The 60,948-nt window shown below is 43.9% G+C and overlaps 1 protein-coding gene and 1 non-coding gene across 2 annotated transcripts; both read left to right on the forward strand.

Annotated features, from left to right (window-relative positions):
* The first annotated feature begins 19,416 nt into the window (after positions 1–19,416).
* Positions 19,417–59,987, forward strand: TRIM28 (tripartite motif containing 28). The gene is made up of 16 exons (XM_089658992.1): positions 19,417–19,816; positions 41,412–41,521; positions 43,474–43,606; positions 44,772–44,904; positions 45,239–45,355; positions 46,316–46,430; positions 48,345–48,491; positions 48,567–48,681; positions 51,708–51,860; positions 51,937–51,976; positions 52,086–52,311; positions 53,168–53,454; positions 53,930–54,032; positions 55,556–55,630; positions 56,094–56,228; positions 57,719–59,987. Exons 1-16 carry the CDS (start codon positions 19,564–19,566, stop codon positions 57,929–57,931), a joined length of 2,355 nt encoding a protein of 784 aa, XP_089515118.1. The 5' UTR covers positions 19,417–19,563; the 3' UTR covers positions 57,932–59,987.
* On the forward strand, positions 31,374–31,515 carry LOC149440052 (small nucleolar RNA SNORD94). Its single transcript, XR_016307798.1, has one exon. It is a non-coding gene; the product is annotated as a small nucleolar RNA SNORD94 (small nucleolar RNA).
* Positions 59,988–60,948: the final 961 nt, after the last annotated feature.

Genomic DNA, 60,948 nt, shown 5'->3' on the forward strand with positions numbered 1-60,948 from the left:
TCCAAATGGTCAGTCCGCCCCTGGCTAGTGTGAATACTTGATGGAAAATCTACACAAACCTACCCTCTGGATCAACAAGTTCCTGAACATCAGAGACTGAGATAGAGGAGTGTAAACTAATTGCCACCCCTTTTGGTTTGGTTTACCCTTTGGATTATAACTCATAAACCAAGATGAGTAGTATCTAGTAGGCATTTGAGGAACTGACATAGATTTAAAATGGGTTTCCTGTTAAAAGAGAATATGGACCCTTTGTTTGGGCATATCATATATTATTATTATTATTATTATTATTATACAGGATTTATGGCGCCAACAGTTTGCTCAGCACTTTACAATATAACGGGAAACAATACAGCAACAATACAGTTCAATACAAGAGTGTTAGGAGGGCCCTGATCCTGGGAGCTTACAATCTAAGAGGGAGGGGCTGGTGGTACAAAAGGTAGTAACTGTGAGGGATGGACTGGTAGGAGGAGTAGAAGATTCCATTATTAGCTGAGGGCAGGATAGGCTTTCCTGAAGAGAGAGGTTTTCAGAGATCGCCTAAAAGTGAGCAGAGTAGGCGATAGTCTGATAAATTGGGGGTAGAGAATTCCAGAGGATGGGGGAAGCTCTGGAGAAGTCCCTGAGACAAGCATGGGAAGAGGAGACAAGGAAGCTAGAGAGCAGGAGGTCGTGCGAGGAGGGGAGAGGACGGTTTGGGTGATATTTGGAGACCAGATAGGTGATGTAATTTGGGGCAGAGTTATAAATGGCTTTATATGTTATTGTTAATGTTTTGAATTTTATCCGTTGGGCAATGGGAAGCCAGTGGAGGGATTGGCAGAGAGGGGTGGAGGCCAGTGGAGGGATTGGCAGAGAGGGGTGGAGGCCAGTGGAGGGATTGGCAGAGAGGGGTGGAGGCCAGTGGAGGGATTGGCAGAGAGGGGTGGAGGCCAGTGGAGGGATTGGCAGAGAGGGGTGGCTGATACAGAACGGTTAGTAAGGTGGATGAGTCTGGCAGCAGCATTCATGATAGACTGAAGAAGGGATAGCCTGCGATGAGGTCGGCCAATGAGGAGGGAGTTACAATAGTCAAGGCGAGAGATAACCAGGGAGATCGCTTTTGTGGTGTATTCAGACCTCTGACATTCAAAGAGCCAAATTTAAGATACATCATAATAGTCTACTATAGATTTCCGTAGCTTCCTTTGCATTTAGTTTTGAACAAAAGGATGCTTTCCCGCACCACACCTACAAAAATCCAACAAGCAAAGAAAAAAAAAAAAGATAGATAGCCTGCCTACAAGGAGCAGAGACAGAGCAAGTACCACCTGTGATCTCCATATCGCGGAGTACTCGGGAAGATCTGCAGCTCTGCAAAAAAAGTATCCAGCCCATTGGGATAAAAAAAAAAAAAAAAAAGGAAAGAGGAAAAAACCCTACGTTCAACCTAGTAACGTCACACCCTCAGACCTTAGGGGTTACTACCAATGGGTCAATTAAGTACCGCCCAGAAGAGCTCCCACTGTCCCCAGTTATATAGATCATTTTATTATTCATATGAACATTGAGCCATCAGGCCTAACGTCTAGTAAATCACAGGGTAAGTGAGCGCTAGAATAAAATTATAAATGAGTTGCTTCACTTCCTTTTTCTTCTTCTGTATCTGTGTCTTTGCCTTTGTCTTGCTTCTTAGGGGCTTGGTTCACCCTTTTTACACGGCTGGCATGGATCCAGGCCTTGGAATCCTCAGTCAGGACAGCGGTCCTGGTGACAGCGATCACAGAAGTGGGGGGCCCAAAGGGATACTCTTGCTTCCGATTCCTATGGAGGGCTTGTATCACCACACGGTCCCCGACTTGGAAAGAGTGAGTTGGTTCCTGTGAAGAAAGAGGAAAGGTGCGAGCAACATTTCTTTCAACCTTGTCCAAAGTTTCAATAAGTTTTCTCACATATTCCTCCTGAATCAATTCCAAATCCCCTCTTTCTACCATGAGTGGCTGTCTGGCCCAGGGAGTGGGAAAGGGCCTACCCATTAGAACCTCAAAGGGGGAGTAACCTGTCTTTTTAGAAGGAGTCATCCTTACCTCTGCCAAGACTGCAGGCAGTACTTTCTTCCAGTTTGCATAGGTACCTCCAGTAGCTTTCCTAATTTTATCCTTGATGGTCCTATTCATCCTTTCCACTATACCTGAGCTCTGAGGGTGGTAAGGAATGTGAAACTTCCACTCAATTTTGAGTGTTTTCACCAAATCCTGACATACCTTGGCCACAAATGCTGGACCGTTGTCAGAATTAATCTGGAGTGGACATCCCCACCTGGGAATAATTTCCCGTGTAAGCATCCTCACTACAGTTTGGGCATCTTCTTTTGTGGTTACAAAGCTTTCTACCCAGCGGCTAAACATGTCCACAATTACCAAAAGATATTCTTGTCTTTTTCCTTCCTTTGGCATGTGTGTAAAGTCTACCTGTAGGTGGGTAAAAGGTGTTGATGGGTATGTCAGGTGTTCATGTCTTGCCTTGTGAGGATTGTTTGGGTTATTCCTTATGCATGTAATGCATCTAGACACATATGATTTTACCAAAAAGGGAAGGCCAGGAATGAAAAAATCATTATCCAGCAGTTCACATGTAACCTGCCATCCCCTGTGACCTACTCCATGATACTGTGAGATGAACAGAGGTGCACTGGCCTTTGGAATGCATGGTCTCCCCTCTGTGACACAAAGTCCAGTTTGTGGACTCTTTGTCACACCAGCTGCATTCCACTGCTTAATATCTTCTGAGGTAGCATATGTCTGTAAATCCTGTAATGTTTGATCCAACAATGGCATTTCAGGGGTGAGCATTGGCATCTGGATCATGGCAGGTTGGGTAAGGGCCGCCTCTTTTGCTACTTTGTCAGCTAAAGCATTTCCCTTTGCAATATCAGTTTGTTCATTTGTGTGTGCCCTACAGTGTAGGATAGCAAGGGATCTTGGCAGTTGTATGGCTTTGAGTAAAGCCTTCACCAGAGATGAATGTGAGATGGATTTTCCATCTGCTGCAATGAATCCTCTCTTTTCCCAAATTATTCCAAAATCGTGGCACACGCCAAACGCATATCTGGAATCTGTGTAAATATTTACATCCTGTCCCTCAAAAAGCTGACATGCTCTTGTGAGGGCAATCAGTTCAGCGGCCTGAGCTGACTGGTATGGGATGGGTTTTGCTTCAAGTACTTTATCTGACAACTGCACCACCGCATATCCTGCATGGTAAACAGTGTCAGTGGGTCTCGAGCAAGAGCCATCTACAAAAACATTCTGTGCCTCTGGAAGAGCCACAGAAGACATATCCTGTCTTGGGGAGGTGTCCTGATGAATCAATTCCAGGCAATCATGCTGTGGAACAACTTCATCCTGCTCTCCCTTTAAGCCTAATAAGGCATTCAAAATTGGAGCTGGACCTGAAGTGGGAGAGGTATATTTTATTCTCAGCTTGGGGTTTGACAACAGTATAACCTCATATCCACTAAGTCTCTGGGTTGACATGTGTTGGGTATGTATATTCTTGAGTAGAATAGACACATTGTGGGTGGTATGTAAGGTGGTCTCATGTCCCAGAGTGAGTGACGTAGCCATTTGGACCACCATAGCGCATGATGCTAGTGCTCTGAGACACGCAGGCATGCCTTGGACCTGTACTGGAACCATTTTTGAGAAAAAAGCAACAGGGCGGAGTTTTCCTCCATGCTCCTGGGCCAGGACCCCTGCCATAGTTTTACAATTTTCCCTAGCATACAGATGAAACATTTGATTATATGCGGGCAGACCAAGACCAGGGGCTATTACCATAGCATTTTTCAGATACACAAAAGCATTGCACATATCATCTGACCATTTCACAAGATCTGACATTTCTGAACCAGTGGCTTGTCTCAAAATGTTGTCATAGTAGGAACAGTCAGGTATCCATTGGCGGCAGTAACCAATCATACCAAGAAAGGTGAGCATGTCTTTCTTGGTCAATGGGCGGGGCAGACCCATAAGAGCCGCAGCTCTTTTGTGGCTGACTTTCACCTTTTGTGAGAACAAAACCAAGGTATTCAACAGTTTTCTGACACCATTGTAGCTTTTTCTTAGACACTTTATGACCACATTCACATAACCAGTTCATGAGATCTACACCAGCCCCTTGGCTGGCTGCCCGATTAACACTACAGAGAAGCAAATCATCTGCGTATTGAACCAAAACTGAACCATGGCGAGGAGTCCATGGCTTTAAGGTAGCCTGGAGGACAACAGAGTAGACCACAGGCGAATCTACATACCCTTGCGGTAACTTACACCAAGCAAGGGTCTTTCTCCTGTAATGAAACGCAAAAATTGGGCGTGTCTCCTTGGCAACAGGGATTGAAAAAAATGCATTTGTCAGATCAATCACTGTGAAAAACCCAGCATCAGCTGGGATGGAGGAAATGAGTGTTGGTACATCAGGCACTATTGGGGCAATGGGAATCACAAGATCATTAATGGCCCTCAGGTCCTGCACAAATCTGTAAGAGCCGTCCGGCTTCTTAACTGGATTTATTGGGCTATTGTATGGTGAAATCACCTCTTCAAGGACTCCTTCCTTGAGAAAGTGTTCCACCATGGGCGCTATTCCTTCCTCCTTTTCTTTTGACAAAGGGTATTGTTTGTGAAACACAGGTTGAGCCCATGGCTTCAGTGTGGCCTTATATGGAGTGCAGGAAATGGATCCCACATCCAAGGCACTTTTTGCCCAAACTTTGTCATTAATTGTTCCAGCAGGAAATGAGGGGTCTTCTTTAGTAATCATTGTCATGGCAGGGATGATTGGCATTTTGGCAGAGTGAGCCACAATACCACCTCTCTTTGTGGATTTCAAGTTGATGTTCAACTCTCCCATGAGGTCTCTCCCTAACAAATTAACTGGACAATTGGGTATGATTCTGAATGAGTGATCTAGCAGAGTGATCCCCTGTATGGGGTACAAGTGGGCCATTCAGAAATCATCTGTTTTACAGTTAACATGACACTGGGTTTTAGATTGGACAGGAAAGTCTGAATCAGTAGACTATGCATGGTGTCTTGCAATGTCAGTCCTGCCTCTTGTGTCCATGTCTCATTAAATCTTTTCCAAAAATCTAACACAGTTTCTCCTGACTTTTGCTTGCAGGCTACTGCGGTAGGGAGGGAGGATCTAGATTGGAAAGCTCGTTCCATTTCTTCTGAGACCTCTCTCCACATATTGTCCCTACCATCTTCTGTTTTTAATTTATAATTTGTGGCAGTAATGTCGCCTGCTTCTAAGATGGATATGGTCCCAACATTACCCCAATTCCAAGGGGAAGTTTGTCCCAATATTCCATCGAGGATAAGGTGCATATCCTCTTGTGTGTAATTTCTACCTTTACATGCTTTCTTCAAATAGCTCACAGTAGCCGTTGAAGAAACAGTGGGTCTTGGACAATGTTTGACAATCCTATTTATGTCTTCTATCTCAATGGGTTTCTTTAATAGATTGTCTCCTATTGTCATGAAGGGCATCTGTTGTGTATTGGAATCAATACCATATTGGGTATTATGGCGTGTGTGTGATGGACTTAGCATGTCCACTATACCTAGACTATTAGCTGCTCTGAACAGCAGAGAGCCTGAACTAGCGGATTCTTCAACAAGTGAGTCATCTGCTTCAGTAGTTGAAGAAACAGCTATTCCCCCTGTCGCTCCCTGTGTGGTAGGACTTTGAACCACAACCTGGGAGGGCGCGGGAGTTTGAACTGTACTAGGCTGTGTGGTAGAAATGTGAACAGCACTAGGTATCTGAGGGGTCTGTGGAAATGTTGGTGCTGGTGGTGCTGGAGGTGCAGTGGGGTGCTGGACTGCATAATGTCCGGCTAAAAAATCAATATCTTCTTCAGTAAGAGATGGATAAAGTTTTGTGGGCTGTGGGACAGGTGGGACATATGGGGGAGGGAATGGCATGAGAGGGTGTGTGGGTCTGTCTATTTCTGACTCTAATGCATGTATTTTAGTGGCATCTACATTTCTAGCTTTGGCTTTATTTTGTTTCCCAGTTTGTCTATGAAACCAGAGAGGGGCAAATTCTAACCAATTTTGTCCTCCTCTGGCCATATATTTCTGATCCCACGCAGGATCTCCCTCATACCATGGAAAAGCCTGTTTATCCCCCAGACAGAGACCCCTAATCATATCCATATGAAAAGTATCATTACTCCCATCACGGGGGAACGGGTCAACACTTCCCATGAATTCACTCCAGTCTGCTAATTTATCCACCCAGGGGTTAACTAGATAGTAATCTGTCCCACAGATACGGGCTACATAATCTTTACATATCTCACCAACATTTGGGGGGGGGGAGTTTATCCTTACTTCGACCACTTCCCATTTTTTACACTTACAAAGGTCTGTGTTACAAATCTGTCCTATAGGCTGTCCCAAAAAACAGGGGTCAACTTCCAAATGACAATTTACTTTATAAAAATGTCTGGACTTAAGGTATTTATTGGGTCTTTCTCTAGTGGTTGACCAAAAGTGGAGATTATAACCTGGATATACAATACTTCTAATAATATCCTGACTCTGACTAACTCCCACTTTTCTAACAATAAGCCTACAACACAATTTAAACAAGACATTTACATAGGCACCCAACTCCGTGTCACCATGCTATCACCTTTTCCAGGTCATCAACCAATAAGGTTTAGCTGGAGGGGTGGTGCGTCTTACAACGGAAGTTGACAATACCTTCAGTAACCGCTGGCCCATACACTTACCAACTGGGCACTTGTGTCACACAAACAAATTATCTTATACTTCTATGCGATAGGAAGAAAAGCAAAGAGTTGCAGGACAGAACTGATCAACCCCGGACTTTTCCTGGTTTCTTCTCAGAGAAACTCTTTTCAGTCTCTTCTCATAAGAGACTTGCAGTTCCCAAAACTGCTCCGGTCTTTTCCAAAAGACCTTGTGCTTCCCACAGCACTCTGCGCCTGGCCACTGGCGTCTTATGACGCGAGGTCCAGTGCTACCATAGGGCATGAAATTTTTATCAGAGCCTTAACGGCAAGACAGACTATTTTGGCAGAATGATAAAAAATCTTACTTACCGAAGGGTGATTATCTCATCCCGGACACGAGCCCCCAATTGAAAGGAATTGGCTCCCGTTCCTCTCGAGCTACTGACCCCCGTCAGTCCCTGGCCTTGATCAGTGTCTGTCCTCAGGCCTGGAGCCCCCTTTGAGACACAGGAAATGCACACAGACACAAGGTGGTATCTCAGAAGGAACTGAATTTATTCTTCCGTGTTTAAACTTATATATGAAACTTAAAACAATACATGGAAATAGAAGAACCAATCAATTGACAGGTATGCATTAACCAATCAGAATATTACATACGTCAGTCATGCCCAATCATTTGGCATTCATGTAAATTATTATTAAGTGCGTCAAGCATTAGTATAGAAAGTAGACAATTTCCCTATTTCACACTGGCTAAAGTTATTAATAATCTTGCAACAGGATATATCCAACCACAGACTTTCAGTCTTGTGCTAGCTAAAGGAAAAAGGGGAAGTTACACCTGAAGAAAAAAGAGGAACTTTAACTCCTGACAAGAATACAGTTTAAGACAAGAAAATCAATTCTTTTAAAATACAGACTTAAGTCTTAAGATGGATACTGATTCTAAGATGGAGGAGCTTTGGCTCAGAGAGACAAAATGGCGGTATAGTAATGCTGAAAGGCTAATTCCTTCAGTGACCTTGACTATTCTCTGCCTGCTCCTTTGGTACCTTGCTGCCCGCACGTTGCTGACTTGGCCCGTCTGACCACACTAACTACTCTGCCATCCATCCATCCTGCACGGATCCAGCCGTACCTGCACATACCTCTGGCGGATCCCTCTAGCACTAGCAGGTGTACTCAGGGGCCGCGACCTGGTTCCTGTCTGCTCCAAGTCCATCCCCACCATCAGGGGCCCTGGTGAATAAGCAGGCTGGGACTTAGACTCCGCGCCCTTGGGAATCCTGTCCTGGGGACCACTAGAGGTACCACCAAACGGTCATTACAGAACCTTGCGGCCGGCCTGACCGTTCCACCTCTCCAGCCCTGACTGCGCCTGTGTTCCTGCACCTACTAAGATTAGTGAAAGGTTAGTTTGTTCACTGTGCGTTTATATATATATATATATCTGGGTGGCTAATAATAAACTGTATTATTATACTATACCTGAGACCTGCGTTTCCCTGTGTCAGTCCACACCTTTCTGGTCATTCCTAGATTCCTGACAGACGCGTTTTGTGCGAAGGCACGTAGTCATAGGGGGTTAGCTTACAGCGGTGGACGTCTATGGTAAAGGCCTAAAGTCTAAATCACCAAAATCATACCAGCCAACATTACGCACGAAGAAAACCTAGTTGCTATATCGATTATAATACCATGGTTTTAACCACATTCTACGATTTACATACAAACAACAAATAATATTGAATAATAATAAAGTAAAGAAAAAAATTCCTTCTTTCTCTTCTCTCTCCCTCTATTTCCTCTCTCCCTCCTCCTCTTCTCAAAACACCCCCCTCCCCTGAACTATCGGGAGGATTAAAAATGTTTGTCACTAGTTCAATGTAAGTCCAAGAGAAATGGCATGAGCTGATTGGACAATATCATCTAGCATCAGGTACATCTGAATTAACAAATGGAAAGAAATTCGGATGCATTCATTATCCAAATCCAAATTATTGAACAAATTTGAAAATTTAATTCATTTCCCCATGGGCTCGAACTGCCGTCGCATCATGTGACGCCATCCGAATGAAACAAATGCAGTTTTTAATTTAGTTATAACTTTTTTCAGATTCGTTGACATTTGTTACTATGTTCATTCGGAAATTAGCATACATCCGAATCTCCGAAAATTTAATTTTCATCCGAAAAACGAATTATAATGAAACAAAACGCAGATGTCTACAAAAAAAACCCAAAATGAAACAAAGATTTGTTTTAATCTCTTATTCAGAGGGTTATTTCACCTTTAACTTCTTCTCGTCGACCATACGTATATACTGCTCAAAGAAATTAAAGGAACACTTTTTAATCAGAGTATAGCATCAAGTCCATGACACTCCTGGGATATTGATCTGGTCAGGTAAGTCGCAGAGGGGGTTGTTCATCAGTTTCAGCTGCTTTGCTGTTAATAAAATTAACAACAGGTGCACTAGATAGGCAACAATGACACAACTCCCAAAACAGGAATGGTTTTACAGGTGAAGGCCATTAACATTTTTTTCCCTACTCATCTTTTCTGTCTTTCACTAGTTTTGCCTTTGGCTAGGGTCAGTGTCACTACTGGTAGCATGAGGCCATACCTGGACCCTACAGAGGTTGCACAGGCAGTCCAGCTCCTCCAGGATGGCACATCAATGCGTGCCATTGCCAGAAGGTTTGCTGTGTCTCCCAGCACAGTCTCAAGAGCATGGAGGAGACTCCAGGAGACAGGCAGGTACTCTAGAAGAGCTGGACAGGGCCATAGAAGGTCCTTAACCCATCAGCAGGACCGGCATCTACTCCTTTGTGCAAGGAGGAACAGGATGAGCACTGCCAGAGCCCTACAAAATGACCTCCAGCAGGCCACTGGTGTGAATGTCTCTGATCAAACAATCAGAAACAGACATCATGAGGGTGGCCTGAAGGCCTGACGTCCTCTAGTGGGCCCTGTGCTCACGGCCCGGCACCATAGAGCTGGTTTGGCATTTGCCATTGAACACCAGAATGGGCAGGTCCACCACTGGCACCCTGTGCTTTTTACAGATGAGGGCAGGTTCACCCTGAGCACATGTGACAGACATGAAAGGGTCTGGAGAAGCCGTGGAGAACGTTCTGCTGCCTGTAACATGATTCAACATGACTGTTTTGGTGGTGGGTCAGTGATGGTCTGGGAAGGCATATCCATGGAGGGACGCACAGACCTCTACAGGCTAGACAATGGCACCCTGACTGCCATTATGTATCGGGATAAAATCCTTGGACCCATTGTCAGACCCTACGCTGGTGCAGTGGGTCCTGGGTTCCTCCTGGTACATGACAATGCCTGGCCTCATGTGGTGAGAGTATGCAGGCAGTTCCTGGAGGATGAAGGAATTGATACCATTGAATTGCCCCCACGCTCACTTGACCTAAATCTGATAGAACCTCTCTGGGATGTCATATTTCGGTCCATCTGACACCGCCAGGTTGCACCTCAGACTGTCCAGGAGCTCAGTAATGCCCTGGTCCAGATCTGGGAGGAAATCCCCCAGCACACCATCCATCATCTCATTCGGAGCATGCCCCAATGTTGTCAGGCATGCATACAAGCACGTGGGGGTCATGCAAACTACTGAGGACCATTCTGAGTTGCTGCAATGATATTTCACCAAAATTGACTCGCCTGCGGCATCATTTTTTCACTTTGATTTTCGGGGTGTCTTTGAATTCTGTCCTCTGTAGGTCGATCATTTTCATTTCCATCAAAAGATGGGGCATTCTTACATTCCTAACACATTACCCAGTCCATATCAGTATAGAGATCCAACAGGAGATTTTTCCCCATTGAGATCTGATGGGTTTTCAAAGTGTTCCTTTCATTTTTTTCGAAGCAGTGTATATACAGCCACACAGAAGTCAGTCTTTTTCCGTGGGATCACATATATGCGCATTTTTCTTTGTGTGCATCTATCACCCTGGGTCTTAAACTAAGGATCAGGGCTTGGGACTCCCGGTTCCTGGTCATTTGATCACTGTGATAGCTTCTGATTGGCTATCACAGTAATTAGTTACTGTGAGCCCGCCCCTGTATTTATTTCCTCTTCTGAATGAAGAGAAAGACATTGGGGTTTATTTAATTACGCTGGAGAGTGCAGAATCGGGTTCATTTCTGCATAGAAAAAAGTCAGCTTCCAGGTTTAATTGCCAAAGATGAACTGAGCAATCTGAGGTTAGAAGCTGATTGGTTTATAAGCAGACATTAGCCTGATTTTGCACTCTCCAGCTTTAGTAAATGAACCTCATTGTATCTTTCTCTTCTTGCAGGAGAGAAAGATATAAACAAACCCAAGTATGTAAAAAAAAAAAGAAAAACAATTAAGAATAAAAAAAAAAATTGCTAGATCAAGGTCTGATCCAGGTCAGTGTCAGGGTTAGGGTAAAGGTAAGGGTCAAATATGATAGTCAGTATATTTTGGGTAGAAGTAAAAAAAAAAACACATTTTTTTTAAATTTAGTGTGAGTTAGTATACTGTATATGTGATATCTCTGTGAACGTCAGAAGCAGGAGAATTTATTTTGAGTTCTTCTTTAGTGATAAATGATATTGTAATGGAAATTTTGGGAATTCCAGGAAAATTCCGGACATGAACTTGAGGAAAACAAGCTTTTTATTTACCAGCTGGTTGATCTAGCCAGACTTGAGCAGTTCAGCATATAGCCTTTGCAGTTTCATATTTAGATAAAATATCACCAACTGAAAGTTATAGTGTCAGCTGCTAGACTGGAACACATTGCTCCACAGGAAATGAGGTTGAGGAAGTGAGCTGATGACCTAGTTCTGCAAACAGATGCTTTTAGAAATGCTAAGGCTTAAAGGGGAACTCTGCAATATTTGGGTGCTGCCACAATATTAGCAAGCAATATACAGCTACAATTTTTTAAAGAATGGTTTTTTTTGTACTATTTTGGGAGTTTTCCTTTGAAAAAAAAACAGGAGATATCCGTTACAATTTACCACCAAACGAAAGCCCAATTAGTCCTGAAAAAACAAGGCATAACCTACCAAGATGTACAAAATAGTTGTGATTATATATACAGTTTTACTAACACATGTCAAAGTTGCAAAATTGTGTTTAGGCATTAACATTTGTTTTACCCTTGGTCACTAAGAGGTTAATGGCCATTTTCCAAAGAAAAATCCCTATGTATACCAGCATCCCCAGCACATTACATATACTCCACTGTTCAAATAGTGGCACTTGTCCACCTCCATACATGCAGGCTACGCACACCTTAGTGGTTGACCACCCCTCCCTCTGTGGCAGGACAGGCTGGACACTTTGGCTAGTTCAAATAGTTCACTCCCTCTGAAGAAGCAGTAGCGGGAAGTGGTTGAGAGAATGCACTACACATAGGCGGTGTTTGAATGATCCAGAGCGGCAGATGGATGTCCACTTCCAAGGCCTGGCCTGTCCTGCAGTGGATAGGGCTTAGCTACTAAAGAGTATTTTTTTTTTTTACTAGGCTGCTCATACCCTACATATGGAACAGGAACAACTATTTGAATGGTGGAGGAATGCTATGTAATGAGCTGGAGATGCAGGAATAGAGATTTTTTTTTTGGATGGCCATTAAAGGTGAACTAACCATTTAAGACCCAATGAAGAGAGCAGAGCTGCAGCTCCCAAAATGTGTTGGCTTTGTAAACAGTCTATCATTGGAATAAACTTGGATCTGGACTTGAATATCACAGTGTGGTGCTTCAGTTCTAGATTCATTCATCCTAATCACAACCCGAGAAGATCATAGAGATCCTTTGGTGTGTTGAAGCTGCCAGCCAAATATTTAGATCGGATGACCTAGGCTGCTTAGACAAAAAGGTGTCAGCAGCTGTATTCTAGTAGAACGGATTCTCTTTAATAAAGCATTCCTTGGAGGAGTTGCTGTGACCCGGTATTGGTGGCTCTTTATCGTATCCAGAACCTACAGTTGTGAAAGTTGAACCATAAAAAAAAACAAGACAGGAGGAAAATCGACGCATTTGAGCTATGGTGCTGAAGAAGGCTCCTGCACATTACATGGACAACAAAGATACCAAACAAACACTGGGGGCACATAAAACTGGATGTTCCATTGTATGGCAAGATTCCAAAACTCTGGCTCACCTATTTCAGACATCAAGGCAATAATGCTCCAGTTGGTTAGTGGCAAAATAAACCATCCCACCAAAGAACTCAATGGGGTAGAAACCAGAAAAGTCAAAACCAACTAGAACATGGAACAACTAAAGCAGTAGAAGATTGAAAAAGTTGGAGAGAACCAGCCCATGGAATTGTCAAGAGTTGGACATGACCAAATGGATACCATCATCATGATTGTATCCAGTCTTAAGAAGAAAGACCTTCCTGCACACCACTGATGGAGTGTGGGATATGAAATGAGGTTGAGCAGTGAATGTGTGCTCTCAGGCCAAAATTCTGATTTTCTACATCAGGCATCACTAAATGGTGGACCGCTGTAACATACCTGGTGGTGGATCCTGATGTGGAGAGAGGGCATCCTCTTACCACTCCCGTTCGGGACCCCTGATAGGGTAGACAGGAGGTATCGAGCTGGGAGGGGCACGAGTGCCTGAGGGGTCTGTGGTGACATCTGGCAGGTGAAGACCCGGAGGACCAGGATGCAGGTCAGTAGCAGGATGCAGGTGAGCAGATGTGGCAGCTGTGAGGTGTAGCTGAGATGTGGATGACCGTGGAAGATGGTAGCCAGAGGTAGTCACAGGCAGGAGAGGTAGAATAGTCAGGTTGGCCGGGTCAGGATCAATCGGACAGATCAGGTACAGAGGAATAGGCAAGCATGTAGTCAAAAGGGAGAGCCGGGTCGGTGCAGGCAGAGTTCAGTCGTAGTCAGAGACAAGCAAGTAGATCACAGGAGTCAGGATACAGATACAGGACGCAATAGACCAGAAGGCACCATTCTGTTTGCAGCAGGGGTTTAAATAGCCCGCCTGTGCACGTCAGTGCATGCACGTGTGCGCACTCAGGTGCGTGCAACCGTGTGCGCATGCGCACCAGCATGGCCATCGGGGACCCGGCGTTTGTGCACAGATGCAGATGCGAAGTTCTTCTTTCCTGACAACCGCGGTCCGGATTCATACTGAGTCACTGTCCCATCCGGACCGCCACAGTCCCGCCATTTAGGAGTCGCTTCCTGCCCCCAGCCTCCGATGATCTCATCGGGTCAGCCAGGACAATCAATTCCAGGCCTACCTGCACCCCATGACTAAGTACTTCGCACGAAACGCGTCAGCGTCAGTGGCTACAGCATTCTGACGTCTTGCCGCTGTTGGCGGCCATCTTTACACACATGGTCAGTTTTTTGGTTTATTTTTTCCTTGTATGTTTTGCACCTTTGTTGGACTAAATACCCTATTGAATGCAGTATCACGCTATGTGGCATTATTCTTGGGCTCTTTGCGAGTCTCACCATCCACAGAGGCCGGTTTAGAAGTGTCCTGAGACAGTGGTACCATTTGAGGGGTCCTTAAAGGCACAGGAACCTGACCATACCTGGAAGTGATTGTCCTGGCTGACCCGATGAGACGATTATGATCTCAAATGCGTTTTGATAGCGCACTTCTGGTGAGTGAGCAATTCATATATTTCTCGTCTTTTCATCACATCATTGATTATAAGGAACTGAACTCCTAGAATTCAGATCTGATATGACCTACAAGTCTACAATTTGGATTCATTCTTACTGATTGACGTTCTAACCATTTACTGGTGGTAGAATACCACCGTTTGCACTTGAATAATATTGTACTTATATTGCAGCATTGCTTGACTCCCAATGCTTGACAGATTCATATAACTATTTCTTGTATATTATAATACAAGATAAATGAAGAAAAAAAAACCTCAGCGTTTCGGCACTTTACTGAGCATGTGAGGTGAAGCAGTGGGTTTTATGCAGACTCCAAGTGACCTCTGACCTCCTGACCCCCACAGCCACTTCCTCCTGTACCACTATCCCCTCCCTCCTAGATTGTAAGCTCAAAAGAGCAGGGCCCTTGAACCCCTCTGTCACGATCGCACGCTCGCCGCCACCAACATGCGACAGTCGCACGACCGCGACTAACAGTAATACGTCACGCCCACGGCGTCAGACCCCAGACCTTCTCACCAAACTCGTGACCGAAGGACCGGCCGATCTAAAACCGCGGTGTGACGTGCGTAACAAGGCCACACCCAGCTGCACCCAGCACAGCGATTGCCCAGCTAATGGACTACAATCGGTGCCTGCAGCCTGGAATGCGCTTGTTACTGGGTCGGGTTAATTACGCAACTAACCCTTTCAAACTGCCACCACCACTTTTTAAAAAAGGAGACTGGGAAACTCCCGTTATCAAATATTCACTATAATGATTGAAAAGTCACCTGTCCAATGTGGTCACCTACAGGCCAATTGGGCAGGGAGTAAACAAACACAGTAGTGTCTCTTCAAAAGGCAGGAATTTGTGAATTGCAAGTAAGCGCTTAAAAACAGTTTAACACTTTCAGAAAGAAAGATTTATTACTAAAAGAGTCAAACAGGTGCAATAAAATATTTACAAAGAGATGTCACAAAAATATATATATGTATATAAAGATACAGCAAAGAGATAATAGGGAGGAAATTAAAGAGTTAAGTTACTTGCCAATATGTCTTGGTTTGTAAGCAGATCCAAGTGCAGAGCAGGAAGGGTCTTTGATCTCCTCCTTGGATGTTAGCTGGGAGATCTGGTACACTCTAACTCGCAGGCTTGCTAACTTGTCTCTTTTTAAAAATCCCTCTGAAAGGTGGGTTGCTCTGACTACGCTGTTTTGGGAGGAGTCAGTGGGGAACTCTGAATTAGAGCCAGCATCTGTCATAATCCATGACATGAAACATCAGGGGGGGAAAGCCTGACTTGAGGAATGTTCAATTTTCTTTCAAGTCCGGAGAGAAGCTATCTTATCTTAATTATGATGGGGGAGAAAGTTTACACTTTCCCAGACTGCTGGCACCAACTAGGGATGCCTAACCTGTGGTTGACCCCCCCCCCCCCCCCAATCTGTCAGGAGATAAGTTTGCCTCTCAGGAAGGGAGGGGCTAGGGAGTGTGAGGAATAAAGAATACTTCCATTAAAAGAAAAAGGGGAACTCCGCGTCCAACTCTGATGAGCTAGTTTGCTACACCCTCGTGTATTGTATTGTTACTGTATTGTCTCATGTACTGTCCCCCACTATAATGTACAGTGCTGAGCAAACTTTCTGGCGCTATATAAATACTGTATAATAATAGATTATTGATGAGTGATTGGGATGAAAACGGTGTCATAGATTATTGATGGATGATTGGGATGAACACGGTGTCATAGATTATTGATAAGTGATTGGGATGAACGCGGTGTCATAGATTATTGATGGGTGATTGGGATGAACACGGTGTCATAGATTATTGATGGATGATTGGGATGAACACGGTGTCATAGATTATTGATAAGTGATTGGGATGAACACAGTGTCATAGATTATTGATGAGTGATTGGCATAAACATGGTGCCATAGATTATTGATGGATGATTGGGATGAACACGGTGTCATAGATTATTGATGGATGATTGGGATGAACACAGTATAATAGGTTATTGATGGGTGATTGGGATGAACACAGTATAATAGGTTATTGATGGGTGATTGGGATGAACACAGTATAATAGGTTATTGATGGGTGATTGGGATGAACACAGTGCAATAGAATATTGATTGATGATTGGGATGAACACGGTGTAATAGATTATTGATGGTTTATTGGGATAAACACAGTGTAATACAATATTGATGGGTAATTGGAAAGGAAACGTGACAGGTTATTGATGAGTGGTTGGATGAACACAGCGTGATAAATTATTGATGGGTGATCGGGATGAACACAGTGTAATAGATTATTGCTAGGGATAAACATAGCATTATAGTTTATTGTTTAGTGATTACAATAAATAGTTTACTAGTTTATTGATTAGGGATTACAATGAACACAGTGTGATAGTTTACTGATCAGTGTTGGGATAAACACAAAACTATTAAAATTGTGTTAATCCCAATTATTTATCAATAAACTATTATTTATTGATTAGTGATAGTGAACACATCATAATAGTTTATTTCTCAGTGATTGGGATGTACACAGTATAACAGCGTATTGATGAGTGATTGGGATGAACACAGTGTAATAGATTATTGTTGGGTGATTGGGATGACCACAGTGTAATAGATTATTGATGGGTGATTGGAAAGGATACATATGATAGATCATTGATGAGTGATTGGATGAACACAACGTGCTTGGGATGAACCAGTGTAATAGATTATTGTTGGGTGATTGAAATGGACAAATGTAATAGAATAATAGATTATTGATGGGTGATCGGGATGAACACAGCATGATAACTTATTGATGGATGATTGGGATGAACACGGTGTAATAGATTATTGCTGAGTGATTAGGATAAACACAGTGTCGTAAATTATTAATAAGGATAAACACAGCATGATATTGTGTTCATCCTAATCACTGATCAATAAACTAATATACTGTGTTCACCCCAATCACTGATCAATACCTTATCACTGTGTTCATCCTAATCAACAATCAATACATTTTTATACCATGTTCATCCAAATCACTGATCAATAAACTAATATACTGTGTTCATCCTAATCACTGATCAATAAACTATTATACTGTATTAATTTCAAACACCAGTCGATAAACTATTATGTTGTGTTCATCCCAATCACTGATCAATAAACTAATATTTATTGATTAGTGATTACAATGAACACAGCATAATAGTTTAATGATCAGTGCTCTGGATATACACAATATAACAGCTTATTGATCAGTGATTGGGATGAACACAGTATATTAGTTTATTGATCAGTGATTTGGATGAACATGGTATAAAAATGTATTGATTGTTGATTAGGATGAACGCAGTGATAAGGTATTGATCAGTGATTGGTGTGAACACAGTATATTAGTTTATTATTCAGTGATTGGGAATACAGTATTGATCAGTGATTAACAGTATTCAGCAGTGATTGGTATGAACACAGTATTGATTAGCGATTGGGATGAACACAGTATTGATTCAATCTATCATGAACACTGCTGCCAGACTTATCCACCTTACTAACCGTTCTGTATCTGCCACCCCTCTCTGCCAATCCCTCCACTGGCCTCCACTCAGTGTCCTCCATCCCTCTCTGCCAATCCTTCCACTGGCCTCCATTCAGTGTCCTCCACCCCTCTCTGCCAATCCCTCCACTGGCCTCCACTCAGTGTCCTCCATCCCTCTCTGCCAATCCCTCCACTGGCCTCCACTCAGTGTCCTCCACCCCTCTCTGCCAATCCCTCCACTGGCCTCCACTCAGTGTCCTCCATCCCTCTCTGCCAATCCCTCCACTGGCCTCCACTCAGTGTCCTCCACCCCCCTCTGCCAATCCCTCCACTGGCTTCCCATTGCCCAACGAATAAAATTCAAAACACTAACAATAACATACAAAGCCATCCACAACACTGTGATTTTGGGGGGAACATAGTATTGATCAGTTATGTACAGAGTATTGATTGGTGATTTTTAGGGGACATAGTATTGATCAGTGATGCAGAGTATTGATCAGTGATGGAGGGGGCATAGTATTGATCAGTGATGCACAGAGTATTGATCAGTGATGGAGGGGGCATAGTATTGATCAGTGATGCACAGAGTATTGATCAGTGATGGAGGGGGCATAGTATTGATCAGTTATGTACAGAGTATTGATCAATGATTTGAAGGGGACATTGTATTGATCAGTGATGTACAGAGTATTGATCAGTTATTGATCAGTATTGAGTATTGATCAGAGGGGGCATAATATTGATCAGTTATGTATAGAGTATTGATCTGTGATTTGTAGGGGACATATTATTGATCAGTGATGTACAGAGTATTGATCAGTGATGGAGGGGGCATAGTATTGATCAGTTATGGACATAGTATTGATCAGTGATGTACAGAATATTGATCAATGATGGAGGGGGCATAGTATTGATCAGTTATGGACACAGTATTGCTCAATTATGTACAGAGTATTGATCAGTGATTTGTAGGGGACATAGTATTGATCAGTGATGTACAGAGTATTGATCAGTGATTTGTAGGGGACATAGTATTGATCAGTGACGTACAGAGTATTGATCAGTGATTTGTAGGGGACATAGTATTGATCAGTGATGTACAGAGTATTGATCAGTGATGGAGGGGGCATAGTATTGATCAGTGATGTACAGAGAATTGATCAGTGATTTTTTTGGGGGGGCATAGTATTGGTCAGTTATTTTGGGGGGCACAGTGTTGATCAGTGATGTACAGAGTATTGATAAGTGATTTGGGGAGGGGGGCATTGTATTGATCAGTGATATACACAGTCCTCACACAGAATAGTCCCTCTCTCTTGCAGGGGAGTGATGCGGTATGTGAGGCGCGGAGGGAGATGAGAATCGGAAGTAGTTCCGGCCCCTCAGTCGGCTCAGAGCGCACTTGGCGCCCTTGGAACCCAACTCCGCCCCTTCTCCCCTCGGCCTGACGTCATCACGCTGAGAGGGCACGCAGTCTTTATTGATTGTTGCTCCGGTCGGTGTGTGGGGGGATTCTTCTTTCCGCGCGTCCTGTGTGAGGGAGAGGAGCTCAGTGTATCCATCCGCCAGCCTACCGCCCGAGGACAGACATGTCGGTCTCCGCCACGCGTGAGAAGAGGAGCGCGGCCGCCTCAGTCTCCGCTGCAGCCGCCGCCACTACCACCAACAACGGGGAGAGTGGCGGGGCCGAGGCGGACGGGCCGGAGACTCTGGAGAACTGCGGGGTGTGCCAGAGCCGACTGAACGCCGAGCGGGAGCCGCAGCTGCTGCCCTGCCTGCACTCCGTGTGCCAAGACTGTCTGAGTCCCGAGCCCGCCGAGAGCAGCGCCGAGCCCGGAGCAGGTAAGTGCGAGACAGAGAGCGGGATATCCCAGCATCCTGCGCGGCCTGGCCCCGGCTTCCTCCTCCGATACCACGAGGCCGCAGAACAAAGAGCCGAGCGGCTTCCGGGGGCCGGGCCCTCCCTACAGGCCCACCGCGCCGCCTCCTCCGTACAGAGGGGGGTGAAGGTGGTCTGTTGCTAGGGGCGACCGCTACTGCGTACAGGCCTAGCTATTCCCCATAGCAACCACCCTGTTACCACGTGACACACCCCCACATGAGCCGCACCACGTGCTGGATGGAGAGCTGAGCGGCCACATTGTGATGAAGCCAGCCAATCAGATCTGTGTGCGCTGGGCCTGGACCAGCACCCCCTACAGGCTGTCACACACATTACAATCTGGTTGTACAACCTCAGGAATCGCAAGTGATAGGAGAGGGGACTAGTACCGCCCCTCCATCTGTACCAGAGGATTCCCCCCTTCCTGACCAGGCCATTTTGTGCGATACAACGCTTCGTTACTTTAACTGACAATTGTGCAGTCATGCAACGCAGCACACACATTAAATTTATGTCCTTTTTTCCCGCCAACGAAGTTTTCGGAGGTATTTGATTGCTTGTTTTTTTTTTGCGGTATAAAAAAACGCGATTTTTGAGGGAAAAAACTTGTTCTGACTCTTTGCTATTGAACGTGTCCAGTAAAAAAAAAATCATAAATTTAGGCCTATATATATTCTGTTACACGTCTTTCCTGGAAAACAAATATCCCAATACATAAAACGTGAGTTAGTGTTTACAAATGGCGCTGTGTGTGTGTGTGTATATATATGTATGTGTGTGTGTATATATATGTATGTGTGTGTGTATATATATGTATGTGTGTGTGTATATATATGTATGTGTGTGTGTATATATATGTATGTGTGTGTGTATATATATGTATGTGTGTGTGTATGTGTGTGTATATATGTGTGTGTGTGTATATATGTGTGTGTGTGTATATATGTGTGTGTGTGTATATATGTGTGTGTGTGTATATATGTGTGTGTGTGTGTATATGTGTGTGTGTGTGTATATGTGTGTGTGTGTGTATATATGTGTGTGTGTGTATATATGTGTGTGTATATATGTGTGTGTGTGTGTGTGTATATATGTGTGTGTGTGTGTGTGTGTATATATGTGTGTGTGTGTGTGTGTGTATATATGTGTGTGTGTGTGTGTGTGTGTATATATGTGTGTGTGTGTGTATGTGTGTGTGTGTATATATGTGTGTGTGTGTATATATGTGTGTGTGTGTGTGTATATATGTGTGTGTGTGTGTATATATGTGTGTGTGTGTGTATATATGTGTGTGTGTATATGTGTGTGTGTGTGTATATATGTGTGTGTGTATATGTGTGTGTGTGTGTATATATGTGTGTGTGTATATGTGTGTGTGTGTGTATATATGTGTGTGTGTGTGTGTGTATATATGTGTGTGTGTGTATGTATGTGTGTATGTATGTGTATGTGTATGTATATATATATATATATATATATATATATATATATATATATATACACGCATAGATAGAGATATATATATAGAGATGTACATATATATACACGTGTGTGTATATATATGTACACACACAACACTAGTAATGGTGTGGGACTGCGGTGGGCATTCTAACATTGAGGGGAACAGACTTGGTGTCGATGACATCCTCAGTGACACCAATACAGTGATCCGTGCTAATAAAAAGCATTGATGCTGTACTAATGACACTGGACAGCAAGGGGTTAACATCTGGGGTGATCAAAGGGTTAACTGTGTGCTAGGAGTGTAAGCATGCTGCTTTGTATGGCTCTGCTATGTAAAGCAGTGTGCAGGAGCTGACAGGGGAGAGGTCTGTATTTACATACGGTTCTCTCCCTCCATCGGTAATGCTCCACAATCACCTGGAAATGGAAAATCGCGTATATATGTGACTTGCGCACCCGTGCCACCCTGTAGTACACATATGTGTACCCTGTAGCAGTATATCTGTAGCAGCCCCATCTAGGCTGCTTGTGGTGTTTTCTTCGGGACTGGATGGTGTGCCTTCTGCCCACACAACACACAAAAACCTGGATTCTTATGAAACGGCACCCACCTTCAGGAGGTCTAAAGCTGGCCATGCACTAAAATCTGAGGCTAGATCCACACCGGAATCTGGTTTACGGGCCTTATTTGCGATGGTCTCAAGCTCTAGGCTTCTTGCACATGGGCACCCAAGTCAAAAATTTGTGATTCAAATTTCCCCATCCACAGAGCCCGGTTGCTTCATACAGGCACCTATATACATGAATGTCTTTACTCGGGTATATGCCGGTGCTCCGGTAAGCCAGAGCATAGCTTATGGACACATGTAAAAAGTATACCATTTTTTTGTAAACGCCCGTACGCTATACTTGTGTATACGTTAATGCCCGCCTATACCGGAGTACAGCCTTTCTGGTCTGAGTGGCTGTATGAAGCACCTGGGTTTTCATGGCGGGGGAAATGCACTTATATTTACATTGCATGGGCTTATGTAAAAAAAGTCAAATGGAGAAATTGCAGGACAGTGATCCCCCATGTGGGGCCGCTGTTAAGGCTGGGTGCTGATCGCGTCATGATGTATGGAATTATTCAGTTGCCTGTTTATTTTCTTGCACTTTAAAATGAACTCCGATGCATGCTGTTTGGAAAAAGTCCTTTTGCAGGCGGGGAGAAAACCGGCCGTTTTAAAAAAAAAAAAAAATAAAAATTGGGTCATTAAGTCGGCCAATGTTACCACCATTGTTTAAAAAAAAAAAAAATTGGCTGATTTTCGTCCTGTCTACGGCCGACAAATATAATAGCGGCGTCCCTGCAGAGAGCTCCGCTATTATATTTGACATTTAAAAGTGTAGCAAAGTTGCAACGTTGTATCCATTTCAGATACAGATGTTTCTTTTCAAATACAAATAGATACAAGGTTGCAACTTTGCTACACTTTTAAATGTCAAATATAATAGCGGAGCTCTCTGCGGGGACACCTCTATTATATTTGACATTTAAAAGTATAGCGGTTGCAACGTTGTATCTATTTGTATCCGAATAGAAACATCTGTATCTGAAATGGATACAAATAGATACAGATGTTCTTTGTCTTTTTTTCTTTTCTTGCAGGTCATGGCTCATGCGTATTTTTTTTAATCGGTAAAAAGATCAGCCGATTTGCCCATCATTGCCGAGAAAATCGGTCGATGGACAAAATCGGCTGCGTTTTTTTTTTTTTCCCAACATGACTGATTAAAAAAAGTCAGTCACAAAAAACGGCCGACCAATTCACCCACTAACAATCCAAAAATCGTCTAATTCTTTCGGATGAATTTTCAGCTGATTTTCGACCCATCTATGGCCTGTTTAAGTTGTTGGGCCATGTGATTGACCTGTGAAAGTCTTGTTATCCATAACTCATTGGTGTTTGTAGATCAGTTCCAAATATCACTCAGACCATCCTCTCTGCTCCTCGCAAGACCTTCTGCTCTCTAGCTCCCTTGTCTCCTCCTCCCATGCTTTTCTCCAGGACTTCTCCAGAGCTTCCCCCATCCTCTGGAACTCTCTACCCCAATTTATCAGACTATCGCCTACTCTGTTCACTTTTAGGTGATCTCTGAAAACCTCTCTTCAGGGAAGCCTATCCTGCCCTCGGCTAATAATGGAATCTTCTATTCCTACCACTCTATCCCCCACAGCTATTTCCTCCTGTACCACTATCACCTCTCTTCTAGATTGTAAGCTCCAAAGAGCAGGGCCCTCGAACCCCTCGTGTTTCGCCTTGTATTGTTGTTGTACTGTCTCATGTATTGTCACCCATTGTAATGTACAGCGCTGAGCGAACTGTTGGCGCTATATAAATACTGTATAATAATCGGGGCCCTCCTAACCCTCTTGTATTGAACTGTATTGTTGCTGTATTGTCTCCCGTTGTATTGTAAAGTGCTCAGCAAACTGTTGGCGCCATAAATCCTGTATAATAATAATATATAAATCCTGTATAATAATCAGTATGGTTAAGCCGGCCATAGTCAGATCGAATGAACTGGCCGAGTTTTGAACTATGTATATATGTATGTTGGATGTACTCGGGTTCAGGGACGGACTGACAACTCATGGGGCCCCTGGGCAATAGGGGATCATGGGGCCCCTGTGTCCTTGCCCAAACTCAAAAAAGCCTATGAAAAAGGTACCAGGGGCATCTCATGGGGCCCCCTACTGACCCCGGGCCCTCGGGCAGTGCCCGAGTTTCCAAATGGTCAGTCCGCCCCTGCCCAGGTTGATCGATCAACTTGGGTACAAGCAGCGTGCTGGATTTTACATGCGATTATCACTTGGGGCTGTTCAGGAGAACACAATGGCTTCGCTGGAGGGATTCCCCTGTCAACACTGTTGATGGGGGAATTGTAGCAATGTTTCTTTCTTGCAAGCTGTGGTTGCAGGAAAGAAATTTGCAGTCTATGGCAGGCCTTTGTAGTTGCACTCTTTGTATGGTATTGTTTCAAATCCGGTGTTGGAATAAAACTGTTCCCAGGATTACTGTGATTATTCCATGTGCGGATAATAGCCGTTCTGAACATTTTTTTTTTCCCCCCTAGTGGACTGCATGGGGGGAAGGGGATAAAACAAATTTTGCCAAATTTAGTTTCTGTATATTCGTGTATGGACCAGCTTTACCTTGGTCAGCTTTTATGAAACTATATAAAACCTTTATCCTGAAAGTGGGGAAAAACTCTTGCTTTGACTGCTTAACTCCTTGGCACCAACGCCTCCCAGCCCTTTAAGAGGTTTGTGATGCCGGTAGGTGGGATGGGGTTTAGGGTCATGTGACCGCAGTTGTGGTCACATGATCAGCTCCTGAGTAGTGATCAGCACCTTTCCATGAAGTGCTGGTAAACGTGTCGGAACTGCGCAGGGCGTGTGATCTCTGCACATCTTCTGTTTGTAATCGTTACATGAATATGCGGCGCCGAGGACCAGACGTCGAGAGAATGCATATTTGTGTACGCTCAGCGCCAAGAGGTTGAAAGGTATCTGTAGTTCAGCTTTAATTTTGTTAGGCTAGTCCAGGGGTGGGCAAACTTTTTGACTTAAGGGCCGCAATGGGTTCATATATTGGACCCGGTGGCCGGACCAAGAGTAGATGAATGATGTGTATGTGTCATCCATAGTAAGTATAGTAATATTCCCCCATAGTAAGCATAGTAATTCATCCCCCCTATAGTAATTCATCCCCCCTATAGTAATTCATCCCCCCTATAGTAATTCATCCCCCCTATAGTAATTCATCCCCCCTATAGTAATTCATCCCCCCTATAGTAATTCATTCCCCCCTATAGTAAGTCCCCCCTGTGTCAATTTACTTACCTTTGCTCCGCGCGTTCCTCTCGCCGTGTTCCCGCGCCGTTCCGGTCTTCAGGGCGGACTGTGAGAGGAGCCTAGCTCCCCTCCCCTCACGTTCGTCACGCTGCCCCGCCTACACACGTCCTGACAGCCTCACATCACGCGCTCCGCGGGCCGGATTAAAAGGTCCGCCGGGCCGTATACGTCCCGCGGGCCGTACTTTGCCCATTGCTGGGCTAGTCCATATAAAGCAGTCCATACACTGTTTGGAATATCAGCCAGTTCAGGACTGGACCAGATTCGAACCATGTCTGGCCAGGCTGAATGTATCTCGTTGATCAGTAAAATCAGTCTGTTGGATTCTAAGTGTGATTATTGCTAGAGTAGCGGCTGTTATACCCGCTAGCCATAATCTGTGTTCTCCTGGCCAGGATGGCTCCTTCTTCCGAGACAAAACAAGGGATTCCCCCCCATCAACACTGACTGTTGGAGCAATTTTATTTTCTGCAACCCAAGGTTGCAGGAAAGAAAATCGCTCCATCTATGGCTAGCTTAAGGCATCGTGCACACCAACTCTTCTCTGGTTGGAGAAACTGCATTAAAAATGCTCCTAAAGCGGTTTGGTTTTATTCCCCAAGCAGCAAAATGCCGCTCTCCTGAATGGTGCTGGCCCTGGTTTTTTCATAAAGAAGCCGCCCTAAGACAAGAAGTGTTACTGGCCAGATCACCAGTAAATGAAAAACTAATGCAGCCACCCGGTTTGATTGGTGAGCTGCAATAGATTTCATTCTTGTTTGGGTTTAATACTTCAAGAACAACAAAAAAATAGATGCATAGCCCATGGTAATTGAAGGAGTAGTCCGATAGCTGTGGAATGTGGGGAGTCGTCGTCAGGTATGAGACCGGCCATAAAAATGTTGTAGTGATTTAAACTACTGAGCTTCATTGTTTCTTGTGTGTCAAATGGAATTATTTGTAGTTCAAAGGTTTTCTTTCCTGAGGGTTTTTAATTGAATCCTTTTAATAACAAATATGTTCCATATGGTGGTCTGATTGTGAGGAGTGAGGTCCCACACATGTGCAGCAATGCTTATGATTTAGGCCCCATGCACACTGCAGCTCAAAGTAGCTGCTCCTACAGCCGTTCCAGCCGTGTTTATTGTTCCTTGCCCTTACCCCCGTTTCACATCTATGCGGCCCTTAGGGCTGCTTTTTGCGCAGGCACGAGAGCCCATTCATTTGAATGGACTCCCGTGCCCTGTGACACGCAGGGAGGAAGTCCCTGCACTTCTGAAAACGCAGCCCGCACGGGAACCCAGTACGGTTGCGTTTTCTGGTGCGGGTGGCATGCCATTAGAACTAATGGCCCCCACCCGCGAGTCCGCATTCCTCTGTGCGGCTGCACAGATTTTCGTGCGGATCCACAGCGGCACCACCGGCATAGATTATTGCAGGTACTTATATAGCGCTGTCTTTTTATGCAGAGCTTTATATATATATATTGTACATTCACATCAGTCCCTAACCCTCAAGGGGCGTACAATCTAAGGTCACTAATTCACATTCATACATACACATACTAGGGCCAATTTAGACAGGAGCCAATTCACCTCCCAGCATGTCTTTGGAGTGTGGGAGGAAACCGGAATAACTGGAGGAAACCCACGCAGGCACAGGGAGAACATTCAAACTCCAGGCAGGTGGTGCCGTGGCTGGGATTCGAACCAATGACCCGAGTACTGCCAGGCGGGAGTGCTAACCATTTAGCCACTGTGCTGCCCATGTGATGTGAACCTAGCCTAACTCCTCTTGGCCTGTGTCCATTCACACTATAGGTGTTTTCAGGAGTTTAGTTATAGGGGCTTTTCACAGGCAGGAAAAAAAAAGCCCATCACTTGTACATTCAGGAGAGGAGTTTTTGAGCATAAAAACGCTTAAAAGTGAAAAACACGCATTAGTGCATATTAATGGCCATAATTCTGGCAATAGAATGCCAGACGTGAGAATACACATTAATGTGTGCATGAGGCCTTAAAGCGGAGCGCCACCTAAAAGGGGAAGTTCCACTTTAAAGACTGGTCCCCTGCTCCCTATTAAGGGATTGGCACCTTTGGGGGGGGGGGGGGTACCTGAATTAAACAGGTACCCGCTCCCACTTCCGCTCCGATCGCCTAGGCGATCAGAAGTGGAAGTTGTCCTCCCTACCTCGCTCCCTCCCTCCCCCGTAGTCTTTTGGGACATGTGACAGGTCCCAGAAGACTATGGGACCATTCAGGAAGCGCAGCGCTTCTCGCACATGCGCAGTGTATACCCGGCTGTAACAGCTTGCGGCTTCACAGCCGGATGCCCATGCTGAAGATGCCGGCGCCCAGGGAGACAGCCGGTAAAACGGGCTGCATAGGACACACCGAAGGACCGAGGAACAGGAGCGTGTATTTAAGAGTCAGCGGCTACAAGTTTTATTTTTTGACAGCATGAGTGGAACTCCGCTTTAAGCATTCAAAGCACGTCTCCGAAAAGCAATCCACCATGGGATTGTTTTTTATAGGTTTCACAAGCAGCGAGGTAGAGAGATCGCCTCCTCCCTGCTTGATCTAACATCCTAAATGCCGTTGCAGTATGGCCCCATTAACGTAAAAGGATCATGTTCGGGGGATGGTATTGCAGAGTAGAATTCCTGCCATGGCATGTTACCCCCGGTCACATGTGCGTTCCTACGGTCCGCGTTTTGCGCGGGCATGAGGGCCCATTCATTTAAATGGTCTCCCGTGCCCCAGGACACGCAGGGAAGAAGTCCCTACACTTCTGAAAATGCAGCTCGCACGGGAAGCTCAGTTCCCAGTACGGTTGGGATTTCCAGTGCGGGCGGCGTGCCATTAGAATTAATGGCACCCGCCGGTCCACTGTCTTCTGTGCGGCTGCACGGAATTTTGTGCAGGCACCACCCGCACATATGTGAACCTAGCCTTAACCACTGGGCACTGCCTCTGCAGCTGAAGGGGGTGTGGTTGGTGGCAGTCAAAACGTGGCTCAAATGCATGGTTTTACTGCCCCCCAACCTCGTATGTGAACAAGCCCTTATGTTTTTATGAAGATTTTTCTGTAATTTGTCCTTTTTTTTGCAATTCTAATCACAATTGCACTTGGTTGGATGGTTGGTGCCACAGAACTAGAGGTGCAGCTGTATGATGTGTAATGGTGAGTGTAGACAATTGGCACACAATCTACACCTGCATCCTGTGTGACTATCAGATGTAATCTGGTGTATTCAGTACGAGTGCAAGTGAAATCCAGAAAGGCCTGTGCTTCCCTGGCCTGATTGACTCGTATTGTCCTCACTGGCAGGAGCCATGAATTATTTCTGTGCTGCAGTCATTGCAGTTGGCATACTTCTGTAAGCAGGCAGCAATTTAGAAAACGGAGAAGGCCCATGGAACTCGCTAAAGGCGGTTCACGTTGGAACGCTTGTGATCGCACACATTTCAGACAGCCTTTTCATTTCAGCGGGTTTGCTAAATGTGTTGGAACGTGGAAATGGTACTAAAAGCACTACTTTTTTCAGATCCTGCTGGACCAAACCACATGGTACTGCAGGACCATGCAGGTAGGTGGTTGCAGATGTGCTGCGTTTACGAGATGCGTTTGGGGTGCCATAACAATTGGCACTCATGTGCATGGGTCGCATGTTCACGTGCAGGCCCTAAAAACACCATGCTTTACACATTTGACTGTGTAAAATCACATGATTTAGGGCTTGGTAAAACCTGCTCGGGCTGACTACTTTGTAGAAGGTTTTGACTCCTTTGAGTAAATGGGTGCTTTGCCGTTATGACTCCCAGCAGTGAAGACATGGAATCAAACGGGAATGTAAAATGGCGGAGCCTAGATTAGGGTTCTAAACTTGCTATATTAGCACTGTCACCTTGCCCATGTCGGGCAAAGGATATACCCTGACCCACTTATGTGTACAGCTCCTTGTGACTCTGCATCTGGGAAGAATACTTGGACATATAATGGGAGTGCATGGGGCCAGCTGTCAGGGATCCCGATATGACCAGAGATGTGTGGACTGACACAGGGAAGCAGCAGGCTTCAAAAATGATTAAATAATATTTATGAGCTGCACAAAATAAACAAACAGTGCAAAACAAACCTTAAACTAATAGGTACAGGTGCAGTCAGGGCTTGAGAGGTGGAGTAGTCAGGCAGGCCGGGTCAGGAACAATCAGGCAGAAAGGTACAACGGGAGCAGGCAGAAGAATGGTCAGGAATAGCCTAGGCCAGTGCAGGCGGAGTTCTATTAGTCAAGCAGGAGAGTCGAGCAGGCAGGAGACAGGATACAGGAAACAGGGCACATGGGAAACACACCAAGGCACTGACTGCAGGTCTGGCCATTCCTTAAATACACCTCCTGCAATCAACCTCAGGTGATGGCTGATTGCAGGAGTGAGCTTCTGGTTGCTGAGAGCACCCGCTGGCCAGCCCTGGTACTGCAGCCCACAAGGCAGGTGAGTCCCACCACCATTGGCCAGTCCATTCCTGACACCAGCTCCCCTGTGATTTGGGCATGGAAGCCAATGACTGACCACATCACCATCAAGGTGTGAAGTTGCCACCTTTCCTGGTCTGTAAGTACAGAAATTATAGGGGGGTCTGGGTGCTCTACATGGGGTGACATTTTTTTAAAGTTATTGTGACATATAGGACTCCCCAATGTACTTTATAAAGCAAGTTTATAAGTCGTACAAAATTTGTGGTCAAGGCCTGGGAGATCACATCCATCATCTTTAGAGGTGCCCAATTGTGTGTTAGATTTGGTCCAGAATGTTAAGCCTCAGTTCACGCAGTGAATCGCACAGGAACCGCTTCGCATTCCTGTGCAATTCACATGCGGTTCAGTTCTGTGCGATTTGAACCCATTCATCACACCAAAAGACGTGCATACACCTTTTTTGGAGCCACACTGCAACTGGGTCACGCTGTCGTTTTGTAGGGCAGCGCAGTGGCTAAATGGTTAGCACTTCCGCCTGGCAGTACTAGGGTCACTGGTTCGAATCCCAACCACAACACCACCTGCCTGGAGTTTGCATGTTCTCCCTGTGCCTGTGTGGGTTTCCTCCGGGTACTCTGGTTTTCTTCCACACTCCAAAGACATGCTGGTAGGTGAATTGGCTCCTGTCTAAATTGTCCCTAGTATGTGTATGTATGAATGTGAGTTAGGGACCTTAGATTGAACGCCCCTTGAGGGTTAGGGACTGATGTGAATGTACAATATATATGTAAAGTGCTGCGTAAATTGACGGCGCTATAGAAGTACCTGAAATAAAAAAATACTGTGCAATTCAGGTCAGGCAAACGCACTGCATTCACGTCCTGCCTTTAGGGTGTCAAGTTTGCACTGATACCCACTGCAGGTCGCAAGGGCAGTGCAATTGGAATATGTTGTGGGAAGCGCGCAGAGTTTTCCCTCACCGCATTAGTGTGAACCTGGGCTAATGCATGTGTTTTTATTGTAACCCGTTTATGTGCATCTTGCGTTATATACCAGATAGTTAATTTGAGACTGGACTTGGTAAACCTTTATTGCTAGAAAATGAATTGCAAGACCTCTCCATATTCACCAGTAAAGTAAAATGACTATCCGCTTTTAATTGGAGATTGAATCAGTTGATTTTCATCATCTAGAGAAATCTTTGAGATTTACAAAATATTTAGCTGGAATTTGGGGTGCGTTGTCTGCTTTTTTTTTTTTTTTTTTTTCTCTGGGTGGGAGTGCAATTGGTGTCCTTTAATTTCTCTCTCCTTACACCAAACCCTACTTGTTTGTTCCCATACTGCTGACATAGAATGCCCAGCACTTTTTGCACCGTTCAAACTGGCTGTATGATTGGAAGGGGGGGAGATGCAAAAGTGGGTAGTGAAAATTTTAATTACAAGTAGACTTGGACAAACGGGCACAGAAAATTGTTACAAAACCTCAACCGCTCTTGAGAAAATGGAGTTTGGTTCTGCCCTGCCCCTTCATCAGACTTCCAATCACATCTCGGCAGTCACAAAGTTGATTTTTTATTTTTTTTTAAGTAGCAGAATCTTGTTGATGTGGACAGTACAGATACTCTACAATTTTGGAAATGTACTTGGTTATCCCATTCATATACATTTTTGGTCCTTGAGTTTTTTTTTGCAAGGTGGCAATGATGAGTCGCGCAGGGGTACGGACCTCGGCTGTATCATGGGAGCCGAATGCAGATGTAGATTTTTCTAAGCTTGTCAGCGTGTGGTTGGCTACTTGGAACTGGTCTGCATGAAACTGTCGCCCAACTGAGCCACCTCTTTAAAATCCAGGTCCCTACAGCTATTTCAGTCTATGAAGGAAAAAAAAGGTAATCAGTGAGCGCTTGCAAACATAATATTTAGCTGCTATAACACGCAAGGTAACCAAAAGAATAAACCTCATAAATACATATATAAAAAAGGCGCAGCGCTAAAAAATGAACACACAAATCTATATATTCCAAAAGTGATGAATAAAAAAATATATATAGTGATAGTTCGTGGTCTGTTCAAAAGTTGATAGTGACTTTTCAATCCAGTGATCTGGTGACAAATAGTGAAAATGCGCACTCACCAGATGCGTATTTTCAATACGCTTGTGTTATATAAACAAGGGTTGGACGAGCTGGACCATTTGGTGGACTCCCCTTCCTCCAGATGTGGAGCGGCCAGACTGCTACTTCCCTCTCAGAAATGGACAGGAAGCCGTGTAGTCTACATCAGGGCGTACATCATCCTTAAAACGGTTCAGGTGTCGCGGGCTTGGGCACTAGAACGGATATGAGGCTCACCGCAGACCACGAACTATCACTATATATATTTTTTTTATTCATCACTTTTGGAATATATATATTTGTGTGTTCATTTTTTGCGCTGCACCTTTTTTATATATGTATTTCGGTCTATGGGCATTCTGCTTTGCATTCTTCATGAAAAATAAGTCTAGTTCCTATTCCTAAACTTTTTTCCAGATCTCATTAGTACACAGTGTGAAGTTGGGACTATATACATTATACTTTTATATAACACTCCTTTACTTGTTTCTAATGAAACCACGCAATGCGAGAGCTTCAGGCTTCTTTGAGGGAATACCGGGTTACTGGTTGAGCTTGTGAAATTAGTGTTGTGTTCTTCTGTGTGTTTAGCATGTAAGCTCCGCACAATAGTTGTATATAACTTTGTATTTGGGATGTCCTGTACTGTCACAACTTTAGCTCTGAAAAAAAATAACCAGTATATAATTTATGAATACAGGCAGAGATCTGGAATTGAGGAGATTCCCTACTAATTTTCATAAATCAACTGTGTGACGGAGGTGTAGGCGGGACAGAACGTGCGCGGAGAGCAGTGGGCACACAAGGTTTTTGAGGGATTTGGGACACTTGATCAGGGCAACAACGGTTAAGTCCAGGCACGCAGCAGAAGGGCAGTTCAGCAGAGGGCAGGCTTGCAGGGGCACTCAGCAGTAGGCAGGGTCTTGGCTGTGAGGTCTGGCCACAACTCAGACCTCTCACAGCACTCTGTCATGGGGAACGATCAGGACACCCAGCAGAAGGCAGCCCTGCAGGCCGGGTACTCGGGGCACCCAGCAGAAGGCAGCCCTGCAGGCCGGGTACTCGGGGCACCCAGCAGAAGGCAGCCCTGCAGGCCGGGTACTCGGGGCACCCAGCAGAAGGCAGCCCTGCAGGCCGGGTACTCGGGGCACCCAGCAGAAGGCAGCCCTGCAGGCCGGGTACTCGGGGCACCCAGCAGAAGGCAGCCCTGCAGGCCGGGTACTCGGGGCACCCAGCAGAAGGCAGCCCTGCAGGCCGGGTACTCGGGGCACCCAGCAGAAGGCAGCCCTGCAGGCCGGGTACTCGGGGCACCCAGCAGAAGGCAGCCCTGCAGGCCGGGTACTCGGGGCACCCAGCAGAAGGCAGCCCTGCAGGCCGGGTACTCGGGGCACCCAGCAGAAGGCAGCCCTGCAGGCCGGGTACTCGGGGCACCCAGCAGAGGTCCAGGCACTCACCAGTGAGCAGTGGCCTCACCAGAGGAAGTCTAGGCAGATAGGCACAAACTCCTCACGGGTCTGCAGAGGGCTGTGTCTTGGCCGCAGCTTCAAGACTACACAGGCAATATAGGACCACCAGTCCCAGCAGTGCACAAAAGCACAGTTCAATGCATCTCCTAGTTAGGGCTCAGGCAGGAACAGCTCTGTCCATCCTCACTCAAGCTCTCCCATACTAAGAGTCCTTCTCCCCCCATAGGGACACAGTATATGGCCCTTTCAAGTGACCAGGCTCACGGTGCCGACACGTCTAGCTTTGCACAGCCACAGGAACCATGCTGTCTGCGCTCCCTACTGGGATAACTCTCACCTCCCACCCCCTGCAGGCCACAGGACTTCAAATTATAAACAAAGCAGACAAGCTGACTGTTGGCCACAAACAAAACAAACACAAAAATAAAAATATTTCTGCTGTCCCTCACAAACTGATAATCAGTTATTTTTTTTTGTGCCAATTTGAAGAGGAAATAAAAAAATAAGAAAAAAATCTATATTAATAAAAAAATCAGTACAAAATGGTACTTTGACCACTTCCTGTCTGGCCCATGTACATGGCTGGATGGGAGCAGTGCTGAAGCGGGTTGACGATTATAAATGGCACCTGGATTCCCTGCCTGTGGGCGCTCCCTGGGAGCATGCAACACCACGATCCAGTGCCTGCTGTGTCCTCCGATCGCTGTACGGGACATCTGTGTGAGGTCCCGATTCATGTGGTCAGTGATTGGCCAATCAGCGATCACATAAATAGTAGTAAGCAAGATGTCACTTCCTGACATTACTTACTACTTGTGAAATCTCTGAATGATCAGAGGTCACATGGTACAAGGCCATTCACAACAGCATTGTACCATGTGACGAGCTGTGACCAATCACAGCTCGCACAGTATTTCTCAATGGCTGCAAGAATGCAGACAGAGGAGAAATTATTGCTTTTACAGCCTTTATGGGTGTAAAAGCAGTCGGTGTAAAAAAAAAAAAAAAAAGAAATCTTCATCACCCCCCCACTGCTAGGGTGACAGTATGTTTAAAAAAAAATAAAGAAATCTAAATGTAAATTTAGCAAAATTATAATTTTTGGTTATAAACTAATTTTAGTTTAGTGTTTTTTTTTTTTTTTTTTTTTTACATTAAAAAGATAGCTGAATACATTTTGGCCAAGATTTATGAAGGATTTATTTGCAAAATTTTACAAGAATTTTTTTCCCCAAGATTTTTGGACTATTTCATTTATGTAGCAAAAAAAATCCCAGTGGTGAATCAATACCACCAAAATAAAGTTGTTTTTTTTTTTGTTTTTTTTTTTTTTTCTGTCTCAAAAAAATGCTACAAAATTCATACAGATGGTGTTGCATGACCGCACAATTGTTGTCCAAAGCTGTAAATTGGCCTGGGCAGGAAGGGGGTGAAAGTGTCCGGACTTGAAGTGGTTAAACTGGTTGTAAAAACCTTGAGCTTTTACCTTCATTCTATTGAAAATTAAAAACCACCTCTGTGCAATAGCCCCCCTAATACTCACCTAAGCGCCTTCTCCATCCAGTGATGTGCACTGGAGTCTTGGCTGTCCCAGGACTCCCTCTCCTCATTGGCTGAGACAGCAGCGGGAGCCAATGAGAAGAGGGGCTGGGGCCAAGCTGCAGCTCCATGTGTGAATGGACACATGGAGCGGCAGGTACCCCCATACCCCTGCTTGCTTTGAGGGCACTGAACAGGAGGGAGGGTCCAGGAGAGCCTGTGGGGGAACCTAAGAGGAGGATCCAGGCTACACTGCAAAACCACTGAACACAGCAGGCAAGTATAGCATGTTTGTTATTTTTAGAAGAAAATGTTAAGCCTTTAGTATCGCTTTAAAATATAATTGGTGATAAAATAACCAAATCAAAATAGCAATTCAATTCTCTAATCAAAAATAATGGTACCCATTTCAAACCAGCAAATATCCAATATCAACCACTTCTTGACCACACTAAAGCCATATGATGGCTACAGCGAGGTCGACTAGTTCTGGGAGGGTGTCGCGACGTTCTCCCAGAATGTGCCCCCCGTGGTGCGCCCCTGCCACTCTGTGATAGCTGTGTCCTTTGGACACACCTGATCCCATGATACGGTAAAAGGCCAATCAGTGGCCTTTTACCATGTCCAATCACAGTTGATCACCATGTAAATACATTTGCAGGTTATCTGGCAGTACTTTCCTCACGCTGTGACATTGTGAGTAAAGTACTGCCGATAACTGGCAACTGTCAAAGCAGACATCTAAACTGGTAATCGGGGCACTAATTATCCGTGCCGCCTCATTGGGGTCGCCTCATCCGTGCAAATCTGTGAAGGAGAAAAATTACCTCCTGAAAATTTTGAAGAAAAACAAGCTTTTCTTAGTTTTTATTCTAAAATTTTGCAATCTTTTTTTTTTTTTTTTTTTTTTTCTTTTTTTGTGCAAAAAATAAACTTGGTGATTAAATACCACCAAAAGAAAGCTCTATTTGTGTGTTTAAAGAAAAAAAAAATTCATATGGGTACAATGTTGCATGAGTGTACAACTGTCATTCAAATTGCGTTAGCATGGAAAGCTGGCCTGGGCAGGAAAGGGGTAAAAGTGCCCAGTAGGCAATTGGTTAATGAAATGGAACCGGCTGTCTAAAAATGCAGCACAATAGGCGATCAGTAACTCGGCAGAATATGAGGTTCTGCAGATTGACCACGTGATCTCTACAACCAGATATTCAAAGCTCCTTGTACCATAGGCGTGAATTTAGAATACCATACACAGGACAATCCATTAAGTTTAGAATCTGTGTGAGGTCAAGAACAAATGTTCCACTAAGTTGTCTACTTTGTCATATGTACCCAACTAAACCATTGACAGGCTAAAATCCGCTTCGGGGATAATCCAAAGAGAATCCTCCCCCCCAGAGAAATGAATTGAAATAATAGTAACTGCAGTATAATTTATCTTCATATCAACTCTGGTGCTAACAGTTACTGATATCAGGCTAAACAGTTTAGCCGAAAAATTAGTTCTATGTTACCAATATAGATTCTATAGTATCATTGATGTCAGGTCACTTCTGTGTTTGACAAAAAAACAGGGAGACAAGGGACAACACGGTCTCCTAACCCCCAACAAACCTAGCCAGGTAAAGCTTATCTCGCCTAATTATGAAGTCACTCAATGGTCCCAATTACCTGAAGGGGGCAGTATAGGATTAGGAGTAATTTTGAAGTTTCCCTACAACCTCATGCCATGTCAATAGTTGACCTCTAACCTTCAGTTGGAATGAAAAACTTGAAAGGTAGTCGCTCTTTTTTGACAGGACTAGTTAGACAAACTGGGACCAGTGTCACTTAAAATGTGTTTATGAAAGTTTCTATCTTTACATCTTAGACATTCGCTGAGGTCATTTGTACTGAGACCTCTTAATTTAAATTCTTCCATAGAATACAGATGTTTTCATGTAATCTCAAAATATTTATATAATTGAAAACATGATATACGAAATACACTATTTCCAAATTTATTGGGACACCCCTCAAATCATGTGATTCAGGTGTTCTAATCCCCTCCATGGACACAGGTGTATAGAATTAAGCCCCTAGGCATGCAGACTGCTTCTACAAACATTGGTGAAAGAATGGGTCGCTCTCAGCTCAGTGACTCCAAGCGTGGTCCCCTGATAGGTGGTCACCTGTGCAATAAGTCCATCCGTGACATTTCCTGGCTACTAAATATTCCACGCTCAACTGTTAGTGGGATTATAACAAAGTGGAAGCAACTGGGAACATCAACTCAGCCACCAATTGGTAGGCCACATCACATGACAGAGCGGGGTCAGCGCATGCTGAAGCGCAGAAGTTGCCAACTGTCTGCAGAGTCAATAGCTAAAGACCTCCAAACTTGGTGTGGCCTTCAGATGAGCCCAACAACAGTGTGTAGAGAGCTTCATGGAATGGGTTTCCATGGCCGAGCAGCTGCATCCAAGCCTTCCATCACCAAGTGCAATGCAAAGCATCGGCTGCCATGGTGTAAAGCACGCCGCCACTGGACTCTAGAGCAGGGGAGACGTGTTCTCTGGAGTAACCAATCACGCTTCTCTGTTTGGCAATCCGAAGGATGTGTCTGGGTTTAGTTACCAGGAGAACGGTACTTGCCTGACTGCGTTGTGTAAAGTTTGGAGGGGTGTGGGGTTGTTTTTCAGGGGTTGGGCTTGGCCATCTAGTTCCAGTGAAGGGAACTCTTAAGGCTGCAACATACCAAGACATTTTGGACAATTTCATGCTCCCAACTATGTAGGAAGAGTTTGGGGATGGCCCCTTCCTGTTCCAACATGACTGCCCACCAGTGCACAAAGCAAGGTCCATAAAGACATGGAGGAGCCAGTTTGGGGTGGAGGAACTTGACTGTCCTGCACAGAGTCCTGACCTCAACCCCATAGAACACCTTTGGGATGAAGTAGAGCGGAGACTGCGAGCCAGGCCTCCTCCCCCGACATCAGTGCCTGACCTGACAAATGTGCTTCTGGAAGAATGGTCCAACCTTCCCATAGACACCCTCCTAAACCTTGTGGACGGCCTTCCCAGAAGAGTTGAAGCGGTTATAGCTGCAAAGGGCGGGGCCAACTCAATATTGAACCCTACGGACTAAGACTGGGGGGCCATTAAAGGTCATGTGCGTGGAAAGGCAGGCGGTCCAATACTTTTAGCAATATAGTGTATATATAACAATCTGTATTGTTCAAACCAATTTAATATAGATAAAATATATAGAAGTATGGAAATTGAATGTAGTAATATAAAACCCAGATTACTTATGCAAATATTTACAGTACTTCATATACTATTGGCATTTTTGGTTAAAATCCCGTCAAATAACACAATGTAAACTCTAATGAACTTTTTCCAGTTGTTCGTGGGGGGGGGGGGGGGGGATAATGAATATTTTGTCTCTTCTGTCGAGACATGGAATCCTCAATCTTGCACATTGGTACCATAGTCAGTCCTTATCTTAGGCTGTTCATGTTACATTTATGTGGAGAGAAGTTCAGGACTTCCAGTTTCATTCTGTGAGCACAGAATAGTTTCAACAGTAGCAGATGTAAAGTAGATCTAAACCCAGTCACAACCTTCCTCTTTTAAATGTATACTAAGGCAGAATTGAAACTGTATAGTTACATCTTTTTACTTTTTTACAAGGTTCACATACTTGAACCACTTGCCTTCCAGAGGATTTACCCCCCCCCCCCCTCCTGACCAGGCCATTTTTTCCGTTACGGCGCTGCGTTACTTTAACTGATTATTATTATACAGGATCTATATAGCGCCAACAGTTTGCGCAGCATGGTCATGCAACGCTGCACCCAAATGAAATTTACATCCCTCCCCATGAATTGAGCTTTCTTTTGGTGGCCACATGGGTCGGGGGCACTTTAACCACTTGCCTACCAGGCACTTATACCCCCTTATTTACCAGGCCAATTTTCAGCTTTCAGCGCTGCCGCACTTTGACAATTGCACGGTCATGCAACATTGTACCCATATGAAATTTTGATCATTTTTTTCTCACAAATAGAGCTTTCTTTTGGTGGTATTTAATCGCCACTGGGCGCTTTACTTTTTGCGCTATAAATAAAAAAAAGTGCAAACAATTTGAAGAAAAAAAAAAGTTTCTTTGTTTCTATTATAAAATTTTTCAAACAGGCAATTTTTCTCCTTCGCTGATGTGCGTTGATGAGGCGGCGCTGATGGGCGGCGCTAGTGGGCGCACTGCTGGGCGGCGCTAGTGGGCGCACTGCTGGGCGGCGCTAGTGGGCGGCGATCATCAGGGCACCGATCATCAGGGCACCGATCATCAGGGCACCGATCATCAGGGCACCGATCATCAGGGCACCGATCATCAGGGCACCGATCATCAGGGCACCGATCATCAGGGCACCGATCATCAGGGCACCGATCATCAGGGCACCGATCCCCGCTCTGACAACTGCCGGTTCTCGGCAGTACTTTCCTCACGATCTGACAGCGTGAGGAAAGTGCAGCCGAGAACCGGCACTTGCATTTCCCTCTGATCAGCGTGTCATTGGACACCGCTGATCAGGTGGTAAAAGGCCGCTGTGATTGGCCTTTTACCACATCACGTGATCAGCTGTGTCCGTAGGAAAGCGCGTTCTGGGGGGACGTCATTTGACGTCCACTCAGAACTGGCCGGCCGCAGTGCAGCCGTCATTCGGCTATCTGCGGACGGCTACTAGTTAAACTTACCTTTTTTTTTTTTTTTTTTTTTTTTGCACTGTCCTTTAAAAGAAGAAAAAATCACTTTTATTCCTATCACAAGGAATGCATGCATCCCTTGTGATAGAAATAATTGACAGGTCCTCTTCTCTTTATGGAGAGATATGGGGTAAATAAGACCCAATATCTCTCCTACAACGTAAAGCATTAGATCTAGTAGTTTAAAAAAAAAAAAAGGCCTTATTTACAAGATGCAGGAAGTGACATCACTTGGGTACTCCAAGGGCATAGGGATGAGTGGAGGCCATCTTTCCTTCACTCATCTCTATGCCCAGCGCTGGGATTGTTTGGTTTCTCAGGTAAGGCTGAGAACTACAGAGTGGCAGTTGGTAGGTGGTGGCAAGGGACAGCAGCGGCGACGGGGAGTGGTTTTTTTTTTCTGGCACATGTATCGGTGCATTTTTTTTTTTTTTTTTAATCAGCTGATCGGGGTGTTTTGGGCCGAAACTATTCGGCCACTGAAATTTCGGTGCACTCCTGCTATAGGGCGGACAGGAATCAGTTAACTGGGTTATCGTCTAAACTAAGGGATTTTTTTTTGCTTCCATAATGGTTTGTTCCTTGAAGGTGTTTTTGCCTGGCACTCAGTTGGCCTTATGACCGCTGCTAGTACAAGTCTTGCACAGCCATCAGCCTCCTTTGGTTCTTGGGGCCCATATGGTTATCCTGGGACTGCTGCAGGGAGATTTTGAGAGTGGCGGTTCTTATCCTCTTTATTTATTTTTCTTTAAATCCCGTGGGGGGGAGGTGTTGGGTTTGTTTTTGTTTTTACACCAGCATTTAATTTTTAGATCTAATATTGGTTTGAGTTGTGACTCAGTGATTTGTGTCATGGTACCAATGAGATCCTGTTTTATCCAGAAAGCGTGGTGTTGGTGTGTAGCCAATTTTTGTTCTGGTGCTTCAACAGACTTGTAAGGTCTATCTACATGTAGCAGTTTTGTATGGTTTGCTAGCCGTGTAATGTGGGTGTACCTAAACATGTTATACTTACCTGCTCTGTGCAATAGGTTTGCACAGTGCACACCAATCTTGGCTCCTTCTTCCCCACTTGAGCAGGCTCACCCCTGTGAATGGATATTGTCCATTCACAAACTGAGCATTGCTCAGCCCTGTTCCCACTCTCTCCTCATTGGCTCACTGGCTGTGATTGGCAGCAGCCAGTGAGAGAGACCCGGCTGCTGTCATGCACATCACTGGATCAAGATAAGGCTGGAGGAGGGGAGCATCACATAGGGGTGGGTTTTTTTTTTGTTTTTTTTTACACCTTAATGCATTAAGGTTAAAAAAAACAAAAACAAAACCTTTTAATCTTTTAGAATGGGGGTTCCATAGCACCCAGAGGTTGTTGTGTTTCTTGAGCAATTTTTGCCTCTCCGATACGTTCCCACTCACTCCACTTCTCTTTTTTAATCTGTAAGGGGGGTAATTCTTCTCCATGATCATCGCTAATGTATCACAAATTGTACATGTATTGTAATTTTTAGCAGGGGTTCCCTGAGACTGGAAACTTTATTTCAAGAGTTCCTCTGTGTTGAAAAGGTTGAGATTCTGCTTTTAGAACCACTTTAAGCAATCATCTAAATTGTATAGTACAAGGCACAGGCGAAGTATTCATAAACCTGGGTTACCGGCTCAATTCAGGTGCCATGCAGGCCCTTGCATACTATAGCTGTTGGTAAAACTGAAGGAGACTGTATGGCCAAATTATGTTACCTTTTTTTTTTTTTTGTTAATATTATGAAAGTCCAGGGCACTTGGGCATTCATTTCTCAATCACATAAGATGTTCTGTGCTAAATTCTGGCATCTGCTTAATGTCTTTTTTTTAATTTCATTTCCAGCTGTGGTTAATTGTCCCGTGTGTAAGAATCAGTGCTTACAGAGGGACCTGGTTGACAACTACTTCCTTAGAGAGGATTCTGCATCCGATCAAGCAGCAGAGACTATTCACGTAAGACCATTTAAAAAGTTATTTGTATAAAAAAAAAAATTGTTTAACTACAGCAGAATTTAGATCAAATTTTCTCTTGGCTTTCATTGGGGGGGGGGGGGGGGGGTGTATGATCCATCTTCCTAGGTAAATGGGTACAGAACAAAAATGTGTTGATCTGTCATGACTGCCTGCCTTGTGTGAGAGCCATAGATACCTTAACCCCTTGATGTTGAGCGGCTGCATATTTGCGCGCAATTAGAAAATACATATGTACTGAGAGCCCGCGCTCCCAGCACATATGTCTGTGACTCACAGGTTTCGATTCAGACCTTTTCCGATCCTGTGACCGCGAATCATGGCGGTCACATGACCCTAAAACCCTGCCTGCTTCTGAAACAAAGGGCTGGGAGGCACCAGAGCGAAGTGGTTAAGCGACCATACTTGGAGCGAATTTGCTCAGTGGGTAGCCCTCCCAGCTGATATCCATCAAGGAAAGATTGAAGGAGTTAGGTGTCCGTTTATGACACAGAGAATAGCTGCAATTCAACGGATCTCAGCTATTCTCTGGTCATTCACAGTTTGACACTCAGGAGATCATGTCAGCCCTTCACTGGAGATCTGTGTTCTCCCTCCAGATTCTCCAGCCCAGAGCTGGAGAATCAGAGGGACCGCAAACTAAGCAGAGATAATTTACTTCTGCTTAGTAAACTTTTCTTTTACTATAATCTCACGAGATTATAGTAAAATCAGCCGTTCTCCAGCGTTTGGAGGCCGTTCTCCAGCGTTTGGAGGCCGTTCTCCAGCGTTTGGAGGCCGTTCTCCAGCGTTTGGAGGCCGTTCTCCAGCGTTTGGAGGCCGTTCTCCAGCGTTTGGAGGCCGTTCTCCAGCGTTTGGAGGCCTGCTTCATAAACTGCATTCACAGGAGAACTGAGCAGTGATCGATTACCGCTAGTTCATAAACGGACACCTTAGACAGAAAATTCTCAGCTGCACAGTGCCTGCTTCTGATCAGATGCAAGCCCGGTTTGGATAATTTGACGGAGGCGGCTATCAGAACACCATAGTTTGCAGCAGATTACTATGGGGAATTTTTTTTTTCTTATATTCTTCCATGGAGAAAGGCAGTTTTAAAGGGATATTAAACTCAAAAGCAAACATTTATTTTGCAACATACTAATTTTTAGATGTGGTTGCTTTAGTTTTCTTTTCTTTTTTTTAGATTAGGCTTTCGTTTATTTTCACCAGCTGATCCAGCCTTTTTAAAAGAACAAGCTCTTGTAGATTGTATCAGTTACAGGGATGAGATAAAACATTTACCACTGAGAAGGGTGCATACAATGATCAGCTTTTTTCATTACAGCTATAGCTCTGTCAGTTTACACAGCACTAATCTATTACATTCTCAGCAGTCCCTAACCCTCAAGGGGCGTACAATCTAAGGTCCCTAACTTATATTCATACATACACATACTAGGGGTGTTTTAGACAGGAGCCAATTAACCCACCAGCTTTGGAGTGTGGGAGGAAACAAGTACCTGGAGGAAACCCATGCAGGCACTGGGACAACATGCAAACTCCAGGCAGGTGGGTACCATGTCTGGGATTTGAACCAACAACTATACTGCTGCAAGCGAAAGTAATAACCATTTAGCCACTGTGCTCTAGGTAAAGGCTAGATGTGTTGCTTTAAATCTAACACTTCTCTTCCCCCAGACTGACAATGCTGTTCTCCAAATGTAGTCCTTCATTCAGAGAGGGCGCCCCTTTAATACAGGAGGTATCACCAGGTGAAAATGGGGGGAGGGAGCCTAGATATAGAATGCAGCCACATCTAATTGGTAAGCTGCAATATATAAATTTTTGAGTATAATTACGCTTTAAGCGTTCCCAGCACTTTTTCCTTGTCTAACATTTCACATCACTTTTGTTTAAATTGTGAAATAATCATAGTATTTTATTTTGTAATGCAGAGATGCACCAGCTGTGAGGACAATGCCATAGCTAATAGTTACTGTGTGGAGTGCACAGAATGGCTGTGTGAGACTTGTGTGGAAGCCCATCAGCGAGTCAAGTATACCAAGGATCACACCGTCAAAGTTAAAGGTAACCAGTGTATCTTCACTTTTTCATGCATTGTGAGAAGTATGTGGGTAACCAAATGTAGCTCCAAAAATCCATAGTGCAATTTTACCCTCAGCAATATCTTAGTGTTCAAAGCCATGGGGTTGATTTACTGGTGAATACAAAATCTGGTGCAGCTCTGCATAGAAACCAATCGGCTTCTAGCTTCAGCTTGTTCAATTGAGCTTTGACCAAAAAAAAAAACAACTGGAAGCTGATTGGTTTCTATGCAGAGCTGCACCAGATTTTGCGCACTCCAGTTTTAGTAAATCAGCCCCAATGTCTTCATTCTTTTTCACCATTGTCTTCAGCTTCAAAGCTGCATAGGGTCGCTTTGACCTCTTGGCAAAAATGCTGAGGTGTGAACTTCATGATATTGGGGTGACATAGGCAGTTTTTATCATCCCAAAGTCATGTCCTGCAACACTTGCACTTTTAGTGACCATTCCTAGCTCCTTTGCTCTGCACTGTGTACACGCTGGGTTTTCTGTCCACAAAAGCAGTAAGCTGGTAGTTCATCTACAAAGAGACTGGTGGCAGGCAATATATTATGATGCCAGTATAATGGAAGAGTTGCTGCTGTTGGTTTTGGATATGGGACGTACAAGGAAATACTTCTGAAGTTTTTATTTGTCTGGACACTTTTGTTGCAATTGATTTGTCACGTCTTACCATCTTGGAATATTGGTGGCTGTGACATTTTTCTGTTGCAGTGCCAATATCCTCTTAGGAAAATGGCCTTGGTCTGATTTTGGGTAGCTTAGGTAGGTTCTGGAAGGAAAAAAAGCACACCAAGGATCACCAATATGGATCCAAAGGTTTTAATGAACGATCATAGTTGCAGCAAGGCAACATTTCAGAGTCTCGCAGGACCCTTTCATCAGGCATGTGACAAATTGTGATAGAAACTGGAGAACTATTTAAGAAAACCATCCACCAATCAGAGTGAAGTGAAATGAGCTTGGCCCCCCCCATGATGTCATGTTCCCTCCAAAATGCATTAGGTAGGTTCTGGACACGCTCAGCTTTGCTGCACTGGGAGAAGCCTGTGATCTATGGTTTGGGCCATAGACCTAGAAAATATTAGCTTCATTTCCTTTTTGCTGTGCTAGTTTCCAAGTATGTCAAACTTTTCTATTTCTATTAGGTGGATCCCAAAAGGAGTCAGAACATACTGTATTCTGCCCAGTCCATAAGCAGGAGCCTCTCATGCTGTTTTGTGATACTTGTGACACGTTGACCTGCCGTGACTGCCAACTACAGGGACACAAGGACCACCAGTAAGCTTTCATTTTGTACTTCCTCTGTACTATAGAAGTAAAAGTTCATTTTCTGTGACTTTTAGAATGTGTACTTGTCCCTCCCGGCTTCTGAAAAATTAGTTATGGTAATATGCACAATAAGCCCCATTTTCAGCAGCATTGCCTACATCTCTCAGAGCTGTTCACATCCTGCTTTGCTGTGAAGTTGGCCCCTGGACAGTTCTACAGGCTACAGGCAATGCAGCTTAACTTGGGACATACATCATATTGACATCTTTTCAAATGTTTCAAGGAAAAGTGTAAATGCATAAATTCTAAAAGTGAAATTTGTAAACGGTCTTAAACTTTCCAGGTATCAATTTTTTGAGGATGCTGTCAAAAACCAGCGCAAAATCTTGTCTGCTCTTGTGAAGAGACTTGGTGAAAAACATACTTCCCTTCAGAAGTCTACCAAGGATGTTCGTAACTCGTAAGTACTTCAAGAAACTTTGTTGCTTCCGCTACAGCTCCTGTGTGTTTTGTTTTTTAAACTAGAATGTAAATCCTAGTTTCTTAATTTTGGGAAAAGTTGTACCAGCCAAACGGGAAAACTGTAAGAATGTGTCTAGTATGACATCCCGTAGACTATCAAATCTTAGATCTGTCTTCTGGTTCCTGTTGCGGCAATATACCGCTCTACTGGTCTTTGCAAGGCTGATCTTAGTGTCTTTATCATTAGACTGCCTTAAAGGATAAGTTCAGAATATCTGCTTGACCATAGATCCCATAGGCAAGCAGATATTGACAGGTCTGTAGGAGACCTGCATGACAACAGCGATCTACTGACAAAAAAAGAATACATTTTTGCCTGCAATAGTGCATTTATTTTCTAAAAGATTAACTTGTCCTTTTAAGCAGGCCATAGATAAGACTTCTTCCATGGGTGGAAGGAAAGGAAATCGCTCAATTTCCCTATAAACATATTCGTTATTGTTGGGCGGGGGTTAGATGCCTTCCGTGTAGCTATTGTGTTCTGCCAGCGGCTATAATCGCCAGCAATAATCAAATACAAAATAATCTGATAGGCTGGTTGATCAGTGGTTTAACTTCTGTACAACCAGCCTTCCTATAGATGGGCATCATCTTGGCCTTTCCATGTTGAACCAGCCGATATTTGATTTATGTATGACCCGCATTAAAAGGCTAGCTTTTTGTTGTCTTGTGTGAATTTGTTGTACTCTTAACTTTAAATTTTTTTTTTTGTTGTGCCTACAGTCCTCCCTCCTACAAAATTAACGTGCATTTCATATTTATCCATTTTGGTTTGTACTCTAACCCACCCAGCTGTCTGTGCACCTGCTTCCTTTCTACGGGAGATGGGCCTTTTGGCTGACTTTTCTCATATCATCTGCTAACCTGTGAGCTAATCTTGACTAATTTTGGATTGTAGGATTCGTCAAGTGATTGATATGCAGAAAAGGCTACAAGTAGATGTGAAAATGGCCATCTTACAAATCATGAAGGAGCTCAACAAGCGTGGAAAGCTACTCGTTAGTGATATGCAGGTTTGTCTGCTTTTGTGACAGTTTTGGTTTTTATACATTCGGTTCAGTGTGTTTTAAAGGATGAATCCACCTTTTGGACAAAAATAATAAATTCACATTTTTTTGCAGGTAAAAAAATTGCATTTATTATTTTTGTCCAAAGTAGCCTCTAAAGCATTGCACCAGCGATCATTAGATCACGGATGCCATGCAGCTCTCCTGCAGACCTGTCAGAATATCTGCTTGGCATACGGGATGTACGGCCAAGCAGATAGTCTGACAGGAAGCTTGAATGCACTACTGCGGTGCTCCATGGCGTGGTAGTTCATTGAAAACTACAAGCCCACAGCCGCTAAGGTTGCCGGGACTTGTAGGCACCCATTCACAGAACTCTGTGAATGAGTAACGCAGCCGTGTGGGCGGAGCACTGCACGGCCACGCTGTTTTCAAATCTGACACATGATATGGGGAGAAGTCTCCCCGTATTATCTGTCAGAGGGAGGTGCGCCTATGGGAACATGTTATATGTTCCACCATAAAATAACGGGTGAAACATGTAACCTGTTCCAAAGGTGAACTTATCTTTAAAGAATCTGATGGTGTCCATTCAAGTTAGAAGTTCTTTGCAGAAAAGGAAGAAAATTCTGGAGCTGCTTTAATCTTAATTTTGCCTTCCCTGGTTCCTCTTGTTCGCCATCAACATGCTAATAATTTTTAAATCCCATTTTTTTTTTTTTTTTTTTTTTTTTTTTTGATGTTTCTTAAATTCAAAATGTTATGCCTAATTTACATTAGCCTCCTAAATATCAGGTTCAACGTTTTTGTTTTTGCAGGTGAAGTTTTTTTTTTTTTTTTGGCTTTGGTTTTTCTTTCGCTCTGACAGCCAGTAAAGCATTGCACCCATGATAAACAAATTGTGAGTGAAATGCCAGGGTTTTTCCACTGTCAGCTGTCTCCCTTACAGGCAGACGGTTGCTGAAGTCCAGGAAAAATCAATGAACTACTAGAGCGCTGATATGGCAGATCCCCACCCATCCACACTGTTTGTCTTGACAGCAGTTGTGGGGAGAAGGTCCTTCATTTGCTGTCACAATGATGGATTGGGGGTTGCAAGCAGGTGATCTTTGTCAACATGTTAACACCGGTATTTAGGGTGCAACATATATATTGTACATTCACATCCGTCCCTAACCCTCAAGGGGCGTACAATCTAAGGTAACATGTTACCAAAGTTGAACTTAATCCTTTTTAGTTTGTCGGTACATTCCCTTCTAACTTTTCTCCCATGCCCTTCCAGTGCCTAATGCAAGTATAAACTCCATTTTTGTATAGCCATAAACATGCCTCCATGTGGTATTACCTTGGCCTGCTCCGGTCACCCGCACTGCAGGCACAGTATATGGGGAGAGGTGGGTGAGCCTGATCTTCATGAGAAGCTCCATGGCAGTCATTGGAGTGACAGTGTGAACAAAAACAAAATAGCTCATGCTTTTTCCCTCCTGCAATAGCTTAGTGATGCCAGCCATGCACTGCTCAGATTTTGGAGGATTTCTGCTGAGTTGGGGCAAATGTGACTGACTGGTTTGCCCCATCACTCGGTTCAACACACTTCAATTTTAAAATAGGAGCCAGGTGGAAATCCTATTCATTGTAGTCACTTCAGGAATTCAGACAGCACTAAGTGCCTTGCTGCCTGTATAAAGTAGCCAGCAGGAGATTTTCTTCATTGGGGGAATCAGATGTTTTCTTTTGTTCCTTGGGACTGAGTGAGAGAAGTCTTGTGTATGGCTAGCTTGACTGATAATGTGCCCCTGGGTTATGTTTTAACACACAAATATCCTGCAGCAGATCTAGCATTCCAAACTGTTCTAGTTGTGGAACTCTCAGGAAGTGTCTTATGTTCACATCAATTTGTCGATCTGGTTTTGTATTTAGAGAGTGACGGAGGGACATCAGGATAAATTAGAAAAGCAGCACTGGAACATGACCAAACTACAGAAGCAGCAAGAACACATTCTGAGATTTGCTTCCTGGGCCCTTGAGAGCAGCAATAACACTGCTTTGCTGCTTTCCAAAAAAATGGTAGGTAAATCCTAATGTTTCAATGGACTACGCACCTCCTTTACAAGCCGTACACTAACCACTTTCTTCTTCTAGATCTACTTTCAGCTGCACCATGCTCTGAAGGTTGCAGTAGACCCAGTTGATCCAATAGGTGATCTGAGATTTCAATGGGATTCTGAAACCTGGACGAAACATGCAGAATTCTTTGGTAAGGCTTTGGTAGATACATTTTTATATTTGTGAATGTACAACCGTGTGCGGTCCTGCATGCATATGTAGATGATTATCGCACCACACATGTGAGGAATTGTTACAAACGTCAGCAAGAGCAATAATTCTAGTGCCAGACATCTGTGTAACTCTAAACTGGTAACCTGTAAAGGCTTTTAAAGCATTGCCCATGGAAAACTTAATGTACTGAAGTTTCACCATTACATGGGCATGTGCAGTTTTACAGCGTGACATGTTTGGCATCTACTCAGCGTAATATCTTTATTTTTTACCAAAAATTTAACATTTTATTCCCCAGGGCCTCTGCTTAACCTCCTCCCAACCGAAATATGGCTACAGCATGGTTGTGTAGTTCTGGGAGGGCGTCCATAGACGTCCTCCCAGAACATGCCCCCACCCAGTGCCGCTGGTGATTGCTGTGTTCCACAGACACAGCTAATCATGTGATGTAAAAGGCCAATCACAGCGGCCTTTTACCACGTGATCAGCCGACACCAATGACACAGCAGATCACTGGGTAAATACAGTTGCCGGATATTGGCTGCACTTTCCTCACGCTCTCACTGCATGAGGAAAGTACTGCCTGTAACCGGCAATTGTCAGAGAAGATATCGGCACTTATCAGTACCCTGATGATCAGTGCTGCCCACCTGTGCCCATCAGTGTAGCCTCAACGCAGATCATTGAATCCGAAAAACATACCTGTTTGCTAAATTTAATAAACTTTTTTTTTTCAATTTTTTTTTTTTTTTTAAATGCCCAGCTGCAATTAAATACCACCAAAAAGCTTTTTGTGTGGCAAAAGATAAACATTTAATATGGGTGCTGTGTTGCATGACTGCGCAATTGTCATTCAAAATGCAGGAGCTCTGAAAATTGGCATGGGCAGGATGGGGGGGTATAAGTAACCGGTAGGCAAGAGGTTAAATGTTTGGGGTTCTGTAATTTTCTAGCAAAAAAATATATTTTTACATGTATGTGAGAAATGGTAGAATTTTGGTCTGGGGTCAAGTGATAAAGGTTTAACGTGCAATTGTCAATTGAATTACTATGTCAACAGCCGACTTAGTCCATCTCACAAATCTTTAAACATTTTAAACTTTTTTTTTTTTCCCTGGCAAAAAAAAATACATTTACCTTTTTACTGGCAAAAAGTGTAGGTTTGGTATATAGATGTCATGGGCCACAGTATAGGATTGTGCAGCTTTGTTGGCTTACATCATTAAGTGTTTCAGTCTACAGTGGCCACCACTTCCCATGTGAAAGGACCCCAAGGCTGGTATGGGAGGCTGGGTCTCTAAATCTACTGTAGAGGATGTCTCTAGTTGTGAATCCAAGATGTGGCAGGTTGAGGATGAAACTGAGCAGTTGATGAAAACAGTGATTGTCGGATCCCTATTTAGCAGCATGCTTGTGCAACAGGTTTTTCACTAATTGGTTCTTTGTCTTGTCACATTTAAGGTTAAAGTGTTACTAAACCCACAACAGTAAAATCAATGTGTATATGGAGTAAGGCATGCTTGGTAGACTCACTGTTGCACCTAAGGGGTTAATTCTCTGCCTTGTGTAAAAAGGCTGCTTGATTCTGACTTCTGATCCTCCCCTTTTGTGTGCCCCCTCCTATCTCCTGATAAGACATATATTGTGTGCATTCACACTGCACATACTCAGTTTGGTGTGTATTGCTAAAGAGGTTTTTTTTCCTTGAGTGCATGTGATCAGCACAAGGCCAATCGGCACTGTCCAGACAGGTCAGGGGTAGGGGTTCTGTGTTCTAGAGCAGGATGAAATCTCAAAGCTTTAACCAATGCTCAGCTGGACACTGATAGTTACAAGACTGCTTTAACTGCTGATGAAAAAAGGTATTTAGCAGTTTAGATTTACTAAAATAATTGCATTTGCATTTTGTATGCACTGAGAGACCGGATATAGTGAATGCCGGGTCTGGGGAGACCAGATATAGTGAATGCCGGGTCTGGGGAGACCGGGTGTAGGGAATGCCGGGTCTGGGGAGACCGGGTGTAGGGAATGCCGGGTCTGGGGAGACCGGGTGTAGGGAATGCCGGGTCTGGGGAGACCGGGTGTAGGGAATGCCGGGTCTGGGGAGACCGGGTGTAGGGAATGCCGGGTCTGGGGAGACCGGGTGTAGGGAATGCCGGGTCTGGGGAGACCGGGTGTAGGGAATGCCGGGGTTTAGTAACATTTTAAGTTTTGAAGGTGAGTGTCAGGGATGTGTAGTCCAACATCTGAAGAGTAAGACCTTCACACTGGTGTACTTGAGCATACATTCGATCAAAAGGCTGTTTGTTTGCACGGGATGCACAGGTGTCTGCATCTTCATGTAGGCATTCCCATCCATCTATTGGGATGCGCAGCTGCTGCTCCCAATTTGACACCTGTGTGGTTGTGTACCTGAACTCACGGTCTGCATTCATGGAAAACCTGTACAGATATTAAATTGGGAGCAGCAGCTGTGTCCCAGTAGACATAAATGAGACTGCCTGCATGAAGCATTTGTACATCCAGTGTGGCCTTACATGGCCCTTAGCACAAATGTGTGCTTAATTATGCCCATGTAAATGAGGCCTAAAAGTCAGTGTGACGGAGGGTAAGCGGGACAGAACACACAAGGCAGACGGCAAACACTTAAAGCTTAATTAGAACAGACAGTCGCTCAATGGGGAGTAGTGCAGAGAGAGAGAGAGTCCGAAATACTTGTAATCCAGCCCCGGTGGGCAAAGTTAAAGTCTCTACAGCAGTTCATAAACAGTCAGATAACTCCGGGGAAGCATACACTCGGGCAGAGCTGGTGGGGTAGCCTCGGGCAGAGCTGGTGGGGTAGCCTCGGGCAGAGCTGGTGGGGTAGCCTCGGGCAGAGCTGGTGGGGTAGCCTCGGGCAGAGCTGGTGGGGTAGCCTCGGGCAGAGCTGGTGGCATTGCAGGCAGCTTCTGGGGTCCCCCTGCTCCAACGGATTTTAATTTTTTTGCCGGTTTTTAATTTCAGGAAAGATTGTATCAGACAAAACGGGTGTCCTGCCATCATCGCATAATTCAAATTCTCAAGTGCTGACTCCTCTTACCAACTTCAGTCCAATGGTACAGAACCGGTCGAGACCCGGTCCAGGGAGAGGAAACTTTGTTCAAGATGACTTTGCAGGTATGCTTGTTTTCCAGTGTCTTAAGCCATTGGTACGGTTAAGCCGTATTTGACCCTAACATGTTTTCTCTTCTAGAAGGCGAATCTTCTGGGGTAGAGTCTGTTGGTCAAAAAAGGTAAAATTCTTTAACAATTCGTATATTCCGCTAAGTGACCCACAATCACTGTACTGTAAAGCACATATATATTATATATTTAAAAAAAATATTTTTTTTTTTTTTAAAGGGGGCGCTCTTCTGAGGGAGGTGATGTTAATGAACTGCTGAAGAAAGTTCCTAGAGTCAGCTTGGAGCGTTTGGATGTTGATCTTAGTCCAGCAACACAACCCCCAGTTTTTAAAGTGTTTCCTGGAAACACCACAGAGGACTATAATCTAATTGTAATTGAGAGGGGGAATGCTGCAGCCGCTGCTGCAGCGGCGGCAACAGGTGGAGGAGATCCTATTGTAAAGGTAAGTAAAACATAACCTGTAAGTTGATGTCTGACAGATTGTGTGCACATTTGTTACATTTAGTAAAAAAAATGCCTTGGGTATGCTGTGTGTGTTAGCAGATTACATAAAATAAACAATTGTGCGAATCACAGAATTGAGTGGTTTCCTTCATAAAAATCTAGCACAGGAAACGTTTTCATTCATATGAATAGAACAGAATTGGAGAGCTTTTATTTAAAAATTGATGCTTTGAACATGGTATTAAATCTCCTGCAGTATCCTTAACCTTTTTTTGCCAGAGCAGTTTTTGTACACATTGTATAATGCACATTTTAGGTCTGAAGAGTACTAAAACATTGGAAGTGACAGGTCTTCTATAATGACATCAGGGGTATAATAGGCCCCTAACATCAGATTGATAGAACTGGAACCAGAAGTGGCATAATGCTATGACAGCTGGGAGTGTTGTTACATAGTTAGGTTGGCCATACACTATAGAATTTTCTGCCAAATTTCCTTTAGGTTTACCTTCAACTATGTAGTGCAAGAGCCTGTCTAATTGGATACAATTGAAAGTGTTGTTAGGTTTGACCTCCTATTATATGGTTTTTGGTAAATCTAAACCAAAAATCTCAAGAAAATTGTATAGTGTATGGCCAGCCTTAGTCTGGCTGAAAAAAGACTAAAGTCCATCTAGTACAACCATTATGTTGTTGTTCCAACAGAAGACTTGCAGTGCAGTGAAAGGGAAATTTTTTTGTTTTTGTTTTTTTTTTTATTAGGGGCTATCTTATTTTTACATTGCTACCTTTTTTTGTATCTGAAATGACACGATTCAGACTGTATATAATTTTCCAATTGTTTTCCTTGGTAGGAAGAGGCAATGGAAACTGGCATCGGCATCCCGTCAGCTGAATCCAATGAGGAAAAGCCTCAAGTGCGACCCGATGGCCTGCCCGAAAGTGCTCCCGCAGCTCGCCCAGCGAGTGCAGCTAGCGATGGCGCTACTTCAGATGCTCCAGGGGCCAGCACTGGGTTATCAGACGGTGGCCCTGCCGCTCGCTGTAAGGTGTGCCAGAAAGATGGGACACTGCTTACATGTGGCCAGTGTAAAAACAGCTTCCATAGAGACTGCCATCTGCCTGCCGTCGAAGTAGCAAGGTATTGTATTTGATTATAACTTGTTTGGAAGTAATTCAGTAGCTGTGCTAAAACAGTGTAGCTGAACTATGGAGTCTGCTCTTGTGAATACAAGATGAACGTAAGTGAAGATGGAGGGAGGGGATCTAACTTTTTTTTTTTTCCCCAATTTAATGCAAGTATGGGTTTCTGAAGAACAATTAAAGACATCTACACCTTAGACATTGGTCCAAGCGTTTGTGAGGTTTCGCTGTGCCCACTGAAAGTTTCCTGTGGGGGGGGGGTGATGAAGGGAAAGTAAGACAGTTTAGTTGCAAAGGCCAGTTCAGGAATTCATTTACATGAGTGTTTAATACGATCACACCCCGGTAGCTGCTAGCGAATGCAGTTTCCCCTTTAAATCTCTGACTGACAGGAAAGGTTGCCCCAGGACCTTGATAGGGAAGTGTCAACATACAATGTATTCTGTAGCTTATCAATGTTTGTTGTCCTCTAGTGGAGATTGGAAGTGTATGCTGTGCCAGGATTTTCCAAAAACTGCTCAAGGAGACTCTCCAGCAGATACTAATCCCTCTGACATGTCAGCAGCTGATCAGAAGGTTTGTGTGATGTTCTTTCTTTAAATTCCTTTTGTCCTCATCTATCTATATAAAAAAAAAAATTATTTGTGTGGGGTGGTAATTGACATGTGGGCTGGTTGCAAATTAAAACTTTTTTTTTTTCCCCCCCAAAATTCTTCAACTTTTGGTAAAGTGACTGTTTTATGTGGTCTCCTTATTTGACATTCATGGGTGTGAAATGATTGAAAACCTACATGGCCACTCTCCCATAGTAAATCATGGCAGTCACTGTGAATAAGTGAGGGTCTTTTTCCAGTGACTTGCCATTGATCTTGCAGTAGTCTGCACAGGTAACTCTAGACACTAAAATGTTTACCTAGTCTTCCTGTGACACAAATGGAGAAAAATAGAAGTGGCATTGGATAGGGGTTTGAATTTTTCCGAATTGGAGCATCCAATTGTGTGTTTTTTTTTTTTTTTGTTTGTTTCCTTATGTTTTTATCTCACTGGATCCTAAGATAGAGGTTGATTGGGTTTCATACCTTGGGCTGTCTGCATGGATTTGGACATATAGTGAGCAAATAAAGACCGCTTTACATTCTCTTTAGGGGCCGTTTCACACCATTCTGTATGTTTCCCACACCAATATTAAGTTAATGACACCCTAAATGCAGTGCGTTTCACTACAATTGCATTGTACTTCTGTACCTTGAGATTTAGTGCGGGCAGTTTACAAAAGTGGTGCATGTGCTACTTTTTTTTTTTTTTTTTTTTCTTTTGTGCAGTGTAATTTCAGCCCATCCAGTGCAATCCACTTTTGTCAAAGGAGCCAGGTAGACAATTGTCATCCGAACAGTGCATGGATCTAATAATATGCTGTCACTGTTCAGGTATTCTGATAATCTGATCATAGTCATGGCTTTCAAGAGCCAATCACAACTGTTCGTGCAAAATTATTCGAAGGGAGAAGCACGAGAAATGTTCTCGTATGATAGCGGAACAAACCATTTTCATTTAATCAGTATAGTATTTGTAGAAAATAGAGTGACTAATTCTGTCTTGCAAGAATTTTCATAACTTTAGTAACCTCTTCATTTTCGATATGAGACTAGCATGCAAAGCCAGCTTTAACCACTCCCCAACCGCCCTATAGCAGAAATACTGCTACAGGGTGGCACGGGTGCGCAAAATCTGGTGACAGCCAATGATTACTCGCCGGCGCCTGGTGATTGCTGAGCTTCTCCGACGGGGAGAACTGTTTGTAAACAAAACCGTTCTCCCTGTCAGCTTGTGCACACTGCTTTAAATGGCTGTGCACAGCCATGCAAAGCAGTGTGCTTACAATGAAGCACACACACAAGTAAAACAGTGCACAGTTAACCCTTTGATTTCCCCTCATGTTCACCACAAAAGTGCATGTTAATCGCACAGGAACACACAGCACGTTCCTGTGCTATTCCTGGTGTAACCCGGCCCTAAAAGGAACTTTTGATTCTGCAGTTGTAATATGGAGCCTGTGTGTTCCAGCACTTTAAACACATTTTTCACATTTGTCATTTCAGAAGTGTGAGCGTGTACTGCTGGAACTGTTTTGCCATGATCCATGCCGGCCTTTTCATAGACTTTCAAGTGGAGCGGTAAGTATATAATTTACTTTTTCAGCCCAGTACCTTCCTGTATTCACCCAGAACTACTACACAAAATATGATTTTTTTCCTGACCCCGTGGATAAGCATAGCCACTCCTTCTTTTTTTTTTTTTTTTTTTTTCTTTTTTTTCTTTCTTTTTTTTCACCTGCTTGAGCCACCATGTAGTGGGAAAAACTGTTGACCATATAGCCAGGAACCTGGTTCCTAGTATGATGCAGTAGGAATATATATTCTGTGTGTAAGCTGTACTGTCCTTTATTGAAAAGAATATTGGCAAAATATGTCTGCTCCAGTCTGTCAGTATGAACATGGCAGTTTCTACACAGCAGAATGCCCTTTCATTCACCTCAGGTATTTACCCCATATAGTTTCCAGGAAACAATTTGTCACTGTAGTGCTTGTTTAAATGTTTTCAGGATTAATAACTCATTGTCTTGCTTTGTGTTTTTAGGATGATGACCCATTGATCGACTTAACACTTATTCGAGCCAAGCTGCAGCAGAAGCTCTCTCCTTCATACGCCAACCCTGATGAGTTTGTTAAAGATGTCTGGTTGATGTTTAGAAATATCAGCAAGCTTGCAGAGGTTGGCTTGATTTCTGTTTTCATCTATATAAACCTGTATATTAGAGGATTTTGTCCAAATGATTGCAGTAAGCCTTTTCTGTACGGTAAAAGTACTTGTGTGCATGTTCCATATTTACATGGCATGCCTAGAAGAGAAGGCACCAATCGGGATTTAGTGTCTCATTCTCAGCCAGAACAGGAGTGTAAAGTTAGCATTTGGGTTTTCAGATTCTGTTACACAAAGGGAATGCTACTTGGCCATTCTTTTCTGTATTAAAGCGGAGTTTCACCCAAAAGGGGAAGGTCCGCTTTAAAGACTGGTCCCCCACTCCCCATTAAGGATTGGCACCTTTGTGGAGCTGGGGGAAGGGAACGGGTGCCCGAATTTGACAGGTACCCGCTCCCACTTGCGCTGCGATCGCAAATGGATGTTGTACTCCTCCTCCCTCCCCAAAGTCTTTTGGGACACGTGACAGGTCCCAGAAGACGACGGGGCCATTCAGGAAGCGCAGCGCTACTTGCACATGTGCAGTGGGTACCCGGCTGTGGAACTGCAAGCTGTCACAGCTGCGTGCCCACACTAAAGATGCTGGTGCCTGGAATACAGGACGGCCGGTGAAATGGGCTGTGGCGGGGGCAACGCATGGGATCGTGACTTTTTTTTTTTTTTTTTTTTAAGTCAGCAGCTACAGTTTTTTTGGCTGCTAAATTTTTTAAAATTTTTTTTTTTTGAGTAAGTGGAACTCCGCTTTAATGAACAGGGTCATGAGCTGAAAGGACGTGTGTAGGAGGGATCCATGTGACCTGAAAACATGTTCTTTTTATAATGTGATTCCTCCTTGCCTGTGACAGATTACACCAGAAGTTGCAAACAAATGTTGCTTGTTCATGGGGTTTTGTGGCTCTCGCATGTAAATTATGGAGCTTTTAAAGATTCTCAAATTGCTTAAAGTACTAAGAAAAATTCACCTTTTGAAAAAATAGTGTACTCTTTGCAGGTTAAATAGAAGTGACTTTACTGTTTTTTTTTTCTTTTTTTTCTTGGAAGCCTGTAACGCATTGCACCCATGATCAGCCGATCACTGGTGCAATCTCAGGCTCCTGCAGGCAGTCAATGTAGCTGTCTACCTGTACCTCTGGTACAGGCAGGCAGTTACATCAGACCGGGAAGAATCGGTCAACTACAAGGATGCTCACAGCACCGTGGTAGTTCATTGAGAACTACAAGCCAATGGCTGCGAGGGCTGTGGATACTTGTAGTCTGTTTCTGTGTTTGTTTGTGCTGTGTTCTTTTCAAATTGTGTCAGTGGGTGCAGAAAGATCCTTGGCCCATTGTAACAGGAAACTGAGGGAGAACTGCAAGAGCAGGACATGGGTGCCCCTGAAGGTGAAATTATCTGATCTTAAAAAGCTTGCAACTATTTTGGGTCGTTCCCCCCCCTCTTTGTTGCTGAAATGCTGCTCTTCACTGACCCGTGTTTAATGAAAATTTTGTGTGTATTCCTACAGGATAAAGCGGTGGTTCAGTCAATCATCGAGCTGCAGTCATTTTTTGAAGCCAGACTTAACCTGCTCTTTGGAGATCGCAAGTTTACGTGCCTCGCGGGCGAAGCGGGCACGGATGAGGATCAGCAAAACGAAAGCTCGACTCAGCGGAGTTCCCCCATGAGCACAACTAGCGAGAGCGTATCGTCTGTAAAGAACAGTGGCGATGCAGAATAGTCCTTTTCCTGCCCAGACCCAGCCCGATCAGTCTAATCAAAGTGGACGTGCGCACGTTTTTTGTTTCACACGAAGTCGCAACTGCGCAAATGACTGGAGATTTTATTAAAGCCCTTCCCTTCTCCTTTTTCAATAGCTGAGTGATAGGTTGTCACTGGAACATGAGTAAGTGGATGCCTTTTGGCAGTGGAGACTTTCTGGAGAGGTAAAGGTAGTAGTTGGTGGGCTTTTTTTTTTTTTTCTTCCATTCACCTGTATCTTCTTCTGATTCTTTTTTTTGTTTTTTCTCTTCAATGCCTCTGCAGTTCCCGTTATAAGCAAAAATCCTCTGATGTCATGACAACCATTTGGTCATCACCCAAGTTTCTGCAGTTAGCCATATTTCTCTAGTCAGTTTATGATGATCCACCTGGACAGGTGCTGTTACTCTAAACACTTTCTTCTTGGAGGGTTCAGGGTAAACATTTACTATAAAGTTCTAATGTAAAGATCTCTCCAGTTATTTTTGTAGTTTCGTTGCAGTTGATCAAATTTTAGTTTTGTATAGTACTGTCGAGCTCCACTTCTGTCGTTTATTATAGGAGCTCCAATCATAGTACTGTTAAACTCCACTTCTGTCGCTGATGATGGAAAATTTGGCGTTTTTTGGGGTTTTTTTTTTTTTTGCCCTTAATGTTTAATTACTGAAAGCATATAATTCCATATGAACCCTTTTTTTGTTAGACTTGTTAATCTGTGAGTTATGTATGTAATTTGGTACAAAACTGACAGGATAACAGTGCTTGTACAAGTGTTACCTGTTCTGAGACATTTCGATTGGGGTTCTTCAGACCAGCAGACTTTCAAGCGAAGAACCCAGTTAATGTTTGTTGCCTTTTTTTAAAGGAAGCCTTTCAGGAAGAAACATGGAGGTTGCCACAGCTCAAATCTCCTGAAGATGCTATTTTCCTGGCTGTTACGCAAAGCCTCTAGACATTTGACCCAGAAGAAAAATGCCATCTCGACTTTTTGCATCTGAATGTGGGGGGGGGGGGGGACTTGGCACTTAAAGAGCATCAACCATGTCTAGACAGCCTTCACATTTCTTTCATGACAGGTTTACTTTTAAACTGAATTTTTGGTTCTTTAAAAAATAGGTTAGCAGAACTGGAGAACCCTTTTTGTTCAACAAAACTTCACCTACACTATTAAATGTGCCATTCCAATGAGATTCACTCCTGCTTTGTCATGCATACATTTCTTATCCTAGCCGCTCACAGTTAAGATTTTACAGCACTGTGAAAGCCCATATCCTGGTTGGCAAATTTCAGGAAAGCTACTAGACTTTGGACCTCTAAAGCAGGTTTTTTTTTTTCCCCCCTTTTTTCTTTAATCAAGTTGTAAATAACCAATTCATTCTTTCCCTGTCCCAACATATTTTTTTTTTTTTTTTTTTTAACACATTTGCCAGGTTGCAATTAAGGATCCAATGTGATCAGCTTTTCACAATAACATGGAGGCTTTTTTCTTTCCTTTTTGTTGGCACGCTCATATGACTTGTAACATGAAATTGAATGGGCCAACAATCAGATAAAGGTGCAGTTCCAGGGATGCAGCTTGCAGAGTTCCTAAAAGATTTCAATGGTGTTAGAATAAAACATCTTGGGAATATGTAACCTTGAAAAGAACGTGAGTCCTTGTATTGTTACTATACTGTTTAAGACCCAAACTTGACACACCCCTTTCATTACTGTGTAGCCTTTAAATAAAAAAAGCCAATGTATTCTCATTAGCCAGTGTGCTGTTCTGTTTGCCTAGATATTGACTGCGATAACTGGTTTTGTTCATTTTGTAAGAGCAGTAAACACAACAAAGTTCATACTTTTTTTTTTTTCTTTTTTTTTTGTATTGAATAAAGTAACACTTCAAAGTTTATTGTATCAGTTAACATGCTTGTTTTGTTCCACAGAAGTGGCCTTTATTTTTAGTTTTTATTTTACAGAATTTACCATTCCTAGCAAAATTAAGCCTGTATATTTTAGAATGCTTTCATGTGAAATAAACATTTCAAACTTGGTGCAAATGGTTTTCTTAAGCGAGTGGACTTGCAGTGCAGCTGCTCACTGCGGCTTTACAGGTCTTTTCAGTGCAGGTTAATCCATGTCATGGAGTCAGTTGTGTATGGTTTTTATAATGGTGCCAATGGATGTGGTTTACTGTCCAGTCAGGGAATTCCAACGTGTATAAATGTCTTTATTTGCACAAAAAATTATGGGATCTGCAAAATATAGTTGTATGGATAAAAGTAGGGCAAGAGCTAGAATTGTACCAAGGTGTATTACCATATAAAGTGCTAATGCAGCAAAAATTGGTTGCAGGTGTATGCCTTAAGGTGGCTTGGCACTGGCTGAGCTTTAGAGGACATGCCCCCCTGGGTGCCTCCCCTACAACCCTAGCCCACCTGGTTCCTCAGTTTTGCACTAGTGGCTGATGTTGTTTGACCTGTTCTTCCCAGAGGAAATCGCCCTTGGCTTAACTAGTTTTTGGGGTTTTTTTTAATCTAAAATCAAGCCCCTATGGTATTCAAATTTCAGTATAGAAGCAGTGGATCTGGATCGGTGTATCCTTGGCAAAGCCTTTGGGGATGGCTGATTGGGTGCTAGATCCTGCATGGGTGCTTGCTTTTGGCACTGGATGTCATGTTTGAGTCAGCCACAGGGTGCTATACAGAGCCAGGGTTGACGCCCAGTCTCTGCTATGGAGCCCAGTCTCTGCTATGGAGCCCAGTCTCTGCTATGGAGCCCAGTCTCTGCTATGGAGCCCAGTCTCTGCTATGGAGCCCAGTCTCTGCTATGGAGCCCAGTCTCTGCTATGGAGCCCAGTCTCTGCTATGGAGCCCAGTCTCTGCTATGGAGCCCAGTCTCTGCTATGGAGCCCAGTCTCTGCTATGGAGCCCAGTCTCTGCTATGGAGCCCAGTCTCTGCTATGGAGCCCAGTCTCTGCTATGGAGCCCAGTCTCTGCTATGGAGCCCAGTCTC

This window comes from Staurois parvus, unplaced genomic scaffold (genome assembly GCF_062004578.1).
Source record: "Staurois parvus isolate SC_StPar_1 unplaced genomic scaffold, SC_StPar_1.0 ptg001122l, whole genome shotgun sequence".
In the NCBI taxonomy this organism is placed as follows: domain Eukaryota; kingdom Metazoa; phylum Chordata; class Amphibia; order Anura; family Ranidae; genus Staurois; species Staurois parvus.

Bases quoted from the DNA above. Each gene is read 5' to 3' on its own strand.
- TRIM28 (XM_089658992.1), top strand. From the start codon at position 19,564: ATGTCGGTCTCCGCCACGCGTGAGAAGAGGAGCGCGGCCGCCTCAGTC. The intron at 44,905-45,238 runs GTAAGCTTTCAT...TAAACTTTCCAG, and splicing joins CAGGGACACAAGGACCACCA to GTATCAATTTTTTGAGGATG. The intron at 56,229-57,718 runs GTTGGCTTGATT...GTATTCCTACAG, and splicing joins ATATCAGCAAGCTTGCAGAG to GATAAAGCGGTGGTTCAGTC.